The 67,965-nt window shown below is 54.4% G+C and overlaps 5 protein-coding genes and 1 long non-coding RNA gene across 9 annotated transcripts in view; 4 read left to right on the top strand and 2 right to left on the bottom strand.

Annotated features, from left to right (window-relative positions):
- Positions 1 to 22,838, top strand: part of LOC113896151 (proline-rich receptor-like protein kinase PERK2) — a 51,994-nt gene extending 29,156 nt beyond the window's left edge. The window contains exons 2-4 of the mRNA XM_027548270.1: positions 20,666 to 21,055; positions 22,424 to 22,575; positions 22,692 to 22,838. Of these exons, the coding sequence (XP_027404071.1) occupies positions 20,666 to 21,055; positions 22,424 to 22,575; positions 22,692 to 22,739 (590 nt within the window). The 3' untranslated portion in view covers positions 22,740 to 22,838. The remainder of the gene's footprint in view (positions 1 to 20,665; positions 21,056 to 22,423; positions 22,576 to 22,691) is intronic.
- On the top strand, positions 1,530 to 16,924 carry LOC113896150. Its single transcript, XM_027548269.1, has 3 exons — positions 1,530 to 1,724; positions 4,412 to 4,540; positions 5,635 to 16,924. Exon 3 carries the CDS (start codon positions 5,665 to 5,667, stop codon positions 16,837 to 16,839), a length of 11,175 nt encoding a protein of 3,724 aa, XP_027404070.1. The 5' UTR covers positions 1,530 to 1,724; positions 4,412 to 4,540; positions 5,635 to 5,664; the 3' UTR covers positions 16,840 to 16,924.
- An 11,149-nt stretch (positions 22,839 to 33,987) lies between the features above and the next one.
- PDE4C (phosphodiesterase 4C) lies at positions 33,988 to 52,064 on the top strand. Of its 3 annotated transcripts, none has more exons than XM_027548268.1 (15): positions 33,988 to 34,244; positions 43,869 to 44,060; positions 44,631 to 44,667; positions 44,755 to 44,828; positions 45,059 to 45,111; positions 45,378 to 45,490; positions 45,570 to 45,663; positions 46,199 to 46,362; positions 46,561 to 46,659; positions 47,083 to 47,247; positions 47,354 to 47,453; positions 48,029 to 48,183; positions 49,552 to 49,674; positions 49,931 to 50,113; positions 50,642 to 52,064. In XM_027548268.1, exons 1-15 carry the CDS (start codon positions 34,003 to 34,005, stop codon positions 51,029 to 51,031), a joined length of 2,184 nt encoding a protein of 727 aa, XP_027404069.1. In that variant the 5' UTR covers positions 33,988 to 34,002; the 3' UTR covers positions 51,032 to 52,064. The 3 variants fall into 3 exon arrangements, with proteins under 3 accessions (XP_027404069.1, XP_027404068.1, XP_027404067.1); XM_027548267.1 differs by lacking the exon at positions 33,988 to 34,244 and adding an exon at positions 39,759 to 40,095; XM_027548266.1 differs by lacking the exon at positions 33,988 to 34,244 and adding an exon at positions 39,875 to 40,095 and having other exon boundaries at positions 45,381 to 45,490.
- LOC113896149 lies at positions 37,175 to 41,950 on the bottom strand. The gene is made up of 2 exons (XR_003512004.1): positions 41,152 to 41,950; positions 37,175 to 39,551 (listed from the first exon to the last, which is right to left on the bottom strand). It is a non-coding gene; the product is annotated as an uncharacterized LOC113896149 (long non-coding RNA).
- Positions 52,065 to 56,344: 4,280 nt separating the features above from the next.
- RAB3A (RAB3A, member RAS oncogene family) lies at positions 56,345 to 62,155 on the top strand. The gene is made up of 5 exons (XM_027548264.1): positions 56,345 to 56,555; positions 57,690 to 57,917; positions 59,082 to 59,200; positions 60,212 to 60,336; positions 61,286 to 62,155. Exons 2-5 carry the CDS (start codon positions 57,690 to 57,692, stop codon positions 61,474 to 61,476), a joined length of 663 nt encoding a protein of 220 aa, XP_027404065.1. The 5' UTR covers positions 56,345 to 56,555; the 3' UTR covers positions 61,477 to 62,155.
- Positions 62,156 to 62,193: 38 nt separating this feature from the next.
- Positions 62,194 to 65,374, bottom strand: MPV17L2 (MPV17 mitochondrial inner membrane protein like 2). 2 transcript variants are annotated; one of them, XM_027548262.1, is made up of 6 exons: positions 65,133 to 65,374; positions 64,700 to 64,843; positions 64,314 to 64,484; positions 63,260 to 63,336; positions 62,998 to 63,126; positions 62,194 to 62,696 (listed from the first exon to the last, which is right to left on the bottom strand). In XM_027548262.1, the coding sequence occupies exons 1-6, from the start codon at positions 65,362 to 65,364 to the stop codon at positions 62,604 to 62,606; spliced, it is 846 nt and encodes a 281-aa protein (XP_027404063.1). In that variant the 5' UTR covers positions 65,365 to 65,374; the 3' UTR covers positions 62,194 to 62,603. The 2 variants fall into 2 exon arrangements, with proteins under 2 accessions (XP_027404063.1, XP_027404064.1); XM_027548263.1 differs by lacking the exon at positions 64,700 to 64,843 and having other exon boundaries at positions 65,133 to 65,369.
- Positions 65,375 to 67,965: the final 2,591 nt, after the last annotated feature.

Genomic DNA, 67,965 nt, shown 5'->3' with positions numbered 1-67,965 from the left:
TATATATACATACATGTGTTCTGTATGTGTATACAGATATGCTTTTAAAAATTAGAATCTCTTGGATCTTCTAACTGACAATTTCTGCTAAGCTCTCTTTTCAAACATTTACACTGATTGTCCAAGTCCTTGTTATCTTGCTTTTGCTGTAATTACCAAAAATAATGATACCCACAGCAAGGGTGGGCAACATCTTTCTCCTTCCTTTAGCAAAACTGACTTTAGAATTTCATTGTAAAAATGGCATTTGTTATGGTTTTGTGGTTAGACTTACCATTTTTAGGTACTATCTTATCTATTTTTAAAAATATTTATTATAAATAGCTATGGATTTGGGAAAGTGCTTTGAGGTGCTATTTGGAAAACCATATGGCTATCTTTTAAAGTCCTAGATGTAATGAATTACCTTGGGAATCTAAAGATACTGAACTAATGTTACATCTTTAGAATAAATCCTACTTGGGTATAGTATTATTCTTCTGATAACTGGCCTTTTTTTTTAGAGTATTTGCATCATATCTGTTGGTGAGAGCTAGATTTTGATAACGTTTTTCTTTTTTCTTCTTTTTTAAAAAGGAAATTACAAAGTTTTTCTTTTCCTTTTTTTATGGTAACTGGTGGGTCAGACGGTAAAGCATCTACCTGCAATGCAGAAGACCCCGGTTCGATCCCTGAGTCAGGAAGATCCCCTGGAGAAGGCAATGGCAACCCACTCCAGTACTCTTGCCTAGAAAACTCCATGGATGGAGGAGCCTGGTGGGCTACAGTCCATGGGGTTGCAAAGAGCTGGGCACGACTGAGTGACTTGTTGGTTTGTTTTTGAGGTATAGTTTTCTTTTTAAAGAAAAGTTTTCCCCCAGTTTTATTGAAATATAATTGACATACAGCACTGTGCAAATTTAAGGTGTATGGCATAATGACTTAGGTACATCATGAAATAATGATCACAAGAAGTTTTGTGGACATTGGGACTTCCCTGGTGGTCCAGCAGTTAAGTCTCTGAGCTCCCAGTGCAGGGTTTGCTGATTTGATCTCTGGTTATAGCTCAGTTGGTAAAGAATATGCCTGCAATGCAGGAGACTCCGGTTTGATTCATGGGTTGGCAAGATCCGCTGGAGAAGGAAAGGCTACGCACTCCAGTATCCTGGCCTGGAGAATTCCATGGACTGTATAGAACATGGGGTTGCAAAGATTTGGACATGACTGAGCGACTTTCACTTGCACTTGGAGAATTAATCCCACATGCTGCAAGTCATGGCCTTAAATAAATAAATAAATATATAAAAGAAAAAAATGTTTAGTGAACATCCATCATCTCATATAGATACAAAATAAAAGAAAAAGAAAATTATTTTCCCTTGTGATGATAACTCAGAATTCACTCTCTTAAATCTTTCATATACAACATACAACAGTATTTTTAAATCATGTTGTACATTACATCCCTAATATATATTTATCTTATAGTTGGAAGTATGTACCTCTTGACTGTCTTCATCCACTTCCCCCTCTCCCTACCCCACTCCCTCCGGTAACCGTAAATCTGATCTCTCTTCCTATGAGTTCATTTGTTTTGGCTGCAGCACAAGGCACGTGGGATTTTAGTTTCCCGACCAGGGACTGAACCCGAGATCCCTGCAGTGGACGTGTGGAGTCTTAACCCCTGGACCACCAGAGAAGTCCGTGTTGTTTGGTTTTGAAGTGTAATCGACACACAGTGTTAAGTTAGTTACTGGTTTTCAATTTAGTAACCTGATGTTTCTGTGCATTAAACCATGATCACCACGTAACACTGTTTTAAAATACTCCATCATTCTTTCTATGTTTGAGTGAGGAGTGAGGGAGGCCAGGTCCCCACATCATATCCTCCTGCCAGCTTGACTAAAAGGCCAAATTCTAATGTTTTAAGTTAAATTTTGTTTATTAAAGTACCCCTTGAGACTACTCCTCACACACACACACACAATCACTTGTCAATTTAATTGTTTATCCTTCCAGATTTTTTAATGTCTATTCCAGTGTGTGTGTGTTGTGTGTGTTTGTATTTTTTTAAAAGTCAAGTCCAGGGACGTCCCCGGTGGTCCAGTGGTTAAGAATCCACCTTCCAACGGAGGGGATGTGGGCTTGATCCTGATCGGGGAACTAAGACCCCATATGCCATGGGGGCAGCTGAGGCAGCACACCGCAGCTACTTAGCCCACACACCCTAAGTAGAGAAGAGCCTGCCCGCCACTCTAAGACCTGATGCGGCCAAGCACGTGAAGAAAAGAAAAAGGTCAAGTCCTGTGTGCTTGTTGTTTATAACTCGCATTTTTCATTTAAGCTATGCTCTGATTCTTTGCTTATCTCCTTATATATTCCTCATCATCACTTATGAGTATTTTGGCCTCTATATGAAGGTGATGCAGAGAGAAAAGCCAGGCCATATTTTCACAATCCAAAGAAACCTACATGACTGGCCTCCCAAGCCCGCCCATGTCCCCTCTCAATCACCTCATTTCTGTATTTATTTTATTTCTTGGCTGTGATGGGTCTCCCTTGCTACGCACCGGCTTTCTCTAGTTGCCGTGAGCAGGGGCTGCTCTCTGTTGTGACGCGAGGACTTCTCATCGCGGCGGCTCCTCTTGTCGTGGAGCACAGGCTCTAAGTGTGTGGATTTCAGCAGTTGCGGCACACAGGCTTAGTTGCTCCTTGGCATGTGGGAGCTTCCGGGACCAGGGATCAAACCCGTGTCCCTTACCTTTCAAGGTGGATTTTTAACCACTGGATCACCAGGGAAGCCCCTGTCTAGACTTTCAATAGCAGAGCTTAATTTCTTCTCTTCTCTCTTGTATGTCCTATAACTGGAGGAACCAATTTGTTGTCTTTTATGTTCAGGTTCTTTCACTCAAAACAATGTATGTGAGATTCCTCTATACTGTTGACCGCTTTCTCACTGACATGTCAAATAAAATGCATTGATTTATAAATAGGTCGATATTTTTAATTCTATTCATTTATATTAATATATTGATAGATATACAGTTGACTTATTCATTATTCTGTTGATGGATATTTGGATGGTTTCTGGTTTGGGGTGAGTGTAAACACTTGAACCTCCTGAGTATATTCATCTGAGTAGAATTGATGACTTGTCTTCAAGATAGAGATCCAAGTGGTTGTAACTTGTTTCCCTTTTAAATTTTACCTATTCTGGTGGATCTGGACACCATTTCTTTTTTAAACCCTTTCTTTTCTTTTTTAAAAATATTATCTGACTGTGCCCTATTTTAGCTGCAGAATGCAGGGTCTTCAGTCTTCCTTGAGTCATGAGAAATTTTAGTTGTGGCTTGTGGGATCTAGTTCCCTGACCAGGGATTGAACCCGGGCCTCCTGCATTTAAGCCACCTCCCTGCTGAAAAGCATTGTTGTTTTCAGTTTTGACTCTCATAAACAATACGGTGATGAACATCCTTGAGTACTCTTCCTTATACACTTGTTAACTGACCCCCTAGCAATCACCTTTTTGGTTATTTCCAGGTTTTTTTTTTTTTAGGTACAAAATAACACTGGATACATATCAAATCTATAACCATATGGACCTACAAGATAACACAGGGAACTATGCTCAGTATCTTGTAATAACCGATAATGAAAGAGAATGTCAAAAAGGAATATGTATGTGCCTCCCCTCATGGTCCAGTGGCTCAGACTCCAAGCTCCCAGTGCAGGGGACCTGGGTTCAATCCCCAGTCAGGGAACGAGATCTCATATGCTGCAGCTGAAGTCCCCACGTTCCACAGATAAGACCTGGTGCAGCTAAATAAATAAACTAGCACAAATAAATATTCTAAGGAGGAATATAGACATGTATATATAACTGAATCACTTTGCTATATACCTGAAACTAATACAACATTGTAAATCAACTGTATTTCAATAAAAAAAATTTTTTAAAGGAATAAACTTCCTTGCACATTCAGTTTTGGACTTAAAATTCTTTGTTTTTGATGTTTCATTGTTAATCCAAAGACATGAACATGGAGGAAATTCACTGACAGTCATAGCCAAAATGCCATTTTAAAAAAAAAAAGATTTATTTATTTATCTGGATGCACCAAGACTTAGTTGAGGCATTTGGGATCTAGTCCCCTGGCCAGGGATCGAACCCAGGTCCCCTCCACTGGACACAAGAATTAGCCACTACATTAGCTACTAAACCACTAGGGAAGTCGCCCAAAATACCAATTTTTGATGGTGGCTTTACCCTACTCTTTGACATGACTGTTATTTCTCTAGTTTTACCTCTGAATAAGTGAACTTTGCAGTAACAAAAAAGGTTTTGTTTTGTTTTTTAAATAGAATTTAGTTTTTTGGGGTTTTGGGGGTTTTTTTTGGTTTTCACATCTCTTCATTTTGGTCTTGGGGACAGAGTCAGCCCAGGGCAGTGTTGCTGCACATTGCGTGGGATGAAGGGCTGAAGGCTGCTGCTTCTTGCAAGCTGGCTTCTGAGACTGCACCTTCTTCTCCTGCTCCTCCTCCAACTCTATGATCTTCCAAGGTATGAAGTCTGTGGTCCCAGCCAGAAGGGGGGACTCCTGTAAAGAAAGTGTCTTATGCTCCAGGGCTGCCTGAGTGTCTGAATACTCTGCACCGGGATACTTCTGAAATCTAGTCACCTCTTCGTTTTTTCCTGTACCCATCCTTCCATCTGTCATTGATCTATCCATCATCTATGTTATCCCCCATCTGATCCATCCAGCCATTCGTCAATCCACCTCCTTTTCATTGATCTCTTTACCAATTCCTTTACCTTTCGTCATTCACTCACTCATTTATCTACTCATTTCCATCTATTCACTCACCCACTCATCTATCCTCCATCCCTCCATCTATGCAACTATCCTGCTACTCAGACACCCATCCATTTATCTGTTTATGCTCTCATCCATCCATCCATCCATGCATCCATTTCCTTATTTACTGATCTGTTTGCCCATTCATTCATCAACTTCATTTACTCACCCATTTTCAGCCCAAACTCTCTTATCTGTTCCTCCAACCCATCCAATATTCATTCATCCACTAATTTATCCCGTCAGGATCTAGTCATCCATCTATCCATCCAACCTTCAATCTGCTCCCCTATACATTTACAGCCAAGCTAGCCACTCAGAACATCTACCTTTTCACAACTGGGAGCCCAGGCCCTGTGCCTGAGATGCGGCCCCAGAAATGAGTCAGGCTTGGTTCCTACCATCTAAGAATTCAGAATACCATCAGTCAGTGGGAAAAAGCAAATCACACCATGCACACGGACACAGGCAGGATATTTCCAAAACAGTATGATCAGTGCTGTCCTTATAGTGTGTTCCAGATACAGAGGAAAGTTGAAGAGCAGGTAGGTGGTCAGGCGTTCAGGTGAGAATGTGCCCTGTGTGCTGATGTCGAAGTAGCCACAGGATGATGTGGCCTGGGTACGAAAGGGCACCCGGGCATGTGACTGGGAAGGAGTACCTGCCAAGTGGAGGAGGAAGATGGCAAGATCCCAAGAACAAGAACATGTAGGTTCTGGGGGTGAGTACCCGCCCCCGCTAGGAGGCCATGTGTCTGCATGACGCTGCTCCCTGACCACCTCCCTACTGCCCCCCACAGGCAGAGCCGACCCGCCTAGGAACCAAGACAATGCAGCAAGCAACACAGCTACAGGTGTCACCCAGTGGGCAGAGCTCCTATCAGTCCATGCCCAATTTCCAAGATAGAATGGGGACACTGTGTTCACAGCTACAGGCGTCACCCAGTGGGCAGAGCTATCAGTCCATCCCCAATTTCCAAGATAGAATGAGGACACTGTGTTCACAGCTACAGGCGTCACCCAGTGGGCAGAGCTCCTATCAGCCCGATCCCAGTCTCCAAGACAAACCGGGAACACTGCATCCACAGCCCCAGAGCGAACCCTCTGCCTCCAAGGAGACCCTTCTGGAACAGCCTGACAAGGACAAGACGGTGGCTCGTCGTGTCCCTCGCCTCCGCGCTGTGGTGGAGAGCCAGGCCTTCAGGAATGTCCTGGTGGATGAAATGGACATAATGGTGTCCCGCGCAGCCACCCTCATTCAAGCCTGTTGGAGGGGGTACCGCCTCCGGCAGAAGCTTATCTCGCAGATGATGGCGGCCAAGGCCATCCAGGCGTCCTGGCGACGCTTCAACACCAGGCGCCTCCTCCGGGCTGGCAAGGCGATGGAGAAAAAAGCGAAGGTGGAGGAACGCGACATCCCTTACCACCCGCCCCAGCAGGTGCGGTTCCAGCATCCGGAAGAGGGCAAGTCCCTTCTGGCCCAGCCCACCATGGTGAGCAAGGAGACCCAGTTCCCTTCCTCTGACAGCCTGGCTGCTTATACCCACCAACCGGCCCTTTTGCAGTCCCAGGGCATGTCACCGCCTGGGACGTGCTCTGCCGGAGGCCCCAGCGTCACCTTCCTGCCACACCAGACAGTCGCCATCAAACTTCCATGTCCCATGAGTCTCGATGCGAAGTGCCGCCCATGCCTGATGACAAGAACCGTCAGAAGTACCTGCCTTGTCCAAGTAGAAGGCGACCCAATGAAGACCAAGCAAATAACTTCCAGAGCCAACAAGGCAGGAGCCATGGGGCCACCACCATCTGCAAGGTGCGCCCAGGCAGTTCAAGGACAATTCAAGACCCAAACCCAGGTCCACACGGAAGCAGAGGTCCTCAAAATGCTACCTCAGACAGGCCCAGCGCCTGTGATAACCAAGACCCTCGCCCAGCCAGGGCCCACTATGACCACGAGCAAGACTCCCTTCCAGATGTACCCGGCAGCCACGATAACCAAGACCTCGCCCCAGCCTTGCCCGGTGCCCATGGTAACAATAGCCAAGACCCCACCCCAGATGTACCTGGCAGCTGCAATGGCCAAGATTCCACCAGAGACAGACCCAGCAGCCCCCATGACCAAAACTGCGGCCCAGACATGCCCGGCGGCCACCATGATCAAGGCTCCACTCCAGTCGTGCTTGGCAGCCATGATGAACAAGACCCTACCCCAGCCATGCCCGATGTCAACTGTCACAATAACCAAGGCCCCACCCCAGGTGTACCCCCAAGGCCCGGTGGGCAAGATCCCACCTCAGATGTGCCCGCCAGCCACAGCGACCAAGACCCCACTCCAGTCATGCCTGGCGGCCATGATGAGTAAGATCCAACCCCAGCCATGCCCAGTGCCCATGATAACCATCACCAAAACCCCACCCCAGCCCTGCCCGGTGACCCAAGGGACCAAGACCCCAGCTGCAATGCGACCAACAGCCTCCATGACCAACACTACACCCCAGACACCACCGGCAGCCACGATGACGAAGGCCCCACCCCAGCTAGGCCTGCTGGCCTCGATGATCAAGTCTCCAACTCAGACACGGCCTGCGGCCACAGCGACCAAAGTCCCGCCCCAGGCGTGTGCAGTGCCCTTGCTGACCAAGACGCCACCCCAGACGCACCCAGCACCCACGGGAACCAAGACCCTACTGCAGACATGTCAGGTGGCTACAGCGACCAAGACCCACTCTCATCAGATGCTCCAAGGAGCCACGGTGGCGAAAACTGCTCCTCCCCAGACGCGCCTGGCGGCCATGATCACCAAGACTCCAGCTCAGTTACGCTCAGTGGCCACCATCCTCAAAACCCTGTGCCTGCCCCCGTCAGCAGCTGGAAACCTCAAGCCTCCGTTTTCAGCAGCGGCGACAGCTGGAATTTCCGACACCTCATCCCACACGTGTCTAAGTGGACCAAAGGCCAGGGCCACGGTGAACGCGAGACAGGCGACCAGGGCGGTCAAGGTCTCGTCCCGCTCATACTTGACAGAGGGAAAAGTGAAATGCTTTCCCCCGTCACATCCGGGGGCTGGGGCTCCCAAGCCTCCAGCCAGGCCTCCTTTGGAAGGCGAGAAAATCAAGGCCTTCTCCCAGAAACAAGGGAAAACGGAAACCACGTCTGACACCAGTATGGCCATGGAAATGCCCGGGGATCTGACCTGGGCAAAAGTGGCGAGCGACAGGAACAAGTGGGCACATCCGAGGACGGACATCTTGAAGGTTCAGTCCCAACTGTATGGGCCTGCAAGAACCGCTGGGGCGCCTCTGAGCACATGTCTGCCTCAAGCGCAACTGGCCCCTCGTTCAACCACAGGCTCGCCTCAGGCCCATCTGCTGGCCGAGCTGACTAAGGCCCTGCCCCAGGAGCACGTGTCTGCCAAGTTGACCATGGCCCAGGGCCAAGGATACCCACAAGCCCAACCCCCCGCCGCCGTGGCCCAACCACACCTGAGTGTGTGTCTGTCTAAGACACCGTCCCAGGCACACCTGCCCGCCAAGCTGATGAAGGCGCAGTCCCAGGCACAGCTGACCACAGCAGTGATCAAGGTACAGTCCCAAGGGCATCTCCCCACCGGATTGACAAAGGCGCAGTCCCAGGCCCAGCTGGTCACAGATACAGCCAAGAGCCTCTATGCGGCCCACCAGGCTGCTGAACTCAGCAGCAAGACGCAGTCGCAGCCACTCCTGGTGGGCTTCAAGGCTTCCACCCAGCCCTGCCAGCACATTGGCGCTCTGCCCCGAGCCAAGCCAGAAGACAGACTGACCCAGCTCCCATCCCACAGCTACGTGCAGGGCAAGGCCACCCTGGGCCTGCACCAGGGGGCCTCTGAGACCCAGAACATGCTGGTGCCTCTGCTGGCCTCTGCTGGCCACACCACGTGTAATGCTGAATCCTGGGGGGACAGCAGGGCTGCCCGGGCCCAGCCTTCAACCACCAGCGCACCCCCGCCCAGCCAGGAGGAGCTAGCGGCCTCCCAACTCGCCTCCCTGTGTGCTGAGCTGGCCGCCGTGCTGGGCTCGCAGGAGGACCTCCGCGCCCTGCTGGCCAAAGCCCTCTCCCAGGGGGAAGTGAGGGCGGCCCTGAACCAGGCCCTGTCCAAAGAAGTCTTGGGAGCCACGATGGCCAAGGCCTTGCCCCAGGGCATCCTGGGCACGGTGCTGGTGAAGGCGCTCTCCTGGGGCGAGCTGGGCACCAGCCTGTCCCGCGCACTGTCCCGGGGCGAGCTGACTAAGGCCATTCAGAGCAGACTGGCGGACGTGCTTAGCAAGGCCCTGACGGAGGAGGAGCGCGCCACCTTGAGCCAGGCCCTGTGTCAGGGTGAGCTGGGTGCAGTCCTCAGCCAATCTCTCTCTCAGGCGGCCCTGAGGTCTGGAGTCGGCCTCCCCAAGGCTGCCTCCAAAACGATGGGAAGTGGGATGACCGTGATGCCGGCCCCCGTGGAGGTGGACTGCAGGGGGAGCCTGTCGGCCGCATGGGGGCCCAGCCTGGGCCCCATGAGACTACAGCCCAGCAAGGTTAGGGTTCCCTGGGGTGGGGCCTGGGAGGGTTTTGTCACAGGCTGGCCGTCCGGGCTCTTGGAAGAGAGGGGGGATGGGGCTATGCTCGGGGGGTCACCCTGCTCATCCGTGGTCTCTGTAGGTGCCTCCTTGATTGCTGGGGTGATGACCATTCACCAGTATCCCCCTATTTCTGCCCCGGGTCCCACTCTGTCATGGGAGACGGGACCCAGCAGAAGCCCCTTAAATCTGTACCTGACCCTCAAGAACTGTGAGGAAAGAGTGTGCCTGCACCCCAGGGTGAGTGAATTGGCATCAGCCCTCGGCCCAATGGTGAGTGATGTGGACCCCAACTTGTCCAACATGCCCCACCAACAGCCAGCCTCCGGTCTGTGGCAGCCACTCCTTGCCAATGGCGTGGGCCCGAGCACCAGCCAGCCGTCACTGGCCACTGGCAGCTCAACCACAAGCACCCACAGTCCACACGTGGTCAGCAGGGTGGCCCCACACACAAGGGCATCCCCAGGGGAGTGCAGGTTAGCACCGGGCAAGCTTCCCAGCACCACAGGTCGTGGGAGCGGCACCCACTCCCACAGCTGTGCCACCAACTATGGGGGTTCTGTTTGCTGGTGTCAGCCCTCGGGGATCAGCAGGGCATCCCCCGGTGGGGGCCAACCCCAAGGGGCCAAAGTTCCACAACAGCTACCTGTGGTCCCCGAGGAGACCGTGCAGAGAACACGGTCCCCGAATCATAAACGAGGCTGCAGGGGCCCTAGGCAGGTGACCAAAGAAGCGACCCCAGTTCCGCCACAGGCCGCCACAGTGAGCAAAGCACAAGTGCATGCCCCCAAGGCCTGCGTCATAACCCCAGGTCCCTGGCCCGGTTCCGTGGCTCCTGGTCGTTGCTGGGCAGCCAAGCGAGGGGGTCAGGTGGATCCCGGTCTGTTCCAAGTCTCCCCAGGCAATAAGCTGACACCCACCCTTTCCCGAACAGCCATCCCTGGGAAGGAGAAGAATCAAACACGGGGTAGCCTTTCCAGGGCACATGGCCCACAGGAGCGGATAACTGGCCATATACCTAGTGAACTGGTGGCCACTATGCCACAAGGTCCAGACAATGACCTGTCCAGAAGCTTCTCCCAGGGCTGCACAGACTACGGCCTAAATATGAGCAATTCCCAGAGCTCGCTGCGCAGCTGCGGCTCACTCGGCCTTTCCACCATGTCTGTGGCCAGCATGGCCGCTGTTGACGTGGTGGACGAGGAGGCCTGGGAAGCCAGCTTGGACAGGGACTTTGATCTAGATGCTCTCCTCTCCGCAGAGACCGTGGAGAGGTCCCAGGGACCCAGGAGTGTGGAAGAGACTGAGGGAGCAGGTCACAGGCACCTGGCCCCAAGCCTCCATGACCAGTCTTCTGTAGACTCAGAGCTGATCCACATTCTACAGCATAGCTCACTGGCCAGTCGCATGACACTGAGTGTGCACTGGGACTCAGAGGATGAGGAAGACATGTCCTCAGATCAGAGTTCCATGAATCTGAAGGAGAGTTTGTCGCAGGCACCCTATGGGACTGTGTTGACCAGAAGTTTGTCATCGAGTCACATGGTCCCTACTGTCTATCAGCAGCCGTCTGTGGCTGGTAGGTTGACCTCATGCCTATCTCAACCTGTAGTAGCCAGTAAGGTGGCCTCAAATCCAGGCCAGCTCTCTATGGCCAGTAGAATGACCAGCAGCCTATCTGAGCCATCGGTGGTCAATAAGGTGACTCCCAGCTTAGGCCAGATGTCCAGGACCAAGAAGGTGTCCCTCAGCCGAGGCCAGCCATTGATGGTTGAGGGGGTGGTTCCCGGCTTTTCACAGCCACTGATGGCCTGCAGATTGGCCCTGAGCCTCGCCCAGCCATCTATGACCAGTGGGGTGGCCTCCAGCGTCACCCAGCCACCTGTGACCAGTGGGGTGACCTCCACACTTGCCCAGCCACCTGTGACTAGTGGGGTGGATCCCAAGCTCAGCCAGCCACCTGTGACCAGTGGGGTGGCCCCCAGCCTTGCCCAGGCACCTGTGACTACTGGAGTGGCCCGCAGCTTAAGCCAGACATCTGTGACTGGTGGGGTTGTCCCCAGCCTAAGCCAGCCATCTTTGACATTTGGAGTATCCCCCTGCCTAAGCCAGCCATCTTTTACCAGTGGGATGGCTCCTAGCTTAGGCCAGCCTTCTATGACTTGTGTGGTGGCCCCCCGCCTAGCGCAGCCATCTGTGGCCACTAGGGGGACCCCCAGCCTGGCCCAGCTACCTGTGATGAGTGGTGCAGGTTGTGCTATGAGTCAGCCGAGTTGGGCCCCTAGGGTGAGTCCAAATCTACCATCCTCGAGGGTGGATGCAGTGACTCCCAGTCAGCATTATTCATCCTTTGCCATTGAAGTCACCTCGGGTGCACCATATGCATCAGTGGCTAATGGCGTGGGCCAGGGTCTGAGCCAGCCAGCCGTGTCTGCTAGGGTGGACCCACGTCAAGATCCTCTGACAGTCAGAGGGGTGGCCCCGCATCCCCAGGTCCCTGAGTTCAGCGAGGTGGCCCTGGGCTTTCATCAGCTGCCTGGTATTGGTGGGAGGCACCCAAGAGTAACGGAACAACCTGCTGTCATCGTTTCTGCTCCAAACCTCTACCAAGCGCCTGTGGCCAGTGGGGAGGACTCTTGTCTAGGCCAGGAAGCCAGTGTGTCTCTGTTGAGGGGCATGTCTGTGAGCAGATCCCAGGGTGCCACAGCCTCCGAAGTGCTCCCAGATGTGTCTCGGGGGACTCTGGCTACTGGCATGTTCCTAAGTATGTCTCAGGTACCCATGGCCCCTGGCAGAGCAGGGAGGGTGGGCCAGAGGAGTGTGGCTACCGCCATGGGCCCAAGCCAGTCTCAGATGAGCAGGGGCATGGCTCCCATGACATCCCGTGCCTCTGTGGCTGCTGCCCCTTTGACTCATGAATCGGCCAGGATGGCTCCTGGCTTCTCTCAGGCTTCAGTGTCCAGTAGACTGGGTGTGAGTTCGTCTAAGTTTTCCGTGACCAGTGTGGGCCCCAGCATATCTCAGGTCAGCGTGGATCTTCCAGTATCTCTGGACCACCGGTGTCCTTCTGTGTCCACAATCTCCAGCAGTTACCAACAAGCTGATGTTATCATCCAGGAGCCTACAATGGGCATGCCCAGTGCTGTGGCCCCAGGTTCTGTAGCCGGTGGCATGGCCTCTACTCTCCCCCCAGGGTCCATGATCAGAGACATGGGCCAGAGCCTTCCTCCAGGGCCCATATTGAGTTGTGTGGCCCCCAGCCTTCCACCAGGTTATGTGGTCAATGGTGTAGTCCATACTCTTCCCCCTGGGTCCATGATCAGTGGCGTGGGCCTGAGCCTTCCCCCAGGGTCCGTGATCAGTGGTGTGGGCCTGGGTCTCCCCCCAGGGTCTGTGATCGGTGGCGTGGGCCTGGGTCTCCCCCCAGGGTCTGTGATCGGTGGCGTGGGCCTGGGTCTCCCCCCAGGGTCTGTGATTGGTGGCGTGGGCCAGGGCCTTCTCCCAGGATCTGTGATCGGTGGCGTGGGCCAGGGCCTTCCCCCGGGGTCTGTGATTGGTGGCGTGGGCCAGGGCCTTCCCCCGGGGTCTGTGATCGGTGACGTGGGCCAGGGCCTTCTCCCGGGGCCTGTGATCGGTGGCGTGGGTCAGGGCTTTCCCCCAGGGCCTGTGATTGGTGGCGTGGGCCAGGGCTTTCCCCCAGGGCCTGTGATCGGTGGCGTGGGCCAGGGCTTTCCCCCAGGGCCTGTGATCGGTGGCGTGGGCCAGGGCTTTCCCCCAGGGCCTGTGATCTGTGGCGTGGGTCAGGGCCTTCCTCAAGGGCCTGTGATCGGTGGCATGGACCAGGGCCTTCCTCCAGGGCCTGTGATTGGTGGCGTGGGTCAGGGCCTTCCCCCAGGGCCTGTGATTGGTGGCGTGGGCCAGGGCCTTGCTCTAGATCCCATGAGCAGCAGTGTAGCCCAGGGCCTTCCTCCAGGGTTTGGGGCAACTGGCATGGCCAGAACTGTGCCTATGAGTTCTGTGGCGACTTCAGTGTCCCCCAGTCTGATTGCAGCATCTGGCAGTGACGGGAAGAAGCAAGGTCTCTCGGTGAAGCCGTCAGCTAGTCTAAGTGCTCCGGACCTGCTCTTAGATTCAGTGCTAGGTGCAGTGGACTCCAGAATCCCTCCTTGTCCTGTGAACTCTACTGTGGACACAGCATCTATGCCTGGGGGACTGAGTCAGAACCTAGTTCTGGAGCCCATGGCTAGTACAGCCAGTCCACCCTCCACAGTCGGAGGCGTGGCCCCGAGCCTTCCCCAGGGGTCCCTGCTGATTGGAATCTCTCCTCGTCCATACCATGGGGGCCTGGCAGGGGAAGGGTCCACAACCACCTTGCAGGCATCCCATCCCCCTGGCCTGGCTCAAGCTCCCCTCCAGGAAGCTCCTGGCATGGCTGGTGGAGTATACCAAGTGCCTTCGGTTCTGCAAAGAGCCTCACAGTTGAACCAGGCCATTGGGGTGGTGACGGCATTTGAGACCACAGATCCCAAGACTGTGATGAGGCCAGAGGACCCGGGCAGGGCTCCTCCCCAGGGGTCCGTATCCAGGCAGGGGTCCGAAGTCCTTGCGGCAACCCCATGGATATACCATAGTCCCCTGGCAATAGACACTGACTACAGCCAAGAATTCCCTGTAGAGAATGAGGCTCTTCCCAAAGACCAGAGGCCGCTATTGGAGGAGGTAGCTCCCGGCCAAGCTAAGTCAATGCCCAGCAGTGTGGCCTCTGTCCTTCCCCAGTCGCCAAGTCTTGCCAAGCCCTCCACGGTCAGTAGTGGCACCCCAACCCTGCAGCAGAGGTCAGAGACCAATTTGGTGGCCCCTGGTTCCCACACTGCAGCTGCCAGCCCCAGTGTGCAGACGGTGCCCATCACGGGCACTGGGGCCCCACTGGCTCACCCGCAGACTCCAAGCTCTCACACTACACTCCGGAGCCCCTCGGCTTATCAAAAGGCTTTGGTGGCTCATATACTGCCTCAGAGCCCCTCAATGACCCACCAGTCCCGTGGGATCATGGCTTCTACTGGAGTCTCAGGGTCACCCAAGCCGACCCATGACAATACTGCGGCCACCGGTCTACACCCAGGGTCTGTGGCTTGGACGGGGACCCCAAGAACTTCCCGGAGGTCACAGCCACGTGTTTCACCTCATCCATCCCTGTTTAGAAAGATGACGTACAGTGGTTTCCAGAAGGAAGCCATTCCCAGCGCACCCCAGAAGACAGCGGCTGGCGGTCTGATTCAGAATGGCCACAGGCCCCTTGGCCCTAGAACATCCTTCAGGTCCATGCATGCTATTTCTGTACCAGAAAAGCCAGACAGTTCTGCAGCTGGGACTGTGCCCTCCGGTCAGGAGCAGCAGGATGCCCCCAAGTCCTCGCAGAAATTTCCTAAACATTCCCTGCATGCACCGCCAGCCTTAACGCCAATAATCCACACTAATGAGCTGGCACAGGGCATGGCCAGCTCTAAGCAGAACCCTGGGATTCGGAGGGTGTCTCTGGGTTATGAGTCTTCACCGAGGGGTTCCCGGCGGCCCCTTTTTAGGCAGGAGTTGCCGCAGGCGTCTCCAATTTCCCTTAGCTTCATGGCTCCTGCAGAGAGTCTCAGGCCATCCGTGACTCCCGCTGGCATTCTTGGAACTTCTGTGACTCCTGCTGAGAGTCTCAGGGCGTCCCTGACGCCGGCTGACCATCTTGGGGCATCCCTGACTCCGGGTGACAGTCTTGGGGCGTCTCTGGCTCCAGCTGACCATCTTGGGGCATCCTTGACTCCAGCAGACAGTCTTGGGGCATCCCTGACTCCAGCTGACCATCTTGGGGCATCCCTGACTCCAGCAGACAGTCTTGGGGCATCCCTGACTCCAGCTGACCATCTTGGGGCATCCCTGACTCCAGCAGACAGTCTCGGGGCATCCCTGACTTCAGCAGACAGTCTCGGGGCGTCCCTGACTGTGGCTGACAGTCTTGGGGCGTCCCAGACTCCAGCTGACCATCTGGGGGCGTCCCTGACTCCGGCTGACCAACTTGGGGTGCCCCTGACCCCAGCTGACAGTCTCGGGGCATCCCTGACTGCAGCTGACAATCTGGGGGCATCCCTGCCTCCAGCTGACCATCTTGGGGCATCCCTGACTCCGGTTGACAGTCTTGGGGCATCCCTGACTCCAGCAGACAGTCTCGGGGCATCCCTGACTCCGGCTGACCATCTCAGGGCATCCCTGACTCCAGCTGACAGTCTCGGGGCGTCCCTGACTCCGGCTGACAGTGTTGGGGCATCCCAGACTCCAGCTGACCATCTGGGGGCGTCCCTGACTCCGGCTGACCAACTTGGGGTGCCCCTGACCCCATCTGACAGTCTCAGGGCATCCCTGACTCCAGCTGACAATCTGGGGGCGTCCCTGACTCCGGCTGACAGTCTCGGGATGTCCCTGACTCCCGCTGTACTCCAGGGCCCAGAGGACACTGCCATGTCTGGTGGTCAAGCGAGGAATTCTACCATCCCCAGCATAGCAGTTGGGCCCAGGGGCAGCACCGTGGCCCCTGGAGGCGCTTGGGAGCCAGCTGGGGGCACTGTGCCCTGGGATGTCGTGGGCAGCAAGGCAGCGGTGGACCCGAGACAGCCGAGGGAGTTGGTGGCATCAGTGCAGGCTGTAGAGAAGATAATCATCCACGCGGCGGTCATCATCCAGGCGTGTGCACGTGGCTTCCTGGTGCGCCGTACCATCAAGGTGTGGCACCAGTGGGCCATCATCATCCAGGCTGCCTGGCGTGGCTACTGTGTGCGGCGGGACCTGGCCCGCCTCTGCCGAGCTGCCACCATCATCCAGGCTGCGTGGAGAGGCTTCGTCATCCGCCAGAGCCGCACCCAGCAAATGCTGCTCCAGAACGTATGGGCTAAGACCGGCAGTGGGGCTAGGATGACGTCTGACCACCGCTGCTTCCAGTCCTGCCAGCCCCATGTCTGTGCTCTCTGCCAGTCCCTGACCTCCGGACTCGGAAGCCCACCCAGCGTGGTGATGCTTGTGGGTTCCAGCCCCCGCACATGCCACACGTGCGGCCACACGCTGCCCACCCGGGTGGTGCATGGCACGGGCCGGGGTGCTGCCAGCCAGGCCGGTGTGCCACGGGGCTGCCTGACCCAGTCAACCGCCCAGAGCCTTCGGCGGCCACCCCATCATCAGACCAAGGCGGCCACGGCCATCCAGTCTGCCTGGAGGGGCTTCGTCGTGCGTCGTCGGCTGAAGCAGCAACAGGACGCAGCCAAGATGCTTCAAGCCACCTGGCGCGGCCACAGCACCCGGGCCTCCCTCACCACGGACGCGCTCCTGGGGCCAGCGGTGTGGGACAACTCACGACACACGCAGTGGCCAGGCGTCTAGGACCTTGGCTTACTGGTGGGGGGATGCCAGGGGAGGGGCCGCATGGCTCTCTGGGTTTCATGAATAAAGCCCTCCACAGCCTGGATCTTGGCCTCCTGTGCGTGTGGGCGTCTTGGGCATGGTGTGGGGTGGGAATCTGGGGGCCCTAGAACATCCTGGACTGGAGGGGTGCAAAACTTTCAGCCACGCTGCAGGCACCTGGGGTCTGTGCCTGGAATCTGGACCCTAAGCCTTCTGCGGAGGTCAGGGCGGCCAGCCTGGACTCACTTGTGCCACCATATTCATCCAGGGCGAGCAGGGCAGCGTCCAGTCAGTTGTGGACGGAAGCACCCCAGAAGCCATTGTCTGGGGGGCCTGACTTGGAATGGCCACCATGAGGCCCTTGTTCCTAGAAAATCCTAGAGGCTTCCAGCCACATCCTGACTTGGGGGGATGCTGGGCCACCCTCAAGGGGCCCCAGTGTAGGTGAGAGAGAGCTGGACGCAGGTGGGATCAGGGACACGGCAGAGGGAGGGGCCTGGGGGCACCCAGAGAGGACAGCCTGGCCAAGCGGAGGGGCATGGGGGTGACAGCATGGGCTTGGGAAAGGCATAGGGGGCAGCAGAGTGGTGGGGGCTTCAGTGGAAGCTAGGAGGGGCAAGGGTGTCCTGGAGAGACGTGTGTGCGTGCCAAGTCACTTGAGTCGTGTCGAACACTGACCCCACGGACGACCAGGCTCCTCTGTCCATGGGATTCTCCAGGCAAGAATACTGGAGTGGGTTGCCCTGCCCTGCTCCAGTGGATCTTCCCGGCCGAGGGATCGAACCTGCCAGTCTCTTGCGTCTCCTGCATTGGCAGACGGATTCTTTACCGCTAGCGCCACTTGGGAAGTCCCCTGAGGGGACAGGCAGAGTGTAACGCTTTGGGGTCATGAACCAAGAGGGTTTGTTAGGAGAGGTGGAGGGGGAAGTCAGGAATGAACATGCGCCCCTCACATGCCCTGCGTCCGGAGGCCCCGCCTCCGCCTCGGCCCTGAGCAGTGCCGCGCGCCGACAGCAGGGGGCGCGCAGGTGTAAAGAGCGGGCACCTGGCCACACACCTGTGCGGAGCCCGTCTTTCCCCCTCTCCTCTCGCAAGAATGGCGAGCTCCCAGCCGCCGCTGCCGCCGCCGCCGCCGCCGCTTCTATTGCTGGCTCTGCTGCTCCTGCTGAAAGCTTCCTCTGTTTCCACGGCCACCTCTACAGGTAAGAACAGGTAAGATCCGGCTTCCAGGAAGCTGGAGGGGGAAGTGGCCTAGTCGCACACCTGGTGTCTGGACACCTCCCTCAGGCCACACTAGTCTGCCACCGCCCCCCACCCCCCTCCTCGCCCGGAGCTGTTGCTCTTCCTGGAAGCAAAAACAGCGGGAGCACCAGCCCCTCCATCCCCCCACTCCTCACCCCAGTCCTGAGGGTGCCAGGTCTGCCACCCCAGCGTTACATGAACAGCGACAGGCTGGTGAATGCCGCCTACCCAACTGGAGGTTCCGTTCCCAATCTCAATTTCTCTTAGCCAGCCCCCAAAGGGAGAAGGGTGAGAACCCAGGGACCATGGGGATGCGGGCGGGAGAAGGGCTTACTTCCTGCTCGCTGAACATCCATGGCTCCCAGCGGGAGGTTCTTGGCCCCTGACTTAATTTCTTTCTGTTTCCCTGTAAGATAACTCCTGGGGTGGAGAAGAGTTGAATTTCTTGCATCCATGGCCCCCATCCTTTCCACCGCATCAAGTCTCTGACCAGTGTCCCAGCCCCAAACCTGGAATATCAGAGTGGAGGCCACCACAAACGAGACTCTCATAGCAGACAAAAGCTTTACTCAGAAGGACCACATAGCTCAGGAAACTGAGGCTCAGACAAGCCACATTTCCTAACCTGTGCCAGACCCAGATTAAACCAACTGACTTGACTCACGCCAGCCTCCTGGTCTAGGAGTCTCTGGGCAAAGCAAAGTCCTGGCATGGTGCATAGACTCAGCCCCACTTTACCTTCTGGTCGACTTTCCAGCAGCTCACGAGTGCTCTGTCTGTGCCAGGCACTCAGCGGAGCTTATGTCCTCCACAACCTCCTCTTTCCAGTTTGCCTTAGTTTGCTTTAGAAGTACAACTCCTCAGAGGTCTCGCTTGGCTTGGGGTCCACTGTGGCCCCTGAGTCATCTTCATTTCAGCTGAAACCTGTCATCTGGATTCCTTCTCAATGGTAGGAGACAGTTTGAGCAGGCTGGACTCTTAGTCCTTGACGCCTTGGGGGTTTTGTTTTGTTTTTTACTTTATTTTTAATTGAAGGATAATTGCTTTACAATGTTGGTTTCATTTCTCCCAAATATCAACATCAATCAGACTTAGGTGTACATATGTCCCCTCCCTCTTGAACCTTCCTCCCACCTCCCACCCCTTCCCACCCCTCTAGGTTGTTAGAGCCCCAGTCTGAGTTCCCTGAGTCATGCAGCAAATTTCCATGGGCTGTCTACTTTACATGTGGTAGTGAATATGCTTCCATGCTACTCTCCCTGGAGATGGTTGAAGAGCCTTCTTACTTCCCAGTCACTGTGGGCCAGACACTCTACCACTGTGAGCCTCAGTTCCCCACCTGTGAAATGAGGATGAAGTCAGGCCAGTACACCATGTCTCCTTCCAGACTCATCTGTCATCCCCTCAGGAACTGGGAAACTGGGTAGAGAAATGGGGTCTGCATGAGGACCCAGCCCCCTCCTGGGGCCAGGGCCAGATGTTATTTCCTCATTTGTGCTGCTTAGGGTGAGGCAAGCACAAAGATCCACCCAGGGCAGAGTGGATTGGGTGTGGCAAGATATGGTTGATGAATGAACTTGCAATCAGTTAAGTTTACCAGCAGCCTGGAACTGGGAAGGAAGTAATTGTGGGAGGTGGCCCATGAAATCTTTACCCACCCTCAGCCTGGCCCCTTGGCTTGAAGCTAGGGAGCAGCTAGAGCAAGGTAGCAGAGGTTCTAGAGTCTTGTTGCTCAGTCGTGTCTGACTCTTTGTGACCCCACGAACGGCAGCACGCCAGGCTTTCCCATCCTTCACTTTCTCCCGGAGCTTGCTCAAACTCATGTCCATTGAGTCGGTGATGCCATCCAACCATCTCTTCTTCTGTTATCCCCTTCTCCTCCCGCCTTCAATCTTTCCCAATATCAGGGTCTTTTCCAATGAGTCGGCTCTTGGCATCAGGTGGCCAAAGTATTGGAGCTTCAGCTATGGCATCAATCCTTCCAATGAATATCTGCTGACTGTTCTTAGAGCTCAGGCCTCAGTGCCCCCATTAAAACCTTGAGTTTAGCCATGGGGACCTTCCGGGTACCTGGGAAAGGAGATTAGGGTCGATACTCTCTGGGAGCTCAAAGATGGATCTCTGCTGCCCAGCGTCACTGAGTATCAGACCTGCGTGTGCTCTCAGAGACTGACTTTCTGTGATGTCCATTTTACAGATAAGGAAACTGAGTCCCAGAAGGGTTGAAAGAGTTACCCAGCATGCTGCCTGGGTTGGCAGCCATTCCCTATATCCAGAAGAGTTCCAGAGCCCTGAAGAAGAGTAGGGGGCAGGGAGGGTCCACCCCAGACTGAAATGCTGGCTGTGGGAACTCAGATGAGGAACTTCAGACACCAACACCTTAGTTTCCCACTGAGCACTCCCACCGTGCACTAATCCCTCCAAGTCTCCCTAAGTGGTGGGTGTGGTCTACTGGCATAATAGGGAAAGAGGCATCTGGCGGGTTGGGGCCAGGGTTGCATATCCTTGTTCCTAATCATCTCCTTCCTACACCCCAATGGTGTTTTCTTTCCACATGTTACAGCCTCAGAGACGGACAACTTGACTTCCAAACCTCTGACTTCTTCCTTCAGCTCCAGCTCCCCTACTGTGTGGGAAAAGCAAACCAGCCAAGAGAAGCCAGAGACCGCCTCCACATCCCATCCCGACAGCTCTAGTTCAGAGTCCACAATCTCCCACAGCCCCTCAAATTCAGGGACAACCTCCACCACCCAGCCCACCTCCTCACAACCAGAGCCAGACACCCATCCCAGCTCTGGCTCCCCCAGTTCGGAGCACGCCGTCACCTCCCCCTCCCTGGGTTCTGTCTCCTTGGCCACCCTGCCTTGGAGTCCCACTCACCCCAAGCCCAGCACGGGGCCTCCCTCTGTGTCCTTGGCCACCACTGACCGGACATTCGAGACCTCTGGTTATGGTGAGTATTGGGACATTGGGGCCTGGAGGGGGATGGAAGGATTGAAGGTAGGAGGAGAAGGGGATGACAGAGGACGAGATGGTTGGATGGCATCACCGCTCCAATGGACATGAGTTTGAGCAAGCGCTTGGAGATGGCGAGGGTCAGGGAAGCCTGGAGTGCTGCAGTCCATAGGGTCGCAAAGAGTGGGACAAGGCTGAGCGACTGAAGGGGGGATGGTTGCGGGTACCAAGTTGCAGTTCTGGGATTGGCCACCAAGGGGAAACACAGTCCTAAGAATGTGCTGGGATGGGCCTCTTCCCCCCGCCACCCCCTCACCTCCCATCACCTAAGCCTCTTCAGACCTTCATCCCAAGCACATTTTATTAAGCATCTATTGCGGGAAACAGTTATGTTGGAAGATAGGTTATAAGTAAATTTGTTTATAAAAGAACAAAGTAGAGCAGGATAAAGGGTCGAAACGTGAGTGCAAAGGATTTGAAATTTTAAAAGCCTACTCGGCAGAGGTCTTAGTTTGAAGGGGGTGAAGGAAGGAACCATGCCGGTACCTAGAGGGAAACAGGATAGGCAGTGAGCACAGCAAGTGCAAAGACCCTGGGGTAGGACTGTTCGTGGGGCATCTGAGGAGCAACCAAGGAGAAGTGAGGTGGCTGGAATGGGGTGAGTGGGGTTCTAGCTGGGGTGGTGAGGGTGGGGAATTTGCACAGTGTGGTTATACAGGGTCCCTGGGGTCCAAGCATTTTTTAGAGAGTCTAGAAAAATCTATCATTCAAAATAATATGTTGTCTCCAAAACATGCAAAGAAGACTGCAAACATGAAGTATAATAACATTTTGCTATAAATTTAGTAACAGTTTGCTATAAATAAAAACATTTTGCTTAAAGTCACAGGATATAAAACCATCTTTACAAAGTGTCAAATTCTGTACATATCCTCAGAAAGACACTGCATTTGGGAATTGAGTTTTAGGTTGAATTTTTTTTTTTTTTTTTTTTCACTTTGCAAGAACTCCCAGAAATGGCCAACAGTGGAGTGCGAACACAGCAAAGAAAACGAATGCCTTGTAGACAAATCTATTCAAAAGAAAAGAAAGAGAAAAACAAAAGTGAAAGTAAAAGGGTAAAAAAATGTGCTTGAAAAGATAGTTACAGCAGCCACTAGAGAGGGAAGTAAGCATCGAGTCATGAGAAAGGACTTAAAGGCCCCGGGCTCTGTACTTCCACTGCAGGAGATGTGGGTTCGATTCAGGGAACTAAGATCCCACATGCCTCACAGCACAGTTAAAAAAAAAAAAAGGCCCTGGGGCCCTGGTGTGTCTGTCTTAGAAGAATTCGGTGCTGTGGCTGACTCAGGGCTCCTCCCTTCAGCTCCAGGTGACTCTGGGGTTCCCAGGCTGCACAGGAACCCTGGTGTGGTGGTGGCCGTGTGTCTACTAGTGTCTGCTTTGCTCATCGGAGGTGCGATCATGGCAGTGAGGCGCTGTCACAACGGGGTTTCTGAGTTCCAGAAGCTGGATGAGGTATCCATGGCGGGGGAAGGCTGCACTGGGGTGGGGGTGCCCTCTCAGGCAGGGCAGGCCCCTGCTGCAGAGACTGCTGGTCCCTGAACACCCCCTCGTGTGTGTTCCTCCTTCAGGGGCTTGTGAGCCGAAGGTCATCTTCTGCCCATCACACACTGCCGTGATCTTCGATCTTTGAAGCTGAGGGAGAGGGACTTGGATGAGGCTGGGGCATCTGGCGAGGGGCAAAGCTTGTGGGAATAAAGCCCCTATCATTCCTCTGAGGCATCTTGAGTCATGGATTCATTTGACAAACATTTTAGAGTGTCTACTCTGTGCTGGGGTCACAGTGGGTAGGGACCCTTTCTCCACCCTTATGGAGCCCACAGTCTCAAGAGGGAAGACCGACAGCAGCCAGGTAATCAACTGATGTAATTTCAAATGGCTGAGGGCCGCACAGTGGGGTTGCAGCTGGATCCCAGGGTCCTGTGTGCCCAGGTTTGCCGAGAGGGCAGGGAGGTCTCTCTGGAAGGTGATACTGTTTTCCCCGGCCATACCATGCAGCTTGTGGGATCTTAGTTCCCCAACCAGGGATTGAACCCAGGCCCTCAGGAGTGAGAACATGGAGTTCCTAACCACTGGACCACCAGGGAGTTCCCTGGAAGGTGATATTTGTGCTGAGACCTGAAAGAGAGAACAGCGCCACTGTGGGGAACGCCAGGGAAGGCGTGCCTGGGAGCAGGCACAGCAAGTGCAAAGGCCCTGTGGTAGGTAGGAAGAACTTGGGGTGTTTGGGAAACAAGGAGATGAGTGAGGTCAGAGCTGGGTGAGCGAGAGATACGTGGAGCACCAGGTGGGCTATGGGAAAGAGTATGAGTTTTAGCCAGAACACCGTGGGGGCATTTTCAGGCAGCAAATGCCAAAATCCAACTTCAGGTCTTTAGGAGGGCAGATCAGCAGGGGGAGAGGCTCTGCAGGAGGCAGGAGCAGCCTGTGCAAAGGCTTGGAGACTGGACAGGGCCAGAAGCAGGCAGAGAACAGGGAGTCAAAACAATCCCCACCCTCCCTGCCCCAGTCTTGTGGTCCAGTGGTTAAGAAACTGCCTCCCAATACAGGGGATGTGGGTTCGATTCCTGGCTGGGGAACTAAGATCCCACATTCCAGGGGGCAGCTAAGCCCTCATGTGGCACGATGAGCCTGCACATCACAGCTAAGACCTGACACAGCAAATATAAATAGTTTAGAAAACAGCCACCACCACCCCCAACCCCTCCATTATCTCAGTCCTGTTTCCCAAGGTCTGAGCCAGGCATCCATTCTCTTCCCTCTCCTCGTACAGGAGGGAAAACTGAGTTCAGGGCGGGGCAGGCCCGGGGCTCGGGCCCGCGGTGGTTATGGGCTTTCCCTTCTAAGGGGACCTTCCAGGAGTCTCTAGCAGCTTGGGACATGGAGGCTTCAGGCTGGGTCTTGGTCTTGTTCCTTGGCCACGGTTCAGATCTGGAGCTGCCCCCTCAGGGCTGGGTTTACCGTGCAGTGAAAATGGGTGGTCAGAGAGGCTGGGGGTCAGGGTCACCCAGAACATGGAGGTGAAGCCTGCCCAGGGGAGGGTCACGCTCTGATGATTCTTGGAGGAAGAGGGGACAGCAGGGCCTCCTGGGCAGGCGGCGGGTGTGGTGAAACATTAACTTGTGGCAGCTTGGGAGGTGGCCTTTCCTCTCGCCACGGTGCCCCCTCATCCCACAGCCCCTCCTGGAGGCCCCCAGTTCCTGCTGCAGCTCCAGCCCCTACTGTTTGTGAAGTGAGTATTAACCAGAGGACCAGAGAAGGTCATCAATCTGCCTGCGGCAGCAGAGCATGACAAGTAACTTTCCCAGAGCCTCCAGGGACCCCCTGAAAGCCATCCGCATGTTCCTGAAGCCATTCCTCATGGACTCTGCTGTGAAGCCCATGTTCCAGACCCCAGGGACTGGGATAAATAAAATCCTCCCATCCTTTTCTTTCTTTCTTTATTTTTTTTTTTTTTGGAGAACAGTTGCTTTACAATATTGTGTTAGTTTCTGCTGTGCAATGAAGCGAATCAGTTTCATGTGTACAGATATCCACTTAGGGCTTCCCTGGTGGCTCAGATGGGAAAGAGTCTGCCTGCACTGCGGGAGACCTGGGTTCAATCCCTGGGTCGGGAAGATCCCCTGAAGAAGGAAATGGTATCTGCTTAAGAGAGTGGCAAAGCGTGAATCGGTTGGATAATATCACTGACTCTAGGACTTGAATCTGAACAAATTCCAGGAGATGGTGAAGGACAGGGAAGCCTGGCATGCTGTGGTCATTGGGCTCGCAGAGTCAGACACGACTTAGCGACTGAACAACAAATACTTGTATTCCCTCCCTCTTGGCCCTCCCTCCCACTCTACCGCGCCACCCCTCACGGAGCAGCGAGTTGAGTTCCCTGTGCTATAGAGCTCTTCCCACTGATTATCTGTTTAACACATGGTAATGTATACATGTCAACCCTAACTTCCTAATTCATCCCACCTTCCCCAAATCCCCCCATTCTGGCCTCAGAACTGCGCTTCCCTCTGCCTCTCTGCCTCCCTTCTCCCTGTTTCTCCGTCTCCATCTTTCTCTTTCCAACTCTCTCTCTGGCTCTGTCCTCTCCTCTCTCTGTCTCCCTCCCTCTCTCATAAGCAAACACAGGAACAATTAAACTTAATGCCTGCCCACTCTGGGCTCACCCCACCCCCCATCTCCCCCCACAAACACAGATGGTCAATGCTCCTGTCCACTCTGTCTCACACCAACTCAGTGACACTGTCACACCTTCCCAGTCTCTGTGCCTGCCACTTCCAGCTGGGTCCTGAGGGTAGCATGTGGGTGTGGGTATGTCCTGCTCAGGGCTGGCGCTCAGACAGTTAAGGGGCTCCAACAGGGCGGGGACCCTGGGCTGCCTCTTGGGCAGGCTTTGTCCTCCCTGCCCCCACTTCCTGCTGGGTCACAGGACTCAGTGGTGGCAGTGAGCTCAGACCTACCCAGGCCTCTCAGAACTTGTGTGAGTTTGAGGGGTTCCCAAGTGGTGGGCTGGGGTCCCTGAACTGTCCAGAGCTGGGCTGGGAGCTAAATGGACAGCCCATGGGGCCAGGGGACTTCTTCCTGAGGGTCCTGATGCTCCAAGGCTGCTGACTCTGGGAGGGAGTTGGGAGGGGCTTGGGGAGTACGTGTGGGTGCCAGACACGCTGCCCCTGGACAGAGGGCCCTGAGGAAGGCTGGACGGTCGTCCTGGCCCAGGCTACCGTGATTGAGTGTCTTCCAGGAGAGAGTGCAGGCTGTGGGAGTGGGCTCCCTGTCTAGGGGAGTCTCGCAGGGGAGTAGCTGGGCTCCCGGAGGCCAGAGATCTCATGTTCATCTCCTCAGGTTCAAAGACACCTCAGGCTTCCCTGAGGCATAACAGAACACTGCTCTCCTTCTCACTAAGCAAGGTGAGCAGTAGGGGTGGGGCTGTGACTGAAGCGGGGTGGCCTTGTTTGTGCTGTGGGGCAGGGGGCCCAGTACTTAGGAACACCCAGAGCAGCCTGAAGACCCACATGCAGGTGAGGAGACTGAAACCTTGAGAGGCCACGAGCAGGCTGCTTGTTCCAAGGACCCAGCCCCTGGCTGCAGCTGTTGCTTTACGGGGAGGAGAGCAGTGGAGGGGGTTGAGGGGAGGGAAGGCAGTACGGTCCCCTTAGGTCTGGATGCAAGGTTTCACCCAAGGAAAGGGGGTCTGGGTGTCCTCAGTCCAGGGTGAGGAGAGTGTGAAGCCTCTCACACCTCCTTTCTTTACAGGGCAGGGAAACTGAGGCAGGAGTAAAAGACAGTAGTGAGTGAGGAACTGGGAAGGGGCCGGATTTGAATCCCAGGTTACTGCCCGAGCGGCTGGGACACTCACACTCTGTGAGCATGCATGCTAAATCGCTTTAGTCATGTCCAACTCTGTGCGACCCCATGGACAGTAGCCTGCCAGGCTCCTCAGTCCATGGGGTTCTCCAGGCCAGAGTCCTGGAGTGGGCTGCCAGGCCCTCCTCCAGGGGGTCTTCACATTCCAGGGGAATCTTCCTGACCCAGGAATTGAACCTGTGTCTTTACATCTCCTGCAATGGCAGGTGGGTTCTTTACCACCACCTGGGAAGCCGCTGGGGCTCTATATATGCTTGTGTTTAAAAAAAAAGCTAAAGTTGCGTGGCTGGAGAGAAGTCAGTATGAGGTGGTCCCAGCAGCAGGCAAGGTCCCACATACCTTACCTTGCTTAGCCATGCCCCAGCTGCTAGCCGGTGGAGGAGAAAGATAAAGGTGACTCCAGTTTGCAGACGAGAAAACCGAGGCACAGAGAGGTTCTCTCTCCCTTAAGCTGAGTGGCTGAGTGAGCGTGAACCTGAGTCTTCAGGACCCTTTTCTGAGCTTGGAACCTCTGTCAACTGAGATGAATCCCCAACTGCTCCAATGGCCCAGGACACTCCCTGGCTGCCCTCTTTACTGTGGTATGTGATCAGGCAGCCCTGAACCCCAGCAGCTGGCTCCCTCTCCAAATTGCACCTTCCTTCTCTTTAAAGTGGGGGTCTTTGACATTCCCTGAAACACTCTTTTACAGCATCAGGCACCCCACTTGCACGTGGGGTGCCTCCTGCCCTGGGTCTGGGGACGCAGAGACTCACAGGCTGGGCAGACAGACCTTAAACCAAGAAGAAGGATAACCTCTGAAGGTGGGTGAATGTGAGTGAGGCTTCCCAGACTGGGCAGGGAGGGCTTCTCTGAGGAGGTGACATTTGAGTTGAAGAATGGATGTAAAGAAGAAGCCAGCCACAGGGAGAGCTGGGGGCAGGGCACTTCCTACAGAGGGCACAGCCTGTGCAAAGGCCCTGAGGCGGGTTTAAGGGAGCCGCTATGACAAGGCTGATGCTGCTGGAGCAGGTAGAGTGAGGGGTGATGGAGGAAGGTGAGAGGAAGTGGCGGGCAGGGCACGTGGGGCCTCTGGGGCCGAGGTGAGGGGTGTGGGTTGTGATCTAGAGGTGCTGAGAGCCACAGGAGGGTCAGGAGTAGGCAAGGAACAGATTGGAGGCTAGTCTTAGAGGCAAGACTAGCAGCCAGAGCTACGGCATATCAGGATTTCAGAGACAAGAGAGATGCACAAATCAAGCCAGCTTCTCAGCCTCTCTGCAATCCCTTCCCCACCCACCCCACCCCTCCTCCGCCAGGCCTTCTGTCCCCACTCCAGCCTCTCAGTGAGGAAAGCAATTAGTCTGGAGTGGCCGGTTGATTAATCTGCAGCTGAGAGGCCCAGAGGACCCTCCCCTCCCCCACCTGCAGCTCTGAGAGTTCCACCCTCCCGCCACCCTTCTCCTACCCTCACTCTGGATGAGGGAGAGGCAATCGGGATGGATCCCAGGAGTCAGGGTTTGCTGAAGAACCACCCCTCCCAACCCACTGCAGGGCTATCAACTGCTCCCTATAGGGCCTGGCTTGTCTATTTCACCCCAAAACCAGCTATCTCCCCACCCCAAAGAGCCCAGATCCATATTTCAAGCTGCCTCCTCTGGTTTCCCCTGGGAGTCATGTGATGCTCAAATGAAACCTGAATTCACCAGCTCTTTGGTGCTTCCTCCCAGATCTTCCCCATCTAGGTGGTGGTTGCCCCACCCACCCAGAGAACTGCGTGACTCGTCACCCATCGAAATCATGAGTTACCTTTGAATCCCCTTGAACATCCTATAGCTATGGCCTGTCTCTCAACCACCAAAACATGTCCCAAATCCACTCATGGGCCCCAGCCTGGCCCATGTCCCACCCCCCAGATGCTGTCCCAGCCTCTATTCTCCCCCAATGGTCCCTGCTCCCTGGCAGACACAGGAGGCTCCTTAAAATCATAAAGGGAAGAACTTCCCTGGTAGGTCAGTGAATAAGACTCAGTTCTTGATTCAGGGGGCCCAGGTTTGATCCATGGTCAGGGAACTAGATCCCAAATATCACAACTGATACCTGGCTCAGCCTAAATAAATAAATAAATAAATAATATATATATATATTTAAAAAATCATAAAGCAAGTGGTGTAACTTGAGAGCTCTCAATCCACACCCAGAAGCAACACCCAACTCATCACCCCACCCCCGAGGCCCCACATCAATTTCCCACCAACTCACCTCCTCGAACTCCATTCCCGCCTCCCCTCACTGTCCATCTAACCGACCAGCTTGATCCTACCTCAGGGCCTGTGCATGTTCTGTTCCCTCTGCCTGGCATGCTACTTCCCTAGCTCTCCCATGGCCAGCTCCTTTTCCTCTTTCCAGTCTCAGCTCAAAGTCCTCTCTTCAAAAGACCCTCAATTACCCCTGAGCAACATTAATGGCCCCTCCTCCAGTCACACCCCCAGTCCCTGGCATAGTTTCCTCTTCTTCCTAGCACCATGCAAGCCATCTTTTTGTATTCAATGAATAAATGGATGAACATAAATGTGGGCAAGTGATTTTCCCATCTAGAAATCCATTTCCTGAAGAAGAGGCAGCTGATGTCTCCATGGGCCTCCCGTTCTGGAAGGAGCCCATTGTTTCCACCTCCCCACCCTCAGCTTTCCCTGCACGTCCTCCAGCTGCCAGGGATCCTCCCTGGGGAGCCTAGGATGGAACACTTCGGTTTTTGCATTAGAATTCAGATGCCCCTGGGAGAGAAGGATGACGTGTGCGTGTGGGAACAGTCAGGTGTCCTGCATCCTAGGAGGATCGGATTCACGCAAAGAGCTGAAGGGAGAGTGGGGAGTTGAGCCGCCCCTGGCTGTGTGACCCTCAGCAGCTCATTTCCTCTCTGAGCTTTAACATCCTCCTCTGGGACATGGGAATAAGAGGGGCCACCTCACAAGGAAGGAAGTGAACCTAGAAGAGGTTCAACTGATGTCCTCTTCTCCTACCTTCTTCCCCATCGCCCCTTGCCCTGGCTCTGGCCCCAGATTAGCCTTCTAGTCTTGGCCTTCAGGTGGCTCAGTGGTAAGTAGAGAATCTTTTAGCAATACATGAGTCACAGGAGATGCTGGTTCAATCCCTGGGTTGGGAAGATCCTCTGGAGAAGGAAATGACAACCCATTCCAGTATTCTTGCCTGGAGAATCCCATGGACAGAGGAGCCTGGTGGGATACAGTCCATAGGGTTGGAAAGAGCTGGACACAAGACTCAAGTGACTTAGTATGCACACACACTTGGATCTCAGTTTCTCCATCTGAATATTGAGCCTGATGGTGGGGTCACACTTACTTGTGTAGTGCAGGGACAGAGACGCAGAAGGCTGGTTCTGAGCTCTGCCTCTCCCAAGTCCTCATTTGTGCCTTTGCCTCCTACCCCTATCCCCATGGCCACGGGTTCCAGTTTTGACGCTACTTCCTGGGGTCAGCACCGCGGACAGTTCCCAGCCTAAGGCTGGCATATGCCTGCTGGACGATTCTGTTATTAGCAACTCCAAGGAACCAGTGTGGATTTCATTACTGGTTGACAGATGAGGAAACTGAAGCATGCTTGGCCTAGACCATATCGCATGGATTGAACTCAGATCTGATGGGATGGAGAGTGCATCAGTTCATCCCGATTCTGTCTGATTTATATATACATATATTCTGGCTATGCACAAAGTATGTGGGATCTTAGTTCCCTGACCAAGGATCAAACCCATGCCCCTTGCATTGGAAGCTTGGTGTCTTAGCCACTGGACCACCAGGGAAGTTCCCTGTTTGATTTCTAAATGTCTCAAGTGTTTACCCAGAGCACGTTTGCAAACACTATCTCATTTAGTTTTTCCTGTTCAGTCCTTCCAACAAGAAGCCTCAGAATCCAGAACCTCATCTCCACCATTTCCTTACCACCTGCAAGTTACTTAACCTCTGAGCCTCAGTTTTCTTGTTTGTACAGTGGGGATAATTGTACAAAATGGTCTCATTGTGTTCTTAGGAGCTGATCCATGAGGGATCCTTAGAACACCACCTATGTGGAATGAGTGTGTAAGAAAGAGTGGCTATTGGTACTGTCATTATTCACTTGTTTATGCACTGCATGTCTTATCTTTACATTTTAATAATAATAAGACATGCTAGAATACCATTACAGTGCATATTATTATAATATTATAATAAATAGCAATATATATATATAATGTTATAAACAATAAATATACTATATATGAATTGACTGATAAAAAATATTTTTTCAGTGCCTACTGTGGGCCAGGCACTATTCATATCCTGCAAGGTTTGAGATCCACATTCCCATTTCATCGGTGGGGTAACTGAGGCTGAGAGAAGGAAATCCACTGAGGGGAAAAGAAGGACTGAGATACAACTCTCTGCGTCAGTCCAGGAATCTGGACTGAGAGAATGTCAGTTCCTGGAAGAATGTTTTCTGGAAGAAACAGAATGTGCAAAGTCTTGGAGTCAAGGGGATCAGGTGCATGAGCTGAACATAAATCAGTGTGGCTGGAAGGTGGGAGGGGAGCCTGGAGAGATGGGCAGGGGCTTGACCACACACGACCTGGTGAAGATACCTCAGAGACTCCTTGTCCCCAGGGCTCCAGAGAGCTCCCACGCCTGGGAACGTGCTCATGTTTTGCTGCTGTCTCCCCAGGAAGTCTGGGAGCTGGCTGATTCCGGCTTGGCCCCCATGAGCCCCTTTGGCAATGGTGTCATCCGGACATGCTTCTCAGGGACCCCATTGCTGCCGCGACTGCCTCAGGACCACTGTAGATGTGGAGCCGAGGGCCTGTGTGCTGTTCAACGTCGGGGCTGGAGGGAAATGACAGGGCTGGCCCCAGGCAGGTCAAGAGGCTTGTGGGGATCAAGGGGGCCTGTCCCAGGAGAAAGAGAGTGCCTCGTCTAGCTGGACCTTTCTTTAACTTGTTCAACAAGCATTTATTAAGCACCTACTGTGTGCCAGACCTCATACTTGGAATATAGTCATGGGCATATGGCTATATTCACAGGATGATGGTGGAGATAGACTCATTCTAACTGGAGAGATCAGAGTGATAAGGGAGCCCAGAGGAGGCTTCCAACCCAGCACTGTGGAGGGAGGGGGAGAGGGATGGGATGAGGAAGGGCTGCTAGGAAGAAGTAGTATCTAGGCTTAGCCTAAAGGACAAAGAGAGGTCAGCCAGGAGGAGACAGGGAGTGGTGGTCTAGTTGCTAAGTTGTATCCCACTCATGCAACTCCATGAGCTGTACCCTGCCAGGCTCCTCTGTACATGGAATTTTCCAGGTGAAAATACTGGAGTGGGTTGTCATTTCCTAATCCAGGGGATCTCCCTAACCCAAGGAATAGACCTAGGTCTCCTTCATTGCAGGCAGGTTCTTCACTGGCTGAGCCAGAAGTGTGTGCCAATTAGAAGAAACAGAATGTCTGGAGTCTTGGACTCAAGAGGATCAGCTGCATGAGTTGAACATAGACCAGTGTGGCTGGAAGATGGGAGGGGAGCTTGGAGTGGTGGGGAGGGGCCTGACTACCCAAGATCTCATGGGATATAAGGGGAGGCATGGGTGGGTTTTCAAGGCAGTGAGTTGATCAGATTGGCATTAAAAAAAAAAAAAATTCCCTGTGGCTACTGTAGGGACCACTGTCAAGAGCAGAAGTGAAAACAACAGGGGTCCAATTAAGACACCTTGACAGTTCTAGGCAGTAGATCGTGGCGCCTGGACCAGTGTGGGAGCCACTGGCTGGAGAGAAGTAGGCAGATTCAGAAGTTATGTATAAAATAGACACACCAGGCTTTGGTGGGCACCAGCAGTAGGTAAGAGAGAGGGGATCTGGTGTGGACAGCTCCTGGTCTTTGACCCTTCACATGTGACATCCCTTTTCATCCTTGTAACAAAGCCAAGAGATGGGAACACCATCATTATCCCCATTTTCTGGAACAGAAACAGGTTTGGGGAGGGAAAGCAAGAGCCAGCCAGTGGCAGAACCCACACCCCCCACCACTGGACCAAGTTGTCTCCCACTATCAGCTTTGGGGGGCCGGGGACTGAGCCAGATGGAATGGACAGAGAGGAGCAATTTGTTTGGCACCACCCAGCAAGACATGGCAGTATTGTAACTGGGGCTCAGTGTGTCTGATTCCCTGGTACAAGTATTTTCCATTCTTCCCACTCGGGGACACAACTAGAGTAGAGGATAGACAGTCTTCACGGGAAATACGCTTGAGATGTCCTTGTGAGTTCTCTGAAAAGATCGGAGCCCTTCCTACCCCCAAATCTGTTGCACCAAATGGTCCCAAATACCTGCCTGCCTCGGCCCACACCCACCCTCTTATGCCTGCTCTTGTCCATGTCTACTTCTGTTAACCATGATAGAAAATATGCTCGCCCTCCCTTTGCTACTTCCCAGAAAATAACCCCTGAGATTAGAATGTCTGGTGAGCAGGGCCTTGAGTGTCTAGAACTGGGGAAGGGAGGGGCACGCCTGAGAGTTGAGAGCAGAAATTGCGGCTGTAAGGAGGGGCCCAGGGTGTAACGGGGCAAATGAGATCCTGCCATTTCCGCTGAGGGTCTGGGCGTCAGTGTGGTTATAAAAGAGTGCCCCTCTCTACCCACCCCAGCCAGGGGCAGCTTCTTGTGTGCACACCCCAGGCATTGGAGCACCCTTCCATAGCCCTTCCCCATTTCTGTTTACTTCTCTGATTTCTGCCCAGCATGTATGGGGCTTTTAAGATCCCAAAGAGACCCAATCTGGGGCTGAACTGCTAAGCCTACCTTTCTGAGCAGAGAGACCGCCATCTGTGCCTACCTCTGAAGACTAGAGCCCTTGATTCTGCTTCCAGACACCTCTTTGCTACAGTCACAGGGGAAGGCTGAAGACCCGCTACTGCTTTCAGCATTTCCCGGGCCATCGACGCCCTGGTCTGGAGGTCTTCCTGAACTCCTGTCTGTCTTCCTGCCCTGCCTTCAGAACCGACAGGTCGCGGACAGCTCCTCTCTGTCTTGGCCACTCGGAGCTCCTGAATCTACTACACTTTCAGCATCAGGAGTAGGATCAATGCTTCAGTGCTGGGAGTTTCCAGAGACCCTGTTTCCCTGCTCTCTGTTTGGCAGAAAACTGGAGGACAATTTCTGTCTTCACCCCAACTCCATGTCTTGAACCTATTTCGTTCAGCTCTAGAGGGGACGGCAGACCATCCTTGGCGCAGGGGTCCTCCCCATCCCCTTTCCCCAACCCCCACCCTCAAGTTCTTTTTGCCCTGCTATCTATCCTTCAGCACCACCTCAGTGAGGACAGCTCCTCGGGATCAGCCCCACCTTGAGCCCCTGTTGCTACCTTTTCCTGCCTCAGCACCTTCAGCGCGGACAGCTCCTCGCTGTCGTCTCCACTCCCGGCTCTGGCCGGGACTTCGGCTGACTCTCTTCCCTCCCGGGGACGGCTCTCGCGCCCTGCTCTCCGCTTGCTCCCTAGTTCTGGCGCATGGAGACCCCAAAGGTCCAAGAAGGGCTAGAGGCATCCCGCGAGTTGAACTCCGCTCGCAGCCGCCAAGGCGTAGCCAGGGCCCCGAAGCACCTGTGGCGGCAGCCCCGGCGCCCCATCCGAATCCAGCAGCGCTTCCACTCAGACCCGGACAAGTCTGTGGGCCGCAGGGAGCAGGACTCGAGCCTGAGGCCAGCTCTCGAGAAGTCGCGGCGCTCCTGGCCCACCTCCTTCCACAGGCGGTAGGTGGGCGGGGGCAGGGCGGCGCGCAGGGCCTGGCGGGAGTAGGGGAGGGTCTTTGCTTTTTCAGGAGCGGGGGTCTCTGCCTCGTGGCTGCGGCCGGCGCTTTAGAGGAAAAGGCTGTTTTACGCGGAGGTGGAGCTGGGGGGCGGTGGTGTCATGATTGCTTATGATGTGTGTGACACCGTGGTGCTGCGTCCGAGTATGTGTGGGTCTGAGCAGTTACGACTCAGTGTGTGCTCCGCTGGCTGGGTCTCTGTGGGTGACGGGGCGTTCGGGTGTGTGTATACCAGTTATGTATGCGCTTGTATACCAGTTGTGTGCCTGCTTGAGTGTTTCCCCTTGTGGTGCCCGTGTGTGTTTGTGGCTGGGTGTGTCCAGTTGGGTGTCCAAGGGTCCTCCAGATCCTGGATTGTCCTCAGGTGTTTGTGGGGTTTGTGGTCACAGAAAACATTTGAGGGGAGCTTGGGCTAGATATACTAGAGGGCCAGGCTCAGCTGTCTGCTGTGCTGGGGGGAGGAGCCTCCTCTGTTGCATATCCTGCCACACACACACACACACACACTCCCCCCCCCCCCCCGCGCACACGCGCGCGCGCACGCACACACACACACACACACGTCCTCTGCCACCAGAGGAAAGCCTCTTGGGGAGCCTGAGCACAGGATGTTTCTTCCAATGTGAGAATGAGGTGGAGAAGAGGGGAGTAGAGGTGTGTAGGGGGCTGCTCCTGATTCATATAACCTGAGAGAGATTCATATAACCAGAATAAGACAAAGACAGAAGAGAAACACAGAGAAACAGGGGACTTGGAGGGGCCAGAGAGGTCTCAGCACCACCAAGGAGCAGGGTCCTCCTTGGATGGGTGTGTGTGTATGTGTGTGAGTGTGTGTGTGTGCTCACTTCTGTCAGACTCTATGCAACACCCTGGACTACGTGTAGCCACCAGGCTTCTCTGTCCATGGGATTTCCCAGGCAAGAATACAGGAGCGAGTTGCCATTTCCTCCTCCAGGGGATCTTCCCCACCCAGGGATTGAACCTGTGTCTCCTGTATCTCCTACATTGGCAGGCTGATTCTTTACCACTGTGCCACTTGGGAAGCCCTTGGATGGGAGAGGGAGCTAAATCAGGCCAGACCTAGAGCTCTGGGTTTGAGGCCAGGCTAGGTGACCTTGAATGAGTCATTTTCTTCTCTAGCATGCTTGCTTAGTCATTCAGTCATATCTGATTCTTTGTGTCCCTGTGGACTGTAGCCTGCCAGGCTCCTCTCTCCATGGAATTTTTCAGGCAAGAGTACTGGAGTGGGTTACCATTTCCTCCTCTAGGGGATCTTCCCAAACCAGTGATCAAACCTATGTCTCCTGTGTCTCCTACATTGCAGGTGGGTTCCCTACCTGCTGAGCTATTGGGGAAGCCTATCCTCTCTGGGCTTTTCTCCTATTAATACTTTGGTCCATGGACCTCCCAGGGCTACTGATTTCTTGGTCAACAAGCCTGGCCTAACACCCCAGGCTGGCCCTCCAGCAGTGTTGATTGGTGTTTGGGGCAGCGGGGCCCCACGGCCGGTAGGGTTGGGGCTTCCCCAGGTGGCCCAGCAGGCCCCTTGCCCCCACCCTCTAACCCTTAGTTCCCCACCCCTCCCTCCCGGTGACTCATGATTTTCCATCTTCCAGAAAGAACAAACGGAAACTAGGTTTGGGCCCATCTCGGGGGAGAACCACGTGGCCCTGGAAGGCAGGAGTGGTGGGTTGTGTTCCTGTGAGTGTGTGTGTGTTCTGCTTGTGTGTATATGTGCACATATGGTGGGAGAGGCTCAGTCCTCAGGGAAGCTAGGTTCAAGGCCCATGTTCTGCCCACTTCCAAGCAAGTGGTGGTGCTTCCCTGAGTCTCAGTGTCATTAGCGAAATGCAAACACAAAAACTCACAGGTTTTGAATTTTGTCAAGAACATTCTGTGCCAGAGCATAGGCCTCAGGGTGGCTTGCCTCCCCACCACCCCAGGTGGATCACAAAAGTCTGGGAGGGTCTGAGTATCTTGTTCAGCAAACATTTATTTAGCAGCTATTGTGTGCCACATCCTGGACTGGGGCACAGGCCAAGGGCAAGAGGGCACTCATAGGCTAATTGTAGAGGCAGACATACCAGCTGGAGACCATACAGAGTGATCTATACTGTGATGGAATGAGATCAGGGTGCTGTAGGGCCCAGAGGAGGCTTCTGACCCAGCAGCTGGGGCCAGGAGGTGAGGAAGGACCACTTGGAAGAAGTGACCTCTAAGCCTAGCCTGAAGGATAAAGTGAAGTCCGCTGAGGAGTGTAGAGAAGGGTGTGCCAAGAAGGAATAGAAAGTGTAAAGCCTCAGACTCAAGAAGATCAGATGTGTGAGGAGCCGAACACAGACCAATGTGGCTGGAGGGTGGGAGGGGAGGTTCTCTAATAATTTCTCAAGCATTCATTGAGTACCTACTAAGTGCTGGCCATGGAGGGCACAAGTGGGAACGAGGCAGACCTGGTCCTTCCCTCAAGGGGCTGGTGGGTGAAAGTGAAAGTCGCTCAATTGTGTCTGACTCTTTGTGACCCTGTGGACTGTGGCCCGCCAGGCTCCTCTGTCCATAGGATTCTCTAGGCAAGAATACTGGAGTGGGTAGCCGTTCCCTTCCCCAGGAGATCTTCCCAACCCAGGGATTGAACCCAGATCTCCTGCATTGCAGGTGGATTCTTTACTGTCTGAACCACCAGGGAAGCCCAAGAAAACTGGAGTGGGTAGCCTATCCCTTCTCAGGGGATCTTCCCGACCCAGGGATCGAAGCGGGGTCTCCCACATTGCAGGTGGATTCTTTACCAGCTAAGCTACCTGGGAAGCTTTGGTGGGTGAGGCAGACACAGATCAAATAATCAGGACATTACATAGGAAATTGTACCAATAAGAGGAGGGTGCTCTGAGGATATTCATTTATTTAGCTGGTCAGGGAGGGCTTCCTGCAGAGGGCAATGCTTCAACTGTGACCTAAAAACCAAAACAGTTAGCAGGGGAGGAGGCTTCCGGTGAGGGCATGGGATAGGAATGAGCCTGGATGCTTCCAAAAAAACAGCAAGGAGAGGGAGATGATGAGCCTAGAGCAGAGTGAGCCAAGAGGAGGAAGCTGGGGAGACAGGCAGGGGTTAGGCTACACAAGGCTGCCAGGGAGGTGCGGATTCAGAAGTGAGGACAATGGGGAGCCACGGGAGGATCTGGAGCAGAGGAGAGTGAGATCTTACCCCTTGAGCACTTGCACGTGGGACTCAGCCTCCACTCTCCTCTCTCTCTAGATTCTTCAGGGAGAAGGGCAAGTCATCACTTCTCTCCAGACCCAGGTGTATTTGTACGGAAAACAGGGTAACAGCACGCACCTCCTGTCTCACTAGCGCCACCTAGTGGCAGAGGAGATAAGTGCTTGCCCAAGGAAGAGGCTCACTCAAGTAGGGGAAATGGAGACATTGATGTGTCAAGGGCGCTAGAGACTGCTGGTCACCTTCCCAGGTCATATAGCATGCAGAGACAAAGTTAGGGTGAGACAAAGTCATGTCAGCACCTCTTTTGGCCTCTGCCCTCCTGGGTGAAGCTTGGAGTCTCGCAAGGTCAGGCAGGCCAGGCTTTGAATGCCGAGTCTTGGCTCTGCAGCTGTTTCTCCATCCAAAAAGCAATTGATAACAGTAAAAGCATTACTGATAGAACTGGTCATAAAATATTTAAAGTTGAATCTATTAATGAAACATTAACATTAAAACTATCGATAAAGCATTAATGTCAGAGTAGCATCTGGGACTACACAGGCGATGGAGCTCACTTCAGTTCAGTTGCTCAGTCCAACTCTTTGCGACCCCATGGACTGCAGCACGTGAGGGTTCCCTGTCCATCACCAACTCTTGGAGCTTACTCAAACTCAGGGGATGGAGCTAGTTAAGCATTAAGTTGGGAGAGGCTGGGGAGCCTGGCAACCCAGGGTTGAGTGACTTCAGGCAATGAGCACCCTTCTCCGTGCCTCAATTTCCCCATCCACAAAATGAGAATACTAGTCCCCACTTTATAGAGCTGCTCTGAAAAGCAAATGACTTTTACATGCACAGCCCTTGGCTCAGCACCAGAAGAGCAAGAAATGCTCAGTTTGTACCCACGTGTTTAGTCTTAACCTTCCATTTTGTGTCTGTGAACTCAGGAAAGGGACTGAATCTCTTTGCGCCTCAGTGTCTCCTTGGGGCCACGAGAGCATCCTGAGCCCCTCCCACAGGGCTGGGGGTGGTGTCAAGACTCCTTGGCCCTAACCCCAGTCTCTCCACTAGGCTGAGCCCGGCGGCCTTTATCCCCTGGGGACTAGCTATAATTAGGTCCAGTCACAGCAGCTACAGATGGTATTTTTGTCTTGGGGACAGAGAGTCTGATTCCCACCAGGTGTCCGGTTGCAGGGCCCTGGTGACAGAAGGGGGTTCCTAGCCAGACCCTTGAGACTCTGTCCTCCTAGGCCCCAGCGTGACTCCTCTGTGGGCCTCCAGTTTCTCATCTAAACAGCAGGGACCATAGTATGATCGAGATGTCAGGGGAGGGTCAGGGTCTCCCCACTGAAGCCTGATCTCCTGAAATAATATCTCACACCCCCCCAAGACTGCCAGAAACCTGGGTGGCATTTGTCTGGGCACCCCCAAACTGGTGAAGTCCCCTGGAGCAAGGCTCAGGCAGTGGGGGGGCTGTTATCACACAGCAGGACACAGTCAAGTGCAGAGCTCCTGTGGAGCCTCAGCTGGGAGGCCCAGTCTCCTTGCACCTTGGTGACTTCTGTCACCAGCAGCTGGGTGTTCTGGGTCTCACCTCCAGGCATGACACTCTCTGAGACTTGGTTTTGTTTTCTGAAGAACGAGGCAGGACCACCTGACCCCAGCAATTCAGGGTAAGCCAGCTGGTACAGACTCTTGAATGCCCCCCATCTCTGGCACTAGGGGCAAAGCTTCCCTTTTCGAGGGTCCTTCTAGGGGTGGGCTGTGGCAGCTGAAGCTACACAGGGCAGAAGGCTTGGCAGGAGTAGAGTGCGGATGTTTGTCCAGCGGAGACAGCAGGAGAGGGGGAAGGATCCAGAGACAGGGACTGGAGAATGTCAGAGCAGGTGGAGGTCACGTGGGGGCTTGTGGAGGGGGACAGAAAGAGGGGGGGGAGACTTGCAGTGAAGACTTGAGTCTGTTTCCACCTTTTTCCAAGCCTCAGTTTCTCCACCCGACAAAAGACTCAAGGATTGTAGTTCCTGAGCAGGCTCTTGGTGGCTCTGGCCTCAATTTCTCCATCTGGAAAATGGGCAGAGGGGGATTGAAAGTACTATGTGGAATCTGGGCAGCCCCTCGGCATACTCGGAGACTCCGTGATAGCGGAGGGCACTTCCTTTTCTGACTTCCGTATCTCTCTTTTCAGCCCAGCAAGCTACACCTCTGGGGGACATGCTGACAGAGGGAAGTGGTGTAAGATGTAGTTTCTGGGCTCCCCCAAAGAAGGGAAGCAGAGAGCCTCATCTAGCTCAGTGCCTCAGTTTCCCCATGTGTCCCCGTGGGGGTCCCTGAGCGGGTCCCGCGGCGAAGGCGGGGCGAGTGCGCCTTGGGTTCGCTCCCCGCCGGGCCCCGCCCCCGTGGCTGTCCAGAAAAGGTCCCGCGCAGCCAGTGCTGCGTCCAGCCTCCACGCGGTCTTGGCGATGCAGGGTGCCCCTGCTCCCGCCCCGGCCCCTGGGCCGAGCTCCCCTCGGGGCTCCCCACGCGGCTCCCCCGGGCTCTTCAGGAAGCTCCTGGTGAACCAGAGCATTCGCCTGCAGCGGCGCTTCACCGTGGCCCATCCGCTGTGGTGAGGCGAGACAGGGCCTCGCAGGGGTCATCGGAACCGCCGGGCTGGAGGTGGGAGGGGCAGAGTCAAGGACAGCGGGAGCCAGGTTGGAGGGTCAGGGCATAAAACCTCTGCTCCTTTGCCCTTTTTCCGGGGTTATCTCTCCGCCCCTGCTCTTTGTCTCTTTTAGTTGATGACTGCCTCTCTCTCTCTCCATCTGTTTCCCTCCACCCACCGCCTGGATACATGCCCAGGGGACCAGCCGTCTGTCCCTCTCCAGCTGCGTGCCCTGGAGCAGGACGGGCTGAGGCTCACGTCTCCTTCTGACCCTTGCCAACCCGGGGCGGGAGGGCTGAACGTCCAGGCAGTGAAGGGATGAGGGTCACTCCCCGCCTTGGTGTGCCCGGGCCATCCGCCCCGGTGCCAACAACGGGGTGGCCTGGTGGCCTCACACTAAGCCCTCGGTATCCTCGGAGGAAGATGTGATTTGATGGAGGCCTTTGAGGCAGGGTGTTGGCGATGTAAGAGGGCTTGTTGCTGTCCCAGGCTGAGAGCTGACAGGCGCGGAGCGCCACTTCTGCGCAGCCCCACTTAGTTACCTCCTTCAAAGATTCGTCCCACCGCTTTGGGTTTAAATTCCGGCCCTTCAAGAAGCCACTGTAACATCGTGGGTTGCGAGGCAGAGGCTGGGGGTTGGAGGTGGGGCTGGTGGGCGCCGACTGGGTCTGGTACCTTGCGCTTGGTTCGCGCGGCTTTAGCACTCAATTTGGTAACTTGGCACCTGGAGGCTGAGAGACTAAAGGTCCCTTCTCCAAGGTCACACGGCCAATGACATCTGGGGTGTGTGTGGGGGCAGTCGTGACGGTGGTCCCTGATGACACCATTTCAGGCCAGAGTGGGGTTCCGGGTTCGGGAGAACCCCCACTCCCCGCCCCCCCCCCCCCCCCCGTGCACCAGCCGCCTGAGAAGAGGGGTCCCAGCCGAGGGCTTGGGAGTGAGCACAAAGGCGTCGAGGACGTCAAGGGTGTGAGGCTGGAGAAGGGCGGGTCTCTCCGAAGCCCCTGTGCCTCAGTTTACCTGTCTAACCGATGGACGGACGCGCCGTTCCCATAGTCCGTGCGACTTTCTCCCCGCCGCCCGCGTCATGGAACCACGGCTTGACCCCGCCGCTCTCGGCTAAGTTTAGAGCAGAAAGAAAAACAGCGTCGTCCGCAGCGAGAAAACCCCGGCTCAGCCCTAACTCTCCGCACTCGCTTTTGGATTCGAACCCAGCACCCTGTGACCTCTCCTGGCCTCAGTTTCCCTATTTATCTACAGTTGCGCCTTTTCCAGAACTTTTGGGGAGAGGGGAGGGAGGGGTAGGTGGTAGCCATTCCCGGGCCTCCCCCTCGGATCGCAGGTTTAGGGTATCCACCACCAGTACCCCGCCCCCAAGAGTCTCCACCAGTCACTCCGCCAGCTCCAAGGCCGGGGAAGCGCAAGGAAGCCCCGCCCCTCCTGGTGACGTCACGAGGCGGGAATTCAGAAGCTCTGGGAATAGGGACTTCTGCGAGAGCCCAACTCGAACGGACCGAGAGCGATCGGACACAGCCGAACACCCGAATGGGGCCGGACTAAACCGAATGTGCCTGACGTGGCTTGAGCGCCACCCCGACTTGCTCGAAAACCTCGTGCGGCCGGACACAGCCGAACATGCCCGAAAACTTCCGAACATACCCGAGTGCAGTCGGAGGTAGCCAAATTCGGCTGAACTCACCCGACCGAACTCAGCGGGAAGAGGCCCAATCCTGTAAGACCAGACCCTCAGAGAGCCCAGATTCTTGGGCTTTCCGGGTGGCTCAGACGGTAAAGAATCTGTCCGCAATGCGGGAGACCTGGGTTCGACCCCTGGGTTGGCCTGGGTTGGGAAAACCCGCTAGAGGAGGGCATGGCAACCCATTCCAGTATTCTTGCCTGGAGAATCCCATGCGCAGAGGAGGCTGGCAGGCCCCCGTCCATGGCGTCGCAAAGAGTGGGACACGACTGAGAGTGGGACACGACTGAGCGACTAAACACAGCAAAGCACACTGACCGAACTCAGAGGGAAGAGGCCCAATTCTGTATGACCAGACCCAACTTAGTCAAATTCGACTGAGTCGGGCAGAATCCTGCCGAATTCCTGACCCGCAACTCGGTCTGAACCGAATTCCCTGCTCAGAGTCTTCCTTCTGGCAGGCCCCGATCCCAGCCCGCGCGGACTTGGATGGGATGACCTGGCAGGGGACCAGGTGGACACCGGACCTTGGCAAGGAGCCCTTTGTCTAGGGGCATCCCCCAGGGTCTTCCTGTCTCCGCCTTTTCTGCCTACTCTCTTCTCTGTGACCCACTTGCAGCCCCTCTCCCTGGTTGCACACTCCTGGCCTCACACTTTTGTTCTAGCCCCACGGCCCCTGCCATTCTTTCTCTGACCTCTGACTCCAAGTGGGAGAGGCCTAAATCCTCCTTACTTCGTCAGAGTGTGGCTGGAGGGAGAGATGGGGCTGAGAGATAGGGGGATGGGGTTGGGGATTGCCTTGAACAGGGGAGGATCATGCCCTGGGTAAAGGGTACAGCCTGTGCAAAGGCCTGAAGGAAGAGGAGAACAGACAAAGCATTCAGGCCAAAGATAAAGCTGAGGAACTGGGGCACTGAGGATGGGGCTGAGTGAGCTGGAGGCGAAGTTGATGAGATGGCTGCTATTGCTGCTAAGTCGCTTCAGTCGTGTCCGACTCTGTGACCCCATGGACTGTAGCCTACCAGGCTTCTCCGTCCATGGGATTCTCCAGGCAAGAACACTGGGGTGGGTTGCCATTTCCTTCTCCAATGCATGAAAGTGGAAAGTGAAAGTGAAGTCGCTCAGTCGTGTCCGACTCTTAGCGACCCCATGGACTGCAGCCTACCAGGCTCCTCCATCCATGGGATTTTCTGGGCATGGGGGCAGGGCTATATTATGGTTTAGGGTGAGGCCTGGAGCTGGGGTAAAGGACAGGCGGTTCAGGGCATAGCCAAGGACAGCTGAGGGTGGGGCCTCTCCTGGCTGTGGGGGGCCTTCCAGTGTGCCCCATCTAGGCAAAACCCAGGTGCCCTCCTGAGAGGAAAGCCCAGGAAGTAATTTCCAGTCTCCATGCACTTACCCTTAGTAATCTGGGTAAGTTACGGGCGCCCTGTCGCCCTCCTCAGGCGTTGGGTTGTAACTCCCTAAAAGTGCGCTGGGGATGAAGTCTGCATGCGTGCTAAGTTGCTTGAGTTGTGTTCTACTCTGCGACCCTATGAACTGTAGCCCGCCAGGCTCCTCTGTCCTCTGTCCATAGGATTCTCCATACTGGAGTGGGTTGCCATGTCCTACCTAAAGGGGTCTTCCCAACCCAGGGACCAAATCCATGTCTATTAAGTCTCCTGCATTGGCAGGCGGGTTCTTTACCACTAGCGCCACTTGGGAAGCCTGGATGTAGTCTACGATACCCATACTAGAAACAGAGTGGTTGATGTCCACAGAAAAGCTGTGACCCATGGTCACACAGCCACTTAGAGACAAATCCAAAACTCACGTGCTGGAGTCCAGATTAGTGCCAGTGGAAAAGACTCTGGGGTTCAGAGGCAGAGATGGAGGCGTGAGGGGCACTGTGTCCCTTAGTGGGGGTATGACTGTAACAGATGGACAAGTTGCGGCTATTCCTGCCCTGCCCTGGGGAGGCATTGAGAAAATGGATTTAGATTATGATGTGGCATCCATATGCCAGGACCCTCGGCTCTGACTATGTCTCCTTTGCCTTCAGCTTGGACCTGGAAAATGGGCTCTCGTGTGGGAGAAGCATCCTGGACCCTCGGGCTGGATCTGGCTTTGGCCAGATCGTCCAAGCGCCTGCCCAACACAGTCAGAGGCGGGAGTCCTTCCTGTACCGCTCAGACAGTGACTATGAACTCTCATCCAAAACCATGTCTCGGAACTCCTCCGTGGCCAGTGACCTGTGAGTTTGAGGCTGGTGGAATAACGCCTCCTCTTACTTTCTTCTTTCCTTTATTCCTCCATTTCACACACCTCCTTCAGGTGACCATTTGAGCTGGGCTTTGAAGTATACATAGCAGTTTGCCAGACAACTCACTTACTCAATTGAGCAGGATGACAATGCTAACCCGTGATTCTTTATGCTTGACTCCAGGTTGGGGTTGGGTGGTAATCCAGAAAGTCAATTAACAGAACAGGTTGGGGTTGGGTGGTAATCCAGAAAGTCAATTAACAGCAACCCAACAAAGTCCTTGATTTGAGCTTCCTAGTAGCCATCATTTCCTGCCTCTGCTAAAACCCCTGTTGTCCCTGGTACTCAGATTCTCCATTTGTGAGATGGGGATAAAGTGAGTGATTGGTCAGAGGGGCTACGGTGGCCTTCAGAGAAGCGTCGGGTGAGGGGAGACCAGGGACTTCCAGGAAGACACTCCAAGGACGTGCTCAGCTGAGGGCACAGTGTGGGTAAAAGCTGGAAGATGGAAGTTTGGGAGGGCTCCTCCTGACCGCCCTTCCATGTCCCGTCTCCCCACAGACACGGAGAAGACCTGATTGTGACGCCCTTTGCCCAGGTGAGTGCCCACGTCTTCCTTCCGTCGTGTGCTAAGCAGGCAGAGCCGACCCCTCCTTTCCAACGCTCACCACCCCTCTCCCGGCAGGTCCTAGCCAGTCTGCGGACAGTTCGAAGCAACGTTGCGGCCCTTGCCCGCTTGCAAGATCGCGGGGCAGCCAAGTACGCAGGGGGCGGGGCGGGGCGGGGCCTGGCAAAGAGGGGCGGGTTCAAAAGACGAGGTGGGCCAAGGAGAGGTGGGCCAAGGAGAGTTGGGCGTGGGCGGAAGGGGTGCCCCTGTCAACTCGCCGGGGTGGGCAGGGGGGAGTAGCGTAGGAGGGGGCGGGGCCTGGAGGTCTTGGGGGCGGGCCCTATGGGTGAGGCAGGCCACTCCTGAGCCTACTATACTGCAGGCAGGCGTGCGTCTGTAACACCCCATCTGGCAGCCAGCCCCCTCCACCAAAAGGTAATGTGCCTACTCCTATCCCCTCCTTCCACTGTGGGACAGCTGTGAACTTCCTCTCTGTGGTGACCTCTCCAGTCCATGAATCTTTAAGCTGTGCTAATTCTAAGCCCTCTTCCCCCAAACACCCTTGGGGATGGAGAGAGCCGGGGGTCCTGAGTGGCCTCATTGGGAAGAGCTGCAGGGTCCAGATTCAGAGACGGGGGCAGGAGGGGCGCGGGGTTCCCGAGTGGGGGGTGGGGCAGACCCCTGATCAACTTGGCCCCCAGAAGACACTGGGCAGAAGCTGGCTTTGGAGACACTGGACGAGCTGGACTGGTGTCTGGATCAGCTGGAGACTTTGCAGACGCGGCACTCAGTGGGGGAGATGGCCTCCAACAAGGTGAGGGAGGCCAGATAACTGCGACCCCTTGCTTCTGTCCACAGGGCCCCATCCTCACTGTCCTCATCTTCCTCTGCAGTTCAAGCGGATGCTGAACCGGGAGCTGACTCACCTGTCTGAAACCAGCCGCTCGGGGAATCAAGTGTCCGAGTACATATCCCAGACCTTCCTGGGTGAGCTATGGTGGGTCACTGCCTAGGCCAGATTGCAGAGATAGGAAGAGGGAAGAGAAAGAAAGCCTTCTACTGCAGAGTCCAACTGAGGAAGATAGAACCAGACACAGACACCTCCAGCCCTATGGGGTAAGGCTGGACCAGAGGGAGGAAGAGGAGGATCTTCCAGGAGGAGGGGGACATTAAAGTTAGGGTTTTGAAGCATGAGTAGAAGTTTGCCAAGGAGGAGCTAGCAGGAACCACGCAGCCGGGTCTCCAGTTTGGGAGATGGAAAGGACATTTGGCTTTCCAGAAAAAATGCTACGCTCCAGATGCCCAGAGGCCATGTCCAGCAGAAGGGGTTACTGAGATAGACCTTGAACAGAGGGGAAGGGTAGCTACAGGCCAGACAGGACTTTACTCTGAGATTACTTTGATTCCAGTAAAAGGCAATAAGCTGATCTCAAGGCTTGGCAAGGTCCAGTGCCTGAAGCCAAGCAGACTAACGCTAGCAGGCGAACTGACTTCTCTGAGTCCTACCCTGCCCCACCTGCAGAGCAGCAGACTGAGGTGGAGTTACCCAGGGCGACCCCTGCGGAGCCCCCGAGGCCCGTGTCCCAGATCAGCAGCCTGCGTGGACTTCCGCACAGTTCCAGTCTTTCCACAGCCACCGTCCCACGCTTTGGGGTCCAGACGGATCAGGAGGGGCAGCTGGCCAAGGTGGGTTTCCAGTGGGAATGCTGAAACCCAGGTTTGGCTGCATGCTCTGTGTGGACACCCTGTCTTGGCCCTCAGTTTGCCCACCTGTATACTGACGAGGTGGGCTTCATGGTAGGACCTGAGGCTGGGGATGGGGGTCAAGCCTCCAGAGTCTGTGGAAGCTGGGCTGGAGTTAAGCTACAGTCCTTCACATTTTAGGAACTGGAAGACACCAGCAAGTGGGGGCTTGATGTGTTCAAGGTGGCAGAGCTAAGTGGGAACCGGCCTCTCACAGCTATCATGTTCAGCATCTTTCAGGTACCTCCCCTGCCTGTGGCTTCTGATACCCTGTGTCTCCTCCTCTTCTTCCTACCTCAGGACCTCAGGGGACGCATAATCCTCACATCCTCCCTAACATGTCTGAATAGGGTCATTTGAGTAGGGACATTGAAGGATGGATAGGAGTTCATTAGGTTTAACAGTTCATTGCTGACTATCAACAAAACTCAGCCTTGGGCCAGGCCTGAAGAGACCCAGTCTGGAGGGAACAACTGTGCGGTCAGAGATGAGAAAGAGGGGAAGGACAGAGACCACGGGAATTCAGAGGGAAAGCAGGGGAGGCATCCTGGAAGAGGGGGCGCTTGAGAGCTGGCTAGGGATTCAGAAGGAGAGGCGGCACAGGAATAGTGCGTGCTGCCACCCAGAGGCCGAGGCCCTGACTAGGGGCCTGTGATGGACCAGGAACGGGACCTGCTCAAGACATTTCAGATCCCAGCAGACACGCTTGCCACCTACCTACTGATGCTGGAGGGCCACTACCACAACGATGTGGCCTACCACAACAGCCTACATGCTGCTGACGTGGCCCAGTCCACACACGTGCTTCTCGCCACACCTGCGCTCGAGGTAGGGCCCTGGGGCTGCGGGCAGCTCTGGTGGGTGCCGGGCACCTCTGGTGGGTGCTGGGCACAGAGGCCCTGTCCCTCACCTCATATGCTCCATGCCCACTCAGGCCGTGTTCACAGACCTGGAAGTCCTGGCTGCCATCTTTGCAAGTGCCATCCACGACGTGGACCATCCAGGGGTCTCCAATCAGTTTCTCATTAACACCAGTGAGTTAGGGAGCTGGGCCCTGCCACCGCCTGTCAATCAAGTGATGTTAGGTCGTCCCATCCCTGCTCTGAAACAGCTGCCACAATCTTCTCTCCCTTAGGTGCTCGGAGCAGGCCTAGATATCCAGCAGATACCCAGTAAATGAGAGAATAATAAATGTGGCAGAGCTGATGTGAGCCGGCTGAGATTCTAAAGTTTAGGATACTGTAGGAGGTGTAAGCAATGGTTAGGTACCTCTTATATTTTGATACATCTCTGGAGAGCTGGAAATAAAGAGTGGAGCCCTGACTCAGTAGTTCATTCAACCAGCACTCAGCACTCTCTCCTGCCATGCCAAGTCTCCAAGGAGTCAGCAGTCTCAAGGAGGCAGAGCTGAACACAGATGCCCCCAGCTCTGAAAAACCAGATCATGGCCATGGGGAGAGACAGGGTCCTAGAAGGCTTTCTAGAGGAAGGGGGCATTAAAGTTGGGGCTTCAATGCATGAGTAGGAGTTTGCCAAGACTTTACAGAACCAGCCTTTGGGTGGAGTGGGTTGGGTGTGCGGGTCTTGAGACTCTCCACCTCCCCCACAGACTCAGAGCTTGCACTTATGTACAATGATGCCTCCGTGCTGGAGAACCACCACCTAGCTGTGGGCTTCAAGCTGCTGCAAGCAGAGAACTGTGACATCTTTCAGAACCTCAGCACCAAGCAGCGGCTGAGCCTGCGCAAGATGGTCATTGACATAGTGAGATCACAGTGATGGATGGGAGGGTGATTTTGGCATGGCTGGGGGTTCAGTTGGATGAGGGCATCTCCCCATTCTGAGCCTGAGCTTCCTGGTTTTGTACAATGAGACGATGACTGTCCAAGCCTTGGGTGGGACTTGGTTAGGCTAATCAAGTCTTCGATGCAATTCACGTGCAAACTGTGTGGAAACTCTTTCTGGGAAACTCTTTCCCAGAAACTTTTCTTTCTAGGATTTCAGGTGCAGCTTTATCTGCATTTGATATTTTTCAAGTTGGGAGACACCAGTACATTTTGTGATCTTTTGTCTCAAGTCATTTATGTAACTAGCATTTATTGAGCATCTACTGTGTGCTTGCCCTTCAGCAGTGACCATTAGAATTCTTACCTTCATGAGACTTACACTCTGTGGGGGAGATGAACACATAGGCAGAGCCATGATGGGGGACCTGTAGACAGACCCTGTGATAGAGAGGTGCTCAGCGTGGGAGGACTTCCCCAAGAGGGAATACTGAAGCCAGGGCCTGCAGAGTGCAGAAGATCATGGGATGGGGAGGAGTGTTTCCAGCAGAGGGAACAGCATGTAGGGAGGGCTCAGAGGAAACCAAGGCTCCAAGTAAAGAATAACTAAAAGTTTGGTAAGGGAGAGTGGGAGCTTTAGGCAGTAGGCACCCCCAGCAGAAGCATCATTTGGGCCAGATGGGAGGTTTGGGGAGAAGATTTGAGACTTCTGTCTGATTCTCAGAGAAACCTGTGGGTCATTCCTGGGCTGGGCCTGTAGGGGTACAGCTAAGTAATTTTTAAACAGTAGTGTTCAAGGCTGAACTTCCCTTCTAATGGCTGAAAACAGCCCTCCCAGCCACGCAGCAGCCACAGAGAAGTTTGGGGAGCACCAAGTACAGCTGTGACTCCCACAGCCCTCTGGATAAATCCCCCACTCCCCCCGAGGCCCTCCCGACTCTTATCACCCTCACTTGCTCCTCTGTTGCTCCTGCACTCATTTGTCCAGGCACAACTGTCTCCTCTGTGTAGCCTCAGAGCCTTTGCACTGGCTGTGTCATCAGTGGGGTCTCTCTACTGCCCTCAGGCACACTCATCTCAGCCCCTAGGTTTAATCTCCTTCCTCCATGCCCTGTCCCACTGTGGGATGCACCCCACAAGTCCAGCAACCTTGGAGAAGGGACTATTGACTCAGCCTCTTTGTGAGCTGGTTTTGCAATGAATCTTGTCACATGCCCCCATTTCTCAGGTGAGGACACTGAGGCTCAGAGGATTGAAGAACCAAGTGGGTCCAGCATCTGCGAGGTGGGGAATGGGGATGGGGCAGGCATTATCTTCATACCTGTCATCTTCCCTCGCCTGCCTCCAGGTGCTGGCCACGGACATGTCCAAACACATGAACCTCCTGGCTGACCTCAAGACCATGGTGGAGACCAAGAAGGTGACAAGTCTTGGAGTCTTGCTGCTAGACAACTATTCTGACCGCATCCAGGTGTGTGGCTGGGCAGCCCTGGGCTGATTTCCACGGCTCTCCTTTAGCTCCGTGGATGAAGTGCTGACTGAATGCCCAACTTGAAGAAACAGAGGCACCTATGGTCATGCGCCTTTGTCTTAGCCGCCTCTTCCCCTCCCTGGCCTCAGCTTCCCCACCTGTAAGATGGGTGTGTCCATGGCACTGGCCTTTTTAGGGCAGGTACCAGGCCTGGGGGTGGCCTGGCCTGAACCCTCCCGACTCTCAATCTCACTAGGTCTTACAAAGCCTCGTGCACTGCGCTGACCTCAGCAACCCCACCAAGCCGCTACCACTCTACCGCCAATGGACAGACCGTATCATGGCCGAGTTCTTCCAGCAGGGCGACTCTGAACGGGAATCAGGCCTGGACATCAGCCCCATGTGTGATAAGCACACAGCTTCAGTGGAGAAGTCCCAGGTCTGAGAGTGACTGATTTGAGCTGCTGGGCATTGGGGAGAGGGGAGAGAAAGGAGTGGCCGAGCTGACCCTATGATTCCTGGCTTGACCCCAGCCTGGCAAATGAGGCAGTGTGGCCTAAGGGTCTGCCCTGGGCTGGCTCTGATGTGTCTTGGGATATATTCCCTCTGGGATGCTTTAAGAGAGATCTGCACTTACTCGTGGAGTTTGGAAATGCTTGTTCTGGGTGACGTGGAGTATTTTAGAAGGGGTCCCAATCTGGGGGCACATTCATCAGCCCTGAGGACTCAGGAGTCAGGGCTAAGGTGGATGGAAAGACTTAGGTGTTGGAGAAGCCTAGAAGGGGCAGGGGAGGTGTCCTAGAGGAGGGTTTTTTGAAGAGGGTTTTGAAGGATGAATAGGAGTTGGGAAATGGCATTCCAAGCAGAGGGGAACAACCTGGGCAAAGGCCTGCCTGGACTGGGCTTAGGTTCCACAGTGACTCACCATTCAGCAACCTCTACCCCCTCAACTTTGTATTACCCACAGGTGGGTTTCATTGACTATATTGCCCATCCACTGTGGGAGACGTGGGCTGACCTGGTACACCCAGATGCACAGGACCTGTTGGACACTCTGGAGGACAACCGCGAGTGGTACCAGAGCAAGATCCCACGCAGCCCTGAGGACCCCACCAGCCCCAAGCAGGGTAGCCCTGACAGATTTCAGTTTCAGCTCCCTCTGGAGGAGGCAGAAGAAGAGGAGGAAGAAGAGGAGGAAGCATTGGATGGGGAGGCCTCAAAGTCACCTGACACTGAGCTCCTATCCTCTGAGGCCAGCCCAGACCCTGGGGCCCCACACCTGGATTACCAGAGGACTGTGGGCAAGCCCTGCACAGACCATGAGGGCAATGCAGTGGCTGAGCCTTTGGGCACCTAATGGCCCCTGATGGGTGGGTGGACTTTCCAGGAAGAGGTCCCAGGCGGCCCCTGCTTTGCCTCCCCAGGGAGACAACTGGGCTTTTTGCTACAGGCAGGTCTCAGGGTTGAATCGGAGGCACCTGACTGGGGTCCACTCTGACCCTGGGATCAGCTGAGAGAGCTCTCCAAGGAGCTGGGCTGGTGAGGGGGCAGCCTCTTCCAGGGCCCTTGTGTTCTCCCCTCCTGGACTTCCACCCGTGGTGTAGAAAGGGAGTGTCTGCCAGGCACCTTTGTCCATCTTGTCCAGTGGTCACTCTTGAGCCACTCCGTCACTTTATTCTTTCATGCTTTATCAGATATTTACTGGGTACGTACTGTGTGCCAGGCCTGTGCCTGTTAGGTGCCTCTGGGGTACCACTGCACAAGGAGATGGGGAATCAGTCTCGAGGAGATGACCCCTCCCTTAGACACCTCCTCTAAGTCTACCAGGCAGGCAGCTCATTGAAAGAGAACAAGAATTTGAATGGGGAAGTTCTCAGCACCAAACTTCATCTGGACCCAATTCTGGCTCTGGAGTTCTGGTGGTGATGGGGGGGTGATGGCAGGGGCCAAGGAAGAGAGGGCTCTGTGTCAGGAACTGTCTCTGAACGTTGATTTAGCCGTCACTGCTTGTGCCCTGGATGTTGCTTTAAGTTGCTGTGGTTTCTGTCTTCAGGTCTAAGGATCCTGGTTCTCCCTGGCCCCAGGGCCTCCTGCTGGCTCCCTCATATGCTCTCCGTTTTCTAGAACAGTAACAAAAGCACAGAATTCTCCTTCAAGGAAGGTTCTCTCCATCTTCTGGTTCTGAGGCTGTCTAGACTCCCCGTAGGGAAAAGGAGACCTTTGACACTTTCTTGTGAGTCATCACCCCTTCTGGGCTTCAGTTTCCCCTCTATGGCCTGATCCTGGTACTTGGGTAAACAATGGTTGGAGGGTGATGTGTGTGACCTCCCTGAAATATCTTAGAAATATGGGGCATTTGCTTGGATTAAAATAAACTTTATCACACAGAATTAGTACCGTGCCCGTTTCACGAATGGGGAAACAGGAGCGGAGAGTCTGTCCTGTGGTCTCAGGGCTCAAGGCCATGCTGCTGGACTCCAGACGTTAGCCAGCGGCGCCCCCTGGTGGCAGGAGGCGCGAGGGGAGGCGGGGAGAATTCGGGGGTCCTCGCCTTGCAGGAAGTCTCTCCGAGCCCGGCTAAGTGGAGTTCATCCTGAGGGTTGCGGGCGTGGGGGAGAGCAGGTGGGTGGCTCTGTGCTCAAGTCTCAGATTCAGTTTTCACTTCCGGAGTCCTCAGTATTCCCCATCCCCCGTCCCCCCACCCCGCTACCCTCCCTCCCTGTGTGTCTGAAGATTTATACATGACAGAAGTCATTACAGACCAGCCTCTGGCTTCATTCCTAAATAATTTCATTAATAATTCCATTCCATTGATAATTCATCGTCATCACAATTAATCATCTAACTTCACTGAGGGAGAATTAAAGGGCATCTGGATCATGAACTTGGTACATTTCCTTCCAGGCTTTTAAAAGGCAGAGATTTATGGGATTTTTTATTTGTAATTTTTTTATCCTTTCCCCTTTACCTGCAAGTAATACATGGTCACTGTAGAGAATTTGCAAATAATGGAAACATGTAAGGATGAAAATAAAATTCTGCTGTAACATCACCCCTAGATCATCTGCCTTCAGCATTTCACCTTATTTCTGTTTTCTTCTCCCCCTCATTCATAAGAACATTCATATGTTCTCCTTCAATTTGGGCCACAGCTATTCCTTCCTCTCCTCCTTACTGTGAACAGTATGCATGCTGGCTTTTCATACCCCAAGCACAGTGCCACCTCAGGCCCTTTGCACATGCTGTGCCTGCCACCTGGAATACTTCTGTGCCTCATCCTCACCCTTTGGGTCTCAGCTCAGCATCCCCTCCTCCAGGAAGTCCTTCCTGACTCTCCCACTCCCACTCCAGGCTGGCAATAGTAGAAGCTCTCTGGGATTCTTTGCTTTGTTTCTACCACCCTCTCCAGACTGAGATCTTCAGACTCCTTCAGAGACTGACTTTGACAGCTTCAACAAATCTCTTAACCTTCCTGAGCCTTTGTCATTTCACAGGTAGAATGGGCTTGCTTTGTGCCTGTGTGTGTGCTAAGTCGCTTTAGTTATATCTGACTCTTTGTGATTCTGTGGACTGTAGCCTGCCAGGCTCCTCTGTCCATGGGATTCTCCAGGCAAGAAAACGGGAGAGGGTTGCCAAGCCCTTCTCCAGGGGATCCTCTCGACCCAGGGATTGAACCGCGTCTGTTATGTCTCCTGCATTGGCGGGAGGGCTCTTTACCACTAGTGCCCTCTTCTTTCCGTTTCACAGAAGTAGGAACTGAGGCTCACAGAGAGGGGGAGGAAGAAGTCACCCGCATGCTCCAGGTCCCCCATTTTCTCCCGTTTAGGGTCTTTCCTGAGGGGCACACTCTCTGCCTTTGTGGCCCACCCTAGACCCAAAGGGAAGGAGAAGTTCTTTAGGGCCCCTGGGAACTTTCAGGCCTTGACTCTAGGACCTGTTTGCCCTCTGTTTAGGGAGAAAATATTGCCTGGCCCCCCCTTACAGAGCTGAAGAGGGGTGTCCCTTGAGCTTATTTAGTGAGTTCCGGCCTCAAGGCCTTTGCACTTGCTGTTCCCTCTGTCAGAGCGCTGTCCCCCCAATTCTCCCAGTGGCCAGATCCTTTCCCTCCTTAAGATTCCTGCTCAAATGTCACTTCCTCGGAGAGGCCTTCCCTAACCTCAGTGGCCAAAGTCACCCTCCCTTCAATCCTTCATTGATTCATTGATCCATTCATATCATACCATCACAGGGCGCCTACTGTGTCTACACAGTAGGTGTAGGTGCTAAGGACACCAATCTCTGACTCTCAGAGCTCACAGCTGGCTATTGAATAAATGAGTTAGCATGACACTTCTAATGGGATGTGTCGGGAAGGAGAAATACATGACATGATAGGAAGTGACGGGGTGAAAGCAGAGCTTCCAGAGGGAGGTGGGTGTTGATTGGAGACCTGAAGATGAGAGAGCCAGGCACAGGGAGAGCTAGGGAAACAGCTCAGGCAGAGGAAACAGCAGGTGCAAAGGCCCTGAGGCAAGATTGCATCTGGAACCTAAAATATGGAGTGACTCACCAGAGGAGAAAGATGAGTTAGTGGGGAGGCAGTGGGTGGGATCTGAGAGGGTTTGGAGCCCTTCTCCCAGCGCCCCCCACCCCCGGCTATGTCTCCCTGGCCATATAGGACACCTCCCCTGAAGTCTGTAGCTTGCACCTCCGATTCAACCATCCCTAACTCCAGATCCTTTTTCTGATTCTTAGCAATAAAGTCCTTCCATTATTTTTACTTTAAAATACCAAATACCTTTGGGCAGAAGCTGGTGCACATTGTTGTGAGCTTTTACCCTTTGGGGAAAAAATAAATGGGTATCCCCGACTTTCGCCTGAACATGCATCCGGGAGGTCAGGGAGCCTCGCAAACTCGCATGCCTTCACCTCCACCAGGGCAACGCCTGGAGCCCCCACTCCCCACCCCAAAGCGGAAACTCGACTGCTGGTCTTCCAGTGGGGCGAGTTGGAGGTGGATTTATATTTTAAAAATTTTCTCAGTTCACCGCAGTGGGTTTGTGATACTTTTATAGTCCGAGTGAGGAGGAGGGACAAAGATGTTATCCTTTGGAAAAAATAGATTTCCCAACTGCAGGGAGAGCGGGTGTGGGGGGGTACTTCTCCGCACTTCCGGGGCGCTGGGGGCGGGGGGCGGCCTCCAGGCGCTAAGTTATTCTGGTCTCTAGGCGCCTCTGCAGCTGGTGAGCTTTTTATAAACAGGACCAGCCCCGCCCCTCGTCTCCAGAGGAGGAATCAGGGAGATCAGAATTTTCCTGGGGCCACACGCCCCCTGCCGGGTGTGGAGAGTGGAGCTGGGGCGGACGGTAGCGCCCAGGAATCGAGGCCGAGGTCTTGTTCTTCCGCGCCACCCCCCATTCTGACTTTTTCACATCAAGATCGTTGGGGGATAACGGGTCATCTTGGACCCCAGAGTCTCCATCTCTGAGTCTAGTTTTGCCAGGATGGTGGAGGGAGGACTCTCCATCCCCGTCTTTTAGCTCAGGAGTCCGGCAGGAGTACAGCATCTCCCACCCACCTCACTCCTTTATTGCAGGGTCTTTGAACCTCACTGTTCCCTACGTTGTTGTGTTTGTTTGTTTGTTTGTTTTAACCGCAGACTTTGCGAGATTAGGGGATAGGCTGTTTTCCTGCCCTACTTCGGCCATTTGGATTTTTCTTTGAATTTGACTTTGAATTTTTCTCTGGAAAATGGGGCGCAGGAAGGAGAGGGGTTCCCGGGGGTTCCCGGAGTGTCCGTCAGCCTCCTCTTTTCCGGAAATTGGTGGCAGAGGGTGGCTCTCTTGATCCCGATTTCTCCTTTCCTCATCTCAGAAGCAGGGTGGAGCATCTACTAGCCCGACCCCCTTCAGGGGTCTTGAGTGTGTTAGTCGCTCAATCGTGTCCAGTTCTTTGCGACCCCATGGACTATACAGCCCACCAGGCTCCTCTGTCCGTGGAATTATCCAGGCAAGAATACTGGAATGGGTAGCCATTCTCTTCGCCAGAGGATCTTCCCAACCCAGGGATCGAACCCAGGTCTTCCGCATTGCAGTCAAATTCTTTACCGTCTGAGCCACCAGGGTACATATCAGCAATGAGACAGGGTCTATCTTGATCCCTATTTCCGCTATTTTTTCTTTTATACTTATTTTGAACCCCGTAAATAGGAGATATGGAGCATTTTCTCGAACCTCGCTTCCTCTTTTCTGAAATTGGGAATAGGGGGAGTTTAATGAGCGGTCACAGCACCTTGGACTGAACGGGGACCTCCTGAGTCTGAGACCTGGGGTGCGTGGGGGCGGTGAAGGGGAACGCCCCCAGAAGACTCAGGCTCAGTTGAGGCCTCAACCTCTGGGCCCTTCAATCGCCCGGAAACCACCATTGGACAGGAGGGGGGGGTGGCAATCTTTGACTGGTTACTTGCCCCGTCGCTCGACCACTTAAGCCAGTGAGAAGGCGCTGCGAAGCCCCGCCTCCCTTATTCTGAAGAGAGGCGGAGCCAGCAAGCGATTCCTCCCCTCCTGCACCGCTTCTGCTAGCTACTGGATGAGCTCTCTGCGCCCCGCCCCGTTCTCGCGTCAATCTGCGCAAGAGCCCCGCCCCTCCCGGCTCTGCCTGCGACAGTAGACAGTATCTCCATCCGTGGCTCCGCCCTAGAATGGCATCACGGCCGTATCTGCATGTGAGGCCCCGCCCCGCCTTTTGCAGGACGTCACCGAGGACTGCAGGGGCCTCAGCCGCTGCCGCCGCCTCCGCTGCAGCGCAGCCCCACATCACCATACCGGGGGCCCCGTCACTTCACCGCCACTGCCAAAAAAGTCGCCGCCTCTAGGGTCGCCACAGCATCAGTGCAGAACAAGGTGAGCTCCCAGGCCTCCAGTTGCGCTTCCGCGCCGAGCACCTATATAACCTTCATTTGACTGGTGGTCTGGTTGGGATAGGGGACGAAGTTGGCCGGCCTTAAATGAGGCAGGAGGATGCGGCGGTCGGGAGCCTGGGGAGGGGGAGGGCCTCGGCTCCCTCTACCTGCCGTGTCCTCACCCCCACCTCCATCCCTCCACCCCCGGCTCTGCGGTGGAGGGGGAGGGGAGATGAGGCGAGTGCCTTGCGGGAAGCTGTGCGCGCGGGAGGTTCTGCGTGCGCGTGCGCGTGGAGTGCACACGCGTGTGCGCGCCCGCCTGTGCAAGAGGGTCTATGTGTACCCTTGCTTGTTTACCAGGGTGTGCTCGTGCATACCCTGGGGATCCCGACCCAAGATTGTGAGTGTTACAGGCATGTGGAGGCAGACGCGTGGACTGCGCGTGTGCGTGCACAACAGTGTGCCTATGTGCACAGAGATGTGTGCCTGTGTGGGTGACGTGTACTGGGCTGCATGGGTGGAGGACGCATTGCGCACGGTGCATTTGCACATTTGTATATACATGTTGGCGTGCAGACAGGTGTCTGGCTCTTTCCCGTGCACCGAGCATGTCCCAGTGTGTGCCCTGCTGTGTGCACGTGAGCGTGTGCACGTCCCGTGCCTATCACGTGATATAGCTGTCACAGCTCGAGCTCTCCCAGCCTGGGAGTCTGGGAGAAGGACGGCAGACACGCGTCCCCGTGGTACAGTACACGCGTGTGCACGTGCGCCCGCGAGGCTCAGTTCTGAGGAACATGAATGATTGATGGGCGGGGTGGGGGGGGGGGGCGCCGGCCGCAGTTAGTCACCTCTCCTGGCGCAGCTGTAGGGCTTAGGTTACAACCGGGCCGGGGGCACAGGCCTGCTGGAGGGGGCTGCAAGGTGTCTCCATCCCCTTCGCTCTGAGGTCCTCCCCTGGAACCTCAGGCCTTTCAAGGTCACGGCCAGCCCTCTGCGGTGGGGCGCGCCGTTAGTACTGGGGCTCCTGATGGGATAAGAGTAATCTCCGTCTCTCGCTGGGAGCTCTCTAGCCTGAGCCTGGGCGTTTGGGGACGGAGAGGGATCCCTCACCTTCGCCTACGCCCCACACCCCCAGATGGCATCTGCCACAGACGCTCGCTATGGGCAGAAGGAATCTTCGGACCAGAACTTCGACTACATGTTCAAAATCCTCATCATCGGAAACAGCAGCGTGGGCAAGACATCTTTCCTCTTCCGCTATGCAGACGACTCCTTCACGCCTGCCTTTGTCAGCACTGTAGGCATCGACTTCAAGGTCAAGACCATCTACCGAAACGATAAGAGGATCAAGCTGCAGATCTGGGTGGGTCCAGCTGGGGGGCCTTCTGGCTCCATCACTCTCCCCCAACCAGGAACAGCAGCCCCAGCTCTGCCTATTTCTTTCCTGTCTAGATTCGCTCATTACACACTGGGCATTTATGAGGCGCTTACTGTGTACCAGGGGCTAGAGGCACAGAAGAGAGTGTCCCCTTTCTCCCATCAGTGCTCTCCAGGGGTGGGGAAGGGGTAAATGCTGGGTCCTGTCCTACCCCTGACATCATCAGATGCATTGCTTGCTTAGTGCCTCAGTTTCCCCATGTTCAAGTTCCTCCACGAGTGTCTGGATGAGGTTTCAGAGGGATCCTGACCCCTCAACCTCATTCCCTGGGCCAAGAGCAGGCTCCTCCACCAGGGTCTTCTGGCCACCTCCCTCAACACCTCTGGGTCCTAAAGGGATCTGATAAATCCCAAGCCAGAGCTGGTTGTCCCCTGCTCACAATCCTTCCATGGCTCCCACCTCACTCTTTTTTTTTTTTTTCCACCTCACTCTTGGTAACACCTGCAACCTTCCCCTGGCTGAGGAGACCCTGCCTGGTCAGCCCCTGTTGGTGCCTCATTTCATCTGTCTCCCTCTGTCTCCAGCCTCTTCATTGTTCCTCAAATGTACCAGACCCAGTCCCACTTCAGGGCATTTGCCTAGACTTTCCTTCCCCTGACCCCCGTATGACTCCCTCTCTCATCCTGCAAGTTTTTAAATTGTCCCCCATCCCACACTGCCCATCCTTGCCTGGTTTTTTTTCTTCTCCTGTCTCATTACTTTCTGACAGTACATTTCCGTGATCTGAGGATGCATTTTCTTTCTTGTCCTGGGTTGATTCTGTTTCCTGCACAGAGCTGTCAGCTCCAAAAGGGCAGTGATTTGGGCCCATTTTGTTAACGACTGTGTCCTCAGTGCCCAGCACAGGGTGTGGCACAGGTCCCTATGTGTCGAATGAATGAAGGAATGATGCTATAGGTACCTTGGGATCACTGGTACTACCTGCCCTGGGACAGGCAGCTGACTCACCCTTCCTGACCCACTGTGCCTCTGGGCAAGCCCCTGCTCCTCTGAGCCTCAAGGGGGCTGGACCCCACCATCTCAGAGTTCATTCCCAGGCGGAAGAACTTCCATGTATCTCCGCTCTGACACCCCACCTCTCCTTCCCAGGACACAGCGGGTCAAGAGCGGTACCGGACCATCACGACAGCCTACTACCGAGGCGCCATGGGCTTCATCCTCATGTACGACATTACCAACGAGGAGTCCTTCAATGCTGTGCAGGACTGGTACGTGAGCCCCCACCTGCCCTCTTCTGAGCCAGGCTTCGTGTAAAGCCTGGGGTACAGGCCGAGATGAGAGAGTCCCAGCCCCTTGCCAAAAATGTAAATAACAATATTGGGGTCCCAGCTATGCTATAAATCTATAATCATTAAAACAATGTGGCATCAGCTCAAAATAATGGGAAAGAAAGATTTTAGGTAGGAAAATGAAATTATAAACATATAAAGGGAAAAAAAAACTGGGAGGGACAGAAAATATAAAGATAGCTTGTAAGTTTTGAAGGTATAAACATTTACATTTTCTGCTGAGAGTAATGATAAATTTTGAGAAAATGTTTGACTTTGTTCAAGAGGGAGAATTCTCTTCTGGGGGTGGGGGATCTGGGAAGGGTGGGAAAGACTTCTTGAAAGAGGGACTCTCAAGTTCAGGAACTGTGGGAGCAGGCCCCTGCAGAGAGAAGAGTGTTCCTGGCAGGACAAAGGCAGGAGAAGAGACTGAGCCTGCCCTCCTCAAAAATTAATGGGACAGGATTTCCCTGGTGGTTCAGTGGGCTTCCCTGGTGGCTCAGATGGTAAAGAATCTACCTGCAACGCAGGAGACCCAGGTTCCATCCCTGGGTCAGGAAGATCCCCTCCAGAAGGGAATGGCTACCTACTCCAGTATTTTTGCCTGGAGAATTCCATGGACAGAGGAGCCTGGTAGTCTGCAGTCCATGGGGTCACTAAAGAGTCAGACATGACTAAGCGACTTCACTTTCACTTTCCAGTGGCTAAGACTTTGCACTCCCAGTGACCACTTCTATCCCTGGTCAGGGAACTAGATCCCACATCCTGCAAGAAGATCAAAGACCCCGTGTGCCGCAACTAAGACCTGGCATAGCCAAATAAATAAATATTAAAAATAGAGAATTAATGGGAGGTGGGGGCTTGAATAGGATGAGTGACAAGGAATTGGGGGAGAGGGTTGGTGCTCAGATTCTCCAAGCCCTAACCTTCCTCTGTCACCATCTCCTCCAGGTCAACCCAGATCAAGACCTACTCATGGGACAATGCCCAGGTGCTGCTGGTAGGGAACAAGTGTGACATGGAGGACGAGCGGGTGGTGTCATCGGAACGTGGTCGACAACTGGCAGACCACCTGGGTGAGTACCCAGTGACGCTGGACATCACAGGCTAGGAAAGGGACACTGAGGCCATGAAAGGGGAAGACACACACCCAAGGTCTCACAGCTAAGCCAAGATGTGGCCTGGATTTGAATCCTGATAATTTATACTCTCGGCGAGCTGGCCTTTGATCCAAGGGCCATTTCAGGTGGGTCTTGAGGGATGTTTAGGAGTTCACTCTGCAAGAAGTTAATGATTCATTCTGATACTGTCACTGCCCAGACTAGTGCTGGATGTTGCTGGGTCCAAGAGGCCTCCAGATTTGTGAAAGGGAGGGATCTGGGCTGGCGGAACTAGCAGAAAGCCAGGCTCTGCCTGGCATAGGTAAGGCTTCCTGGAAACGGGGCATTAGAACTGGTATTTGAAGAAAAAGGGTGATCTTTCAGACAGAAGAAAGTGTGACCGGATGTGGGAAAGATCTTTTTAGCAAATAGTTTTACATGACTGGAACATGGGGATCACTTGGAGGAAATATGGTTGATCATGCAAGACCTGAACTACAAGCTGGGGAGTCAGACTCTTCAGAGGGCAGTAGGAAGCCTCAGAGTTTGTGTGAGCAGGAAAGGCCTGGATCTGTGTCAGATGCTGTCAGGACCAGGGCTGGGCCGGATGGTGGAAGCAGGGAATTAGCCCATCACCCTATTTATCATCGTACCTATTTATTTATCGAGATGTCCCCCCGGGGCTTGGGCACCCCCTTGTTCCATGCAGGGGCTCTGGGGACAATGAGAAGAGGAGAATTTTAAGGTGAAGAAAGGAGTCCAGGAAATAAAGGCTGACTCAGTCCACTGGTGCTTAGCCATGGGACTTGTCCGTGCCTTTCACATGCATCTGGCACTGGGAAACTCCAGGTGTTACCTGTCCTCAGCAAAGTGTGTCTGGGCGTGGGGGGTCCAGCGTCCTCACCCCTCCCTTCCCTGACCACAGGGTTCGAGTTCTTTGAGGCAAGCGCCAAGGACAACATTAATGTCAAGCAGACCTTTGAGCGCCTTGTGGATGTCATCTGCGAGAAGATGTCTGAGTCATTGGACACGGCCGATCCCGCAGTCACGGGCGCCAAGCAGGGCCCACAGCTCACGGACCAGCAGGCGCCTCCGCATCAGGACTGCGCCTGCTGAGAGCCGCCCTGTCCCGCCCCGCCCCATCCTGGCCCCGCCCCTGCCCACCCCCTGGGCCTGAGCCAGGGCCCCTACTGGCCATGGGCTTGAGTCCCCTGCCCTGATTTAGCCCATCACCCTATTTATTATCGTAGCTATTTATTTATTTATTGGAGATGTCCCCCAGGGGCTCGGGCACCCCCCTCTTCCACGCCCCACCCTGTACATACAACCCTGTTCTCGCTCTGCAGTGGCGTGTCGTGGCCCCGTGAACTCACCGCTCACTCTTCCCTCCAGACCCCACCTTTTTATAAATTCACCCCCATCAACAGTTATCAGTTTTGAAGAGGGGGCCAGGTGACACCCCAGGGCAAGCTGGTCGGGTGATGGGAGGTAGCCAGCCTCCTGGCTGTGGCATGGTGGGTCCAGGCGGCTGCAGGCATCTCACCGTGGACCACTGGGTGGGTCAGAGCCAGGAAATGGCCCACCTGGCTCTTCACCCCCAAGGTTGTACCTTTTATGGGAGCAGGGTTGGGGGGCGGGGGGCTGCTGCAGATATGCACCACCCTGGGATACCACTCTCCACCAGACCTGTTCTGACGTCATGAGTGTCAAACATGCCCCCCAGCCCCCCAGGAGATGTCATGACAACACTACACACACCCAATAAAGTGAATGGATGACACAATGTCCTTATGAGCACCGGCCTGATAATGCTGGCTCTGTTCATCCACAAGATTTTCAATTACAAAGAGAATTTAATGGTACTTCCATACTCCATGACTAGAGGATAAGACTGGAGGCTCCAAATTCTGGGGCCCGGATCCAAGCGGATGGGCGATATCCCCCACCTTGGTCCCAGCGCCCAGCCTACAGCAGTGTAGCCCAAGCCTACAGAGGGCTTGGTGCTAGCTGGCTGGCTGAGACCCCAGAGCTGAGGATGGCCCATCACGAGTCACTTGAAGCTGTCCCAGAAAGGCTGAGGTACAACTGTCCATCTTCATGGTTGTATTCCAGAGGCAGAAACTGAGGCCTGGCAGTGGGCTTGGCAGGGGCAGCCCAAGCAGATGCCCAGAAGTCAGGGTGTGGCTAGGACTTGGCCTAGGAGTCGGTTCCCCTTTCTGCCCAGGTGGCTGGTCAGCGGCAGCTCAGTCAGTCTTGCCTTGCTGTCTGGCATCTGGGGGCTCAGTCTGTATGGTGCCCAGGGCCACACAGCCTGGGGGTGTCAGAGGGCCTGGGATCTGACCGCACAAGAGCATCTGGTTACATGTGCTGTTCACCCCCCTAGGCACCCCACTGAACCCTCCTCCAACCCCTTGGCACTGGGGTCAGCCTCGCTGGACAGATGTGGGCTTGGTCCTCACCTCGTTGGTGATCAGCAACCTGCCCACCCACCACGGGGTGCAGGCAGGCTGTCAGGAAATAAAGGCTGACACAGGCAGCCCTCACCCTGAAGGGTAGTTGTACTGCCATTTGGGGCTCACACATGTGCCCCCCTCCCCCAGGAGTCCCCTGGGTGCTTGGTCCACCCACTGCGCTCACCCGGTATTTCAGGTAGGAGAGGTAGGTGTCCCACCCTAGCGTCAGGCCGTTGATGTAGGTGACTCGGAACTGGGGGGGCACGAAGAGGAAATTCACCAGCTGCGCAGCAGGCCACACACACCAGTCAGCCTATGGGGAGGGGCAGAATGTAGTGAGGGGCGGAGCCAGGAGGGGCTTGGGTGGGGCCTGAAAGGAGGGTCAGAAGCGAGATGAAAGTGGGTGGAGGAGAAGGGATAGGCGGGGCCTGGGCAGGCATGCCCACCTTGTAGAATTCCCAGAACTTGTCCCGCAGCTCCTGACAGCTCTTGTCCAGGGTCTGGCCCTCCAGGCAGCCAAGGCCTAGGAAGGAAACCAAGAAATGAGAGTATCAGGGGCTGGGGAGTATGGAGTACAGTGGTAAAGCGGGTAGGGTAGGACCCATGAGGAACAGAGCTTCCCCAATGGCTCAGCAGGTGAAGAATCCACCTGCAGTGTAGGAGACACAGGAGACTCGGGTTTGATCCCTGGGTCAGGAAGATCCCCTGGAGGAGGAAATGGAAACCCACTCCAGTATTCTTGCTTGAAAAATCCCATGGGGAGGAGCCTGGAAGGCTACAGTCCACAGGGTCGCAAAGAGTCGGACACAACTGAGCAACTAATCACCACCCCAGGCAGCGGAACAGTGTCCCAAGCAGAGGAACCGGGACGTTTAAAGGCCTTGCAGTGGGAAGTGGGGCACAGCAGGGAGGCTGAAATGGGTGAACAAGAAGTGAGAGGTCTGTCCTGTATAAACTCATACCCTGTGGGGCGGTGACACACCCTTGCTGAGGCGGTTTTATTACCAGTCCTGTACCTTCCTTTACCTTTACAGATAATGAAACTGACCCTGGGTGGCAAGGAATGAACAGCTCTCCAGAGCCAAGGGTTAGGATGATTGTGCCCTGCCAACCTCAGTCTCACCTCCCCTTCCTCCAGCCTCAGGGCCTTTGCACCAGCTGTCCTCCCCCTCCACCCACCACCCCACCTCCCTCCTGGCCCGGTGGCTCCTTCTTCATGTCTCATCTCAGCGTCTTCTCCTTGGAGAGGTTCTCCCAACCATCATCTCAGACACTGTCTTCACCCTTCCTACACGTAGCACCACTGTCTGTGATTCTGCCATTCACACCGGACTTCATTGGGTCTGTCCAGTCACCACTGTACCCCAGCCTCCAGTCCCGGGCCACCCACACAGGAGGTGCATCGATAACACATCTCCAAGTTCTGGACACAAAACTGACTCTACCCCCCTGACCCCCTGATCCAGGAGGGACCAAGCCCAAGTTCACAGGACTCCTTACCCAAGAAGTACCAGACGCCAAGCATAGGAGAGGCCACCAGTTGGTCAATGAGGACCTTCTTGAGGACGTTTGGGAGGCCAGGGAAGCCGGATGCAGGGAACAGGCGGTCCAGGCAGAGATACCAATAGTGCAGGAAGGGGCCCATGCTGCAGCCGACTGCAAACATGCTCACTGTGGACAGTCCAAGAGTTAAGGGGGGCACATTAGGCCAGCAATCTTCCCCCCCCCCCCCAATCCACTCCCTCCCTGGCTAAGACCTGGGTAAGCCTGACACCCTCCCAGGGCCGAACCGAATATTCTTCCATTATTAGCCCCACCACCAGGTACCATTCCAAGAGGTGCTTTTGCATCTTCCCTCATTCCCTCACTACCCTATCAAAGGATACCACCATCGCCCCGCTTTCCGAAGGAGGAAACAGAGGCACAGCTGATAGGGAAGTGTGGGACCAGGGTGCGACCCAAGCTGGCTGGCAGCCAGATGCTGTGCCTTTGACTACCCCAGGTGCAGCATATCGTGCTCAATGGTAAGTCTGTCAGTGCAAGAGAGAGGGTAGCAGATTAGGGGGTGGGCGAAGACCTGACCGTCAGGATGGCAGCGGACAGAAACCCTACATATTGGAGATGAGATGAAGACTCGAGGGGGAAGGGACGCGGAGAACGGGGAGGGGGTGTCTACGTTGCACGCTGAGGTAAAGGGTCTTGCCAGGAACTGAGGTCACCGGACATAGTCACGGAGCTCAGGTCCGGTTCACCGGTCTCCGGATCTGAAGTTGGGGGCAAAGATCTGGGGTAAAAAGCCAGCAGCACCGGTCCCCTTACCTGAGCGACGCGGGTCGAACTTCTGGCCGGGCCGGGCGCGAATCTCCCAGGTCTGGCGCGCCCCATCCCCAGCCGCCATGAGAACGCCGCATCCCAGGGTGTTGGTGACGAGCAACGCACGGCCTTGGAACAGGGGCTGACCCGCAGCCCAAAGGCCGCGCAGCCAGCGCCAGCCGCCGGGCGGCATCGTCCGCCGGACACAGGAACCGGCACACCGGGCCGCCCCGCCCATGCCGGCCAATCCCAAGTCGCCGCCGAGTCCCGGTTACCCGCCCCGCGCGGTGGTACCCAATCGAACGCTGCCTTCGTGATTTGTATGCCCGCCCCAAATCGCTCCAGTCAATCGCCGACTTCTTCGAAGCCTCACACCTCCTTCAGCGCCTTACGGACCAATCACACAAGGCTTAGCGTCACACCGCGCACGCCAATTATTGACGGTCCACCCTCGTTTTCCCGCCCCCTTCTGCTCTGGCCTATGGATAACTGTCGTCACCCTCTTATTTGACCACCCAGTACTTCACTGACCAATCACTGACTTTAAGATGGAAAAATCACAGCCTGTTTGTCCTGCCTCCCGTATTGAGATGGCCAATCTAAGGCCGTTACCGAGTTCTCCCGTGTAAATTGCCCTCAAGATTTCCAGATTCTCCTTCAATTCCTGAAAAGTAATGGCCACCAGGGCGGAAACCCAATCCCGCAGAGATTCGGGGACGTGGACTCGGGGCTCCAGTTCTGCTGCGCGCGCAGGCTGCAGGGATTCCTGTCTGGACGTTGACCTTGGTCCTGACTACTGCTGGGCGTCTGACCTAAGTTCCACAATAATGATAGTACTTAAGACGCTACGCACTGTTCTGGGCACATGACGTGCTTTAAGAAACTTGACAGCAACTTTGTGTTGCTGCAGTGATAATTATATCACCATATCACCTCCTATGTTCCTGTTAGGGGAAAAATCTGAGTTTCAATGGAAATCTATGCATTACTTACAAGAGCAGGGTGTCTGGAGCCTGTGGGCCGAATTCTGTCGCCACCTGTTTTGGTGAGGTTCAAGAGCTAGGAATTTTCTTAGCTTTTTTTGTTTGGTCGATGAAAAAAATCCAGGTACTGTTCTGGGACGTGGGAAAAATTGTATGAAATTCCGATTTTCGAATCCATAAATAAAGATATATTGGAACACAGCCATGCCCATTTGTTTTTTTTTTTGTTGTCTACTCTCAATTACAATGAGGAGTTGCAACCAAGATTGTATGGTCTACAAAAACTAAACTGTTTTACTCTTTACAAAAAAAATTTTTTTTTTTTTTGCTCTTTGTTAGAGGACACGCTTCAGTTTTCTGATTTTGATTCTATGGGAGATATTTAATAAACCACATGGTTATAACTGAGAACACCAAAAAGTAATTCTTATTTATAAACATGCAAATGAATTCTGCCAAGTAAAGAGACACTCACCCCATTTTTTTTTTGGCCTTTATTTGCACATTCATTTTATACTTCCTGTTCTGTCTCTTGTTTGGAACTTCTTTGAAATGGTTTTAAGGCCTGACAAGTTCCCTTTATTAATAACGTGAGTTAACAGTAGTTTTTAACACATGCTCATTTTTGTATCTGTATGAGAGGTGTGATTTTAACTTTTTGGGAAAAATGATCCTTCAAACACTTCCTATTGCAGTCAAGTACCTCATTCTGGTATTCCAGGCTCCAGATTTTACTGCATTTTGGTGGAAAACTTTCAAAATGGCTTAAAGAGGGGTAAGAGTCAAGTTATGGTTCACAAAACAGAGTCAGATAAACTTTTTCCATGAGAAAGTACATTTCATGGTAGCTGAAGCCCTGGCAACTCCAAATGAGTAAGAGAATTTTGCTATTTCTCTATTTTTCTCATTTCTGTTTTCCTTTCTCTAAATATGATTTTGATGCCTTTGAAACGGGAGGGAAGGGGGCATAGCACAATCTTTGAAAGAATGACATAGCCCAAGGACACAACATATACTGATTAGACCAAATGGGTTCAAGATGGTGGACAAGACAGCTTCTACTAGACCTTGAACCTCAGTATATGCTCACTATAACACATCACCCAGCTAAGTGACTGGAGAAGGCAATGGCACCCCACTCCGGTACTCTTGCCTAGAAAATCCCATAGACAGAGGAGCCTGGTAGGCTGGAGTCCACGGGGTCACTAAGAGTCCGACACAACTGAGCGACTTCACTTTCACTTTTCACTTTCCTGCATTGGAGAAGGAAATGGCAACCCACTCCAGTGTTCTTGCCTGGAGAATCCCAGGGACGGGGGAGCCTGGTGGGCTGCCGTCTATGGAATCGCAGAGTCAGACACGACTGAAGCGACTTAGCGGCAGCAGGCTAAGTGACACACCCACAGGCACCATGACAGTTTCAAGGCAAACCAAAGATCAAAACGTGGGCAGTGGCCCAATTCCTAGAAATTTCTGCCCGCTTCCCCAAAATAGTTGGAATAATCCTCCTGTGTATTAGTTTATGAAATTACCCAACCCATAAAAGCTAACCACAGTACACTTGAGGTTGCACTCACCATCTGCCACAGCCCACACTCTTTGTCTGGGGAGTGTGTCTCTCACTCTTGCCTTCTGAGATGGCCTACAGTCTGTCTGTGGAGTGTTTCTCTCTGGATAAATCCACTTCTTACGTATCACTTTGTCTCTTACTGACTTCTTTCTGCAATGAGACATCAAGAACCTGAGCTTCATTAGGTCCTGAAACCAGGCACCGTGGGTTTTGGCTGGGTCTGTGTCCCAGCCCCTTGGGTTTAAATCCCAAGCAGGATTTTGGCCGAGCTCAAGTCCTGGCACAT

The sequence above is a fragment of the Bos indicus x Bos taurus genome, chromosome 7 (assembly GCF_003369695.1).
Source record: "Bos indicus x Bos taurus breed Angus x Brahman F1 hybrid chromosome 7, Bos_hybrid_MaternalHap_v2.0, whole genome shotgun sequence".
Taxonomy (NCBI): domain Eukaryota; kingdom Metazoa; phylum Chordata; class Mammalia; order Artiodactyla; family Bovidae; genus Bos; species Bos indicus x Bos taurus.
The sequence above is the reverse complement of the archived record's forward strand: the minus strand, read 5'-3'. Positions and strand labels throughout refer to the sequence as shown.

Coding starts and splice junctions, on each gene's coding strand:
- MPV17L2 (XM_027548262.1), bottom strand. CDS start 65,364: ATGGGCGGGGCGGCCCGGTGTGCCGGTTCCTGTGTCCGGCGGACGATG. Junction 64,485..64,699: donor CGGAAAGCGGGGCGATGGTG/GTATCCTTTGAT, acceptor GACTGTCCACAG/TGAGCATGTTTGCAGTCGGC. Junction 63,337..64,313: donor TGGCGTCTGGTACTTCTTGG/GTAAGGAGTCCT, acceptor TTTCCTTCCTAG/GCCTTGGCTGCCTGGAGGGC.
- PDE4C (XM_027548268.1), top strand. CDS start 34,003: ATGGAGACCCCAAAGGTCCAAGAAGGGCTAGAGGCATCCCGCGAGTTG. Junction 47,454..48,028: donor TCAGTTTCTCATTAACACCA/GTGAGTTAGGGA, acceptor CCTCCCCCACAG/ACTCAGAGCTTGCACTTATG. Junction 49,675..49,930: donor ACTATTCTGACCGCATCCAG/GTGTGTGGCTGG, acceptor CAATCTCACTAG/GTCTTACAAAGCCTCGTGCA.
- LOC113896150 (XM_027548269.1), top strand. CDS start 5,665: ATGCAGCAAGCAACACAGCTACAGGTGTCACCCAGTGGGCAGAGCTCC.
- RAB3A (XM_027548264.1), top strand. CDS start 57,690: ATGGCATCTGCCACAGACGCTCGCTATGGGCAGAAGGAATCTTCGGAC. Junction 57,918..59,081: donor GGATCAAGCTGCAGATCTGG/GTGGGTCCAGCT, acceptor TCTCCTTCCCAG/GACACAGCGGGTCAAGAGCG. Junction 60,337..61,285: donor ACAACTGGCAGACCACCTGG/GTGAGTACCCAG, acceptor CCCTGACCACAG/GGTTCGAGTTCTTTGAGGCA.